The following is a 72,089-nucleotide window of genomic DNA, read 5'->3' as shown; positions in this document are numbered from 1 at the left end:
AGCGGTGGCACGGCCTAGCAGAGACAGCCAGGCCTCAGCCTCAGCACAAGTCAGCAGGAGGGACCCAGAGAGACATCAGGAGAAGGTCTGAGCTGTTCCTCTCTCAGCAAATAGAAGATCAGCAAAGACAGGATACCAACAAGTGTTCAGCTATGGAAGCAAGCCACGCTCCCAGCCTCCGTCACCATCTGTTGAGTTCTGTTTATACTCCCTCTAAACATCACATGTCCTCTGTGTGTGCATCTGTCTCAGCTGACATCGCTCTGCCTGTCGGCCTCGGAAGTCCTTGGAAGTGGCAGGAAGCCGCAGCACACCTCTTTATGGAGTCCTGACAAATGGAGCCAACTATGCAATGGAAGGCAGACCAACCAATACACGCGTGTCGTTGACGAAGAATCCTTCATCGTGCACGTGCTTGCTTTAGCAGAACATCCTTTCACCTGTGTCTGCTTCAGGAAAACATTCCTTCCTTTGTTTGCCCCAGCAAAACACCATCCAACACAACTGACTTTCCAAAGAACCTTTAAGTTCCCACTTCACACCCCTGACACTGAGATTTTCATTCAGTAGCTTTATGGATTCTGGCAGTGTCTTTTTTCCATCCATACTGGCTAAAGAGGGGATAATTGTCAGCCGCTGAGCTGACTGGTTTTCAGGGAAACTGCTTTCATTTAGTCCTTCCTTTACCCCTTTGTGAACTACTACTCAGACTTAAAAGCCTTTGGAGACCACAAGCACCGAATTTAGCTATTTTTTTTTCTCTAGAAACTCCCCTCATAAAGATCATGACCCATCATGGGGCTTACCCGTCCCAAGGCCGCTGCTGAATTACCTCCCTTTCCTCACAAATCTGTTTTAAAGTTTACAGGTGTAGGATTTTCTTAATCACCATGCGGTGTATCTGCACGCCATTCGACCATAAAACTCAGAACTTCACAGCTGTAAATGGTCTTGCACCCTGTGCAGGTTGACGTCCCACTCTTGGTCCTTAAGTGCATGTGCCCACCCCTCCAGATGCTTTTCTAACCGTAAGGTAGTCACAGAGGCGAGAGTTATCTAGTAAAAACCTTCTCATAGATGGCGGGTAGACCTCCGAAGAACCACTAAGAAAGTGCCAGCTGCCTTAGAACACAGCAGCTAAAGGAATACTTAGGAAAAGGGGGGCAGAGGAGGTAGTTCAGTAGGTGGAGTCCTAGTCTGGCATGCCCAATCAGTAGCATTGTATAAGCCAGACGTGGTGGTACACTCCTGTATTTCCAGCACTCAGAAGCAGGAGGCAGAATGATCAAAGCTTCAAGGTCATCCTTGGCTAGTTAGAGGCCAGACTGGGATACATGGGGTCATGTCTCAAAACCAAAAATGTGCCGAGCAGTTGGTGGAGCACGGCTTTAATCCCGGCAGATTAAATCAGGAGGTAGAGGCAGATCTCTGTGAGCTCAAAGCCAGTCTGGTCTACAGGAAAGCTAGGAATGTTAAAACAGAGAAACCCTGCCTGGAGAAACCAAAAAGAAAAAAACAAAGGTTAGCAAGCAAGGTCTAACACGGAATGAGAGATCCCAACCATCTCTAGCCACTGTTTTCAAAAGAACAGGTTGGACACAATGATGTGACTGGAAGGCACTGCCTGTTTAGCTCTCTGTAATCCAGTTTTTATCTATGAGCCACCCTGTTTCCTCATCCTGGGTTGCTGCCAAAGGCCACTGTACGTCTTCTCACACCTAAGAGCTCAAAGGAGCCAGCTCACACTAATTGCCTTGGTCTGGCACCAATGAGGAGTGGGCTATGCCTGATTTACTATGTCCACCAGCTCCCTGGGTCTGACAGGCTCTGGGCAGGCTGCTGCCTCTCCATTATCCATCCCTGGCTGCTGGAAGGGCATGGCTGGGGAAACAATCTCCACCCACACAACACCTTCAGGAAAGAAATGTGCACCAAGAGGGGATAATCGTCAGCTGCTGGGCTGGGCTGACTGGTTTTCTCTAACACTGAGCCAAATCCCCAACCCCTTGGGAAACTGCTTTCATTTAGTCCTTCCTTTACCCCTTTGTGAACTACTACTCAGACTTAAAAGCCTTTGAAGACCACAAGCAACGAATTTAGCTATTTTTTCCCCTAGAAACTCCCCTCATAAAGATCATGACCCATCATGGGGCTTACCCGTCCCAAGGCTGCTGCTGAATTACCTCCCTTAAGCTCTCTGGTGAACATGGTCCTATCTGGTCTGGTGAACTGGGTGGGGGTCACCATCTCTGTCCTGTCCAGTTCCCTCGATATCCTTTCTACCACACCTCTCCCCATACCGATCACTACTCAACTCTTCCCACTGGGCTCCAACTGTGAGGTTCCTTCCAGAAGGAGCTAATTAGCAGATTTGGCTTACAGTCTCCTTTCCTTACATTCCCCCAGCTGTAAGAAACACATCCTCTCCTTTAGCCAATCTACCTACAAAAACAGGCTAACATGATGTCTTTTTGTCAGCGTCCGTTCTTCGTGCAGACACGTTTTCTGGGCATAGACTGAGCCTCAGTCCCATTCCTTATTGCCTGTAGCCAGGGGAGCATAGCTTTGCCGTGGTTTCCTTAGAAAACATCCCATACACGCCACTCTGAAGATCTGAAACATGTTTCCTGTTTGCCAGTCACTTCTGAGATCTTAGAGATCCGTAATGGACAACATGTCAAGAACATGTCAAGAACATAAGGCATTCAGGAAGGTGGCGCCACCAAGATTTGCCCCGTGAGCTGACTTTCCATCCTGGCTTTCCCTCTGGGAAGCCAGCCCAGCCTCCTTTGCTTGTCTTATCACCACAGTGGGAACAATGCAAATGCAACTGCACCAAGGAAACTATTCCTCACCTCATGGAGGGCAGCCAATGTGCCACTTCACACAGCTTCTCTTCAGTTGTCACCCTGCGGCAAGGCCTGTGTAACTGCTCCCCAAAGCTCACCCTTGGTTCTGTCCTATCTCTGTCTGTTGACCAAATGCTTCGGACTTTTTCTGAGGAAGACAAGAACAAACGTCCATTCATCCCAGATAGACCAGCAGCAACTGACCAAAGGATCCCTAGTACCTAACATCTAGTACTGTGCTTACTGGACTTGCAAGAGCCTGGGTGACTCTCACACAGATGCACCACTGGAAAAGTCCCACCCCTGACATGGCTAGTGGCTTCCTAAAAGCTTCACGGATGGAGTCCAGCTCCCATTAACCTGTCCATATTCTCCCCCAGACTATGTACAGCTAGAATTATAACACAGTGGTACGCAGGAAGGAGTGGCTATAATCTCAGGGGAGGGTCTAATGGCCCTCCCCCATACCCTACTCCTATGAGTAAATAAATGTCCACTGGCCTGGTCTTCTTACAGTCTCATGCAGGTAGTCAAACTGTTCTGATGAAGGTGTGAACACCCACGTCATGCCAGGAGGGCTGTGTGCCACACATCGATTCATAAAAGAAAAAAGAACCCCAAGAATGGCTGGCCCAAAAACCCTTTGCTATTGGCTGACTGAGGACAGCAGTGAGTCAGGAAACTGATTCTGAGCGTCTCGTTCCAGAATACTAGGACCCCAGCCCACCCCCACCCCAGGGAATGTGGCAGAAGGTTGCTCTGAAGAGTTGGGAAATGAAGGTAGAAAGACCCACTCCTACAAGTGAGCATTCCCCCAAAAGAGAAGAGACATTCACAGGACAGCGAGAAAACGGTTCACGGAGTCAAGGCTGCCCCATGACTGAGACTGAGTTCCCAGCTCCATGTAAAAGAAGCATGGTGTGCTGTCAGAAGCAGTATTTTCTGTGTGCTGCCCTGAGACATTTCCCTGAAGAAACCTCACAGCTGAGAACACTGTCTTGATCCCTCCCCCCAGTGAGAATTATGACCGATATGACTTAAAATTGCAGTGTATGCTTATGATAAAATCGGATTCTGTTTTCATTGTGATAGCTTTTAAGGTCTCCATAGGCATAGCGTCTAGAGAAACCTTCTCCTCACCTTGATACATTACTGGATACAGGGCTAGAGACTCATGGAGAGAAATGTGGCGGGGTATGAGAGGGCCTCACAGAGTAGAACTGTCCTGAAGGGGCTGCGAGAAAGGCAGGCAAGGCTGAAGAGCAGCATATCAGCAAAGGCACAGAGTACAAAGTCATTTCCCATGGCCTGGCCATACCTTCTCCTCTCCCTCCCCCTCCCCCTGTTCCTCTCCCTCCCCCCTACTCCTCCTGACACTGACAATTTTGTATAGAGAAAGCGCCCTTCCTCTCCTCAGCCTCTGGAGTCTGAATAGACCCCAGCCCTACTCTCAAGATGGATCTTATGATACTGACCAGAATAATCGAGAATTACATTCCCTGAGGGTAAACACAGCTGCCTCCCCCAACCCATTTGATTCAGGAGGCACTGGGGGGGTGGCAGGCTCATCTCCTGAAGCTCACTGCTGTAGCTTGCACTGAAGAAAGAAGCATTCAGTGAGGCAATAAGACACCGTGGGTCACAGGAGCAAAGGGGAAGCAGCTGTGGAATTGCAAGGATTCGTAGGCCATCACCAAGTTACCTACAGCTTCCTAGTGGGTGAGCATAGCGGTATGATCTATATAACCCCTGCATTTGAGAAGTGGAGGCAGGGGAAGATCCAGAGTTCAAGGCCAGCCTCGGCTATCCAGTGAGACCCTGTCTTGAACTGAGTTCTGCCTACTCACAAAAGACAAACTTCCTGAGTTCCAGTCACTGGCAGAGCATGTTGGGATGGGCTGGACCACCTCTCTCCGTGTGCTTGGTAGTGTCGGAGTTAAAAGTGTCCGTCATCAGAGGGGAGTAGCACAGACTGTTTTGCACCCCCACAATTCACATGTTGGGGCCCTTACATGTGATACTATTTGGCAAGGGGTCCTTTGGAAGTCATGAGGGTAGAGCCCTACGGCGAGATTGTGTTCTTAAGAACATCCATCTCACTCTGGTACGTGAGGACACGGCAAGAAGGCAGCTGGCTCCGTAGAGCCCAGCTTTTCAACGCCTTGATTACGGAATCAGCTGGAGGAAACACCCGGATAAGCCGGCAGGCCTGAGATGCGGTATAGGCTGACTATATATGGTAGTATACACTGAGTATTGCACCACAAATAGCCATGTGGCTGGATTTGTTGACCTCTTCCCAATAAGCCCTGCTTGTATCCACAACACTGTTTAGTAGTATTATCCATTTTTACCTTAAAAGAAATGGCAGAGGAGAGGGAGAAGGGAAGAGAAAAGTTAACAAGCACTGAGATCTTCCCAGGCACCCTGAAACACCATGAGGAGCAGGGCACAATGAATGGCAGAACTTCTGTGTACAAGTGAAAGGCCCCCGCCCGGGGTTGGATCCCAGCACTGCAAAACCAGAAGGGGCAGGAGAAGAAAGAACACTGATAGGAAAAAAGAAAGATCTAGAGTTCAGCTAGCAGCAATGCACTAATGGAAGTTTTTAGTTTTGGCAACGTGGACCGTGGTTTTGAAATATTCTCTTTGGGGAAGCTGTGCGAGCATTTAGGAGCTGCACGCGGTCTTTCTATTCATTTTTTCCCTGTATTTTTTTTACTTTGTGGGGAGGGGAGCACATAGATGCTGCAGTACATGTGTGCAAGTCGGAGGATTGGCTGTGAGTTTGTTCTCTCTCTGTACCCTGCAGGTCCCAGGGAGTCGGACTCAGGTTGTCAGGCTTTGCCAGCAAATGCCTTCACCTGCTGAGCTGGGCCTCCTTGACAACCCTACATTTTGGTAAATCTAAAATAATCCCAAAATAAAATTTTCATTTACAAAAACAAAGCATGAATTGTTTAGCTTCTTTCAGAGTCAATATTTAAACCTGTAAAGTGGGGGCCACAGAGATGTCTCGGCGGGGTCAATGAGCACTCACTGCTCCACAACAAGGAGGGCCACTCGCAGTTTCGCTTCCAACACCCAGGTAACAAGCCGGATGCTCTTGCAATACCCATAACCCCAGCTGTAAGACGGTGGATCGCTGGGGTTTTCCTGCTTTCACAGTAGCTTAAATACGAGCCCCGGGTTCAGAGAGAGCCTGCCTCAGAAACACAGGCAGAGGGTGGAGGAACAGGATGCAGGACACACGTGCTTCCAGCCTTAGCTGGCACATGCAAACATGATGTACACATATCCCCACAGACACGCAGGCACATACTTGACACAGAGTGAAGCATCTTTCTAATATGTCAAGGTGGCAAAATAAAAACTTCTTTTCTTGCAGTGCTGACTGAGCCCAGGGCTTCACTCAGGATAGACAAGTACCCCTGTCATCAGCTCACAGCCCAGCCCATGAAAACAATCTTCCAAGGCTTTTTTGCCATGCGTGGTAGACAGACACAGATAGCACGTTCACATGCTCTGAATGAGGGAGGAGAATGGTACCCCTGGAGGTCATTTGGAAATACTAAGACTGGAGAAGCTGGGGTGGGGAGATGGCTCAGTGGTTAAGGACACTTCTTGCTCTTACAGAGGACCTGGGACCTGTTCCCAGCACCCCTGTCAGAAACACTCACAACCATTTGTAACTCTGGCTTGAATGCTGTGGTTTTCAACCTTCCTAATATGTCGAACCTTTAGTACAGTTCCTCATGTTGTGGTGACCCCCAGTCATAAAATTATTTTTGCTGCTATTTCATGACTGTCATAACTATAACCACAAGGGGGTTGCTGCCCATAGGTTGAGAACCCTTATTATTCTAATGGATCTGATGCCCCCTTCTGGCCTCTGAGGGCACCTTGCACATAGGTGATGCACATACATGTACATATTACACTTTAAAATAGTGTGTTAACAAACTGATAACACTTAACAGACTTATCACTTCCTCGCCTAGAAATACAGCCTATGAAATTCTCAAATGCTCAGATATGAAATGAGTATTCAAACAAAAGCTGAGATGCTGCTGAGAGGACATGGCTCTCAGTCTGGGACACTTCCGTGCAGCATCAGGATGTCATTAGATCACCCTAGTGTGAGACCTAGGGCAGGGACTGGCACTTAGCGTTCTTTCAAATTCACAGTGAGCATCACGATCGCTCTTAAGAAAACCAAGTGAGGGTCTTAGGGTTACTATTGCTATGATGAAACACCATGACCAAAGACACTTGGGAGGGGGAGACTATTTGGATTGAATTCCACATCACAGTTCATCGTCAAAGGAAGTCAGGACAGGAACTCAAGCAGGGAAGAAACCTGGAGACAGGAGGGATGAAGAGGCCAGAGGGCGATGCTGCTTACCGGCTCCTCCTTACTTACTTACTGGCTTTCTTATGGAATCCAGGACCACCAAACCAGGGGTAACACACCCACAATGGGCTGAGTCCTCCCCCCATTAATCACAGATGAATAAAAAATACCCTACAGGCTTGTAGGGTCTCAATCTTATGGAGACATTTTTAACTGCGGATCCCTCCATACCAATGCGTCTAGCTGTGTCAAGGTGATATAAAATTAGCCAACACAGAGAGTGGTAAGCATTCTATTTGACCAGACTCTATGGTTAAGTGAAACAAATATTTGAGAGAAAGTGTGACTTCAGGTATGTGTGCATGAGTGCACACAGCTAGAACTAGAGAGGAAATTCAGTTTCCCTTATAGGCCCTCCTTCACAGAACACATGCGTGTACCTCCCCTTTCCATGTCCAGTGTTGAGGATCCACTCCAGTGCCTAACATGGACTAGGCAGATGTTCCACCTCTGAGTTATACCCACAGCCCTATGTACTGTACCTGTAATAAGGCTTCATCGGTTGGGTGTGGTGGCCCGCATCTGTAACGCACCTTGGAGAAAGGAAGTAGGAGGATCCCGAATTCAGCGTCATTCTCAGTTTCCTGGTAACTTCAAGGTCAGTCTGGGCTGCAAGAGATATTTTCTCAAGACTGGGGGAGAAGAGGTAGAGAGAAGAGGGGTCTGCAGATGAAAGTTCTATGGCTATAATGTTTACTCCCTCCAAACTCATGTTCAAGTTTAGTAGCCATTGTAACTGGACCTTAAAGAAGTTATTAGGTGGGACTGGAGAGACGGCTCAGTGGTTAAGAGCACCGACTGCTCTTCCTGAGGTCCTGAGTTCAAATCCCAGCAACCACACGGTGGCTCACAACCGTCTGTCATGGGATCCGATGCCCTCTTCTGGTGTGTCGGAAGACAGCTACAGTGTACTTACATATAATAAATAAATAAATCTTTAAAAAAAAAAAAAGAAGTTATTAGGTACTGGGTGCTCTGAGGCCATTACAAAGAATAGAAAGATGGATGGATCAGAAGGGGGAACTATCAGAAGTTCAAGTTCACTTTAACTGTATGGCAAATTCAAAACCAGCCTGAGACACATGAGCCCCTACTCCCACAAAAGAGAGAGAGAGAGAGAGAGAGAGAGAGAGAGAGAGAGAGAGAGAGAGAGAGAGAGATGTGAACACTACTCTAGGGTACTAACTGAATGCAACTACTTATATCAAAAATTATACCATAACACAAATATATAGTCAACCAAATATTTCTATATACTGCTATATTTCTGGAAAGGCCCCCAGTAAGTTGGGACAGTTTTACATCCTAGTAGTAAATGAGGTGTGTAATGGTTTGAATAGCTATGGCCCCCACAGACTCAAGTGTTTCAATGCTTGACCCATAGTAGCACTGTTGGGAGCAGTGGACTTGTTGGAGTAGATGTGGCCTTGTTGGAGAAAGTGTATCACTGTGGAGGTGGGGCCTTGAGGTCTCCCATGCTTAAGCTATGCCCAGTGTGGCACACAGTCTCTCCTGCTGCTGTCTGTGGATCAGGATGTAAAAGTCTTGGCTCCATCTCCAGCATTATGTCCACCTGGATGCCGCCATGCTTCTTGTGGGGCAGGTGGACCACGCCATGAGCCAGAACAACTGGTAAGGTTGAAACAGTTTCAAATCCCGGGTAAATCTCATAATGGAGAATGGTAGGCGTTAGAATCAGCTCCCGGCTACACTCTACCTGTCCTGAAGCATGTGACCCTGATACCCGCTAAGAGGACCATGACAACTGGTCGCATAGCAAGAAAACCTAGAGTCCTCCATGCTAATGAGGTATCTAGATGGGCCCGAGTGAGCTTCCCTTCCTGAACATCTCTTCCTGCGAAAGGTATTTAATCCCTGATTCCCCCTGAGTAAGACGTTTGCATTCACAACACATGAACAACACAGTTTGGACAAGCAATGACTGTTTCCTTCATCAAGGATGGTTGGGGGAGGGGAGTGGGGAAGGGGGAGACTTCGACATGAAGAGCTGAGCCTGAATCTGCTATAGATGGCCTCTCATTGGGAGCCAAGTCAGATTCTGCCTGTCCCAGGCTCAACGTGGGCCCTCAAAGCCCCATTCTCAACTCCTCGCTGTCCCCAGTGGCATCTGGCTGCCCCTGGGATGTAGAAAGAAATCAGCACAGAGAACTATGCCAAGCCAGGACCAACACGGTGGTAGTGGGTAGGAAAGTCACCGAGCTGTAATCGACAGACTGTATGTCAGTGTGGATGCTGGCCGCTGAAAGACCTGGGGTTGGGCCGGGGGTGACAGACGGACTGCTCCCCTTCTGTGACTCACCTACTAGGGAAAGACTCCTGGCCGGGGGGAGAAGGAGCCATTATGGAAAGGGAAGCTGTGTTCTTCTGGAAGCCTTGCCTTCCAGGGGCTTCTTCAGAGCAACCCATCTGACTGGGAGGAGGCAAACTGCCTGGGTCCGCCCTGTCTGGGGGGGAGGGGGACTGAAAAGTAGAGTGAGAAGCTGGGAAGATGGCTCAGCAGTGTGAGTTCAAACCCCGGAACACACGAAAGGGGGGCCGGGGAGAGACACTGGCCAGACTGGACGGTGTCTGGACAAAGACTCCAGAGCCTGGGGGGTACAGGAAAGACAGCTGCTAACTCCAGAACTGCTGAAGACCTCCCCTCTGAGACCCTTCCAACCCATAAGGGCCTCATCACTGAAGTTTTACCTACTGTCATGACTGGATTTTAACAACAAATTATGTATCGTGATAAAAGGCCAAACCCAGCTTTAAAGAAATAGCAAACATCAGACTCAAATATGGTCAGGATGTTGGACGTCCCAGACCAGGAGCTTGAACTATGAACAATCTTCTGGAGGTGCCGAAAGTTCTGGGCAGTGTAAGCAGAGAGAGGCACAAATCCTTTGTTTCTTGGGTTGGTGTGGTTTGAGGTTTAGTCTTCCTGTGTAGCCCAGGCTGGCCTGGAATCCAGTGATCCTCCTGCCTTACTCTCCTGCTTATAGAAACTACAGATATGAACGACCAGGTCCAATGGACAAACCCCAGAAATTCTCCTTCATTTGTTAACATTTATTTATTCACCTTGTAGGGGAGAAGGGCGCACACCGCAGCCCATGAGTGGAGGTCAGGGGAGAGTTTATGGGAGTTGGTTCTCTCCTTCTACCCCGTAGGTTCTGAGGCTCGAACTGAGGTCGTCAGACTTGGTAACCAAATACCTTTCCCTGATGAGCCTTCTCACTGCACCAGCTTTTGTCCACACCCACCTTGCCTTTTTTAATTTCTTTGAAACAAAGTCTTACCATGTGTATCCCTGCTTGGCCTGGAGCTCTATCTGCAGACTCCAAGATCTGCCTGTCTCTGTGTCCTGAGTGCTGAGATCAAAGGTGTACACCACCACACCCAGCCCACAAATAACTTTTTTAAATAAGGCAATCTATGGAAGAGATCATTAGAAAGCTAGAGTTTAAATAGTTTGCCTTGCAGGACACTGTCAAAAGAACAAGAAAAACCTCAGGCGGGGGGGAACTCTATTTGCAAAAGACAGATCTGATTAAGGGCTGCTATCTGAATTATACAAAGAACTCTTAAAACTTAGCAGTAAAACCACCAGAGACACAGAGAAGTTTCTTACAAAAGTAAATGTGATCTCGCTACGTGACCAGTTACTATGCTTCTTGGTGTTTAAAAAAATGACAGTGGTTCTCAACTTTCCTAACACAGTTAACACCCTTGAACACAGTTCCTCATGTTGTGGGACCCTCAACCATGATACTATTTTTGCTGCTATTTCATAACTGGAATTTTAATGTAAATATGTTTTCTGGTGGTCTTAGGTGACTCATGTGAAAGGGTCCAGCAGAGGAGTCATGACCCACAGGTTGAGAACCGCTGCTTTATGTCCTCAACTGGACATGTTGGGAGTATTCCTCTAGTCCCAGCATTTGGAGGGCAGAGACAGGTGGATTTCTGTGAGTTTGAGGCCGGCCTGGTCTACAGCGTGAGTTCCAGGATAGACTTTTACACAAAGAAACCCTGTCTCAAAAAACCAAGAACAAAACTCTATGTCCTTTCAAAAACCTGCATATAGATATTAGTATCAGCTTCATCCATAACTGTCCCGAATTTGGAGGACATCAGTGTCCTTCAGTAGGGGAGCTCAGTATCAGATCTGGACACATCCATACAGAGCTGTCAGCTGGTGTGAAAAGAGTCAAGTGTCCCACAGCCCAAGAAGACACAAAGGGGATGAGTTCAGAAGTCAGCCTGAGAAGACAGCAAGTACATTGTGAGCTCAGTTCCACTACATGGGAAAAGGTAAAATTATGGACCCAATACAGAGATCAGGGACTAGGAAGGTGGAGGCAGGGCCTGCTGCATATTACAACGACAGACACATTGCACGATGCATTTTTTCCAAACCTATACACTATAAAATTTGACCTGGGCATGTGGCCCATCCATCATTCCAGCACTAGGGACTCAGAGGTGTGAAGATCAGAAACCCTATCACGGATCCTGTCTCAAAAAAAACAAAAAAACAAAAAACAAAAAACCAAACAAACAATCACAGTATAATTTGTTTGGGGTGCAGCAGGAGACTTAAAAAATTTATTTTCTTCTTTTATTAGTTAAATTTGCTCTTTGACATTCTAATCAATGTATCTAGTGCACCCTGATAGCTTTTGCCTCTACACTGTGTCCCTCCCACACCCGCTGACTCCCTCCAAACCCTTTGTCCTAACCCACACCTTTCTTTTGTGACTAGTTTAACCAGGGTTGTTTGTGTGACTGGAGCTTGGTGGAGTCACAAGTGGGCGTGAAATTTAAACAATGAGTCTCTCTGACCCCACCTGCAGGTGACAAAAACTGTGGTCCTCCCTGACCCCACCAGCCTCCAACGGTCCTGTAGGAGCACATGAGCCCCTTCCCTACCCGTGATTGACTCTCGTGAGAATTGTCGTGGTTAGCTTTGTCAACTTGACACAGCCTAATGGAAAGGAAATCTAAAAGAATGGCTGCCTAGATCAGGTTGGCTGGTTGTCAGGGATTGTCTTGTTAACTGATGTGGGAAGGTCCAGCCCACTGTAGGCCACTGTTCCCTGGGGTTGGCCCTGGACTGTGAATGGGAAAAGCTGAGCACATACACCTATGTGTTCATTCTTGTTCTGCTAAGACTACAATGTGACCAGCCCACCTCAACTTCCCCTCAGTGATTGACTACATCTGGAATTGTGAGCTAAACCAATCCATTTCTCTCCTAGGGCGCTTTTCATGAGGTTGTCAACTGGGAAGGAAAACTAGGGCAAAAAATGATCTGTCTTTTCTGTTGATAGTTGATACAACCCTAAAGCTTCCTTCCCCATCTGTCCCTTTGTATGTCCGTCCGTGTATGTATATGGAGGCCAGAGACAGGTATCAAATGATTTCCTCTATTGGTTTCTACCTTTTATTTTTTTGGGACAAGGTCTTTAACTGAACTCTTTCACTCATCATCTGGCTAGATGGTGGCCAGAGATAGGAGAGTCCAAAGGCTGGCTAGCCTGGTGAACACAGCAGGCAACAAGAGATCCTGTCTCAAACCAGAAAGAAGGCAAACGCTGACATCTGAGGTGGTCCTCTGACCTCCCCACACAATCTGCGGCATTCGTATGCCCTGCTCACACACATGAACATACATGCACACATGCACAAGAGTGCTCGAAGATTAAAATAAATATTAATCAAGACAAGCAGAAGAATGCATTGCAATGGTGTCACCAGTTTTAATACTGAAAGGACAAACCCCATTTGTCTCTTGAGGACCAGGCCTGATTTCAAAAATGGTCCTAAGGCACCGGCTTCGGGAATAGACCATAAGTCCCAGAAGTAGGTCACAAGACACCAGCTCCCAGAACAGATGATAAAATGCAGAACAAGATCATAAACCCCCCTCCCAAAGAACAGCCTGGGGATATATCTCAGAACGGACCGTCTGCCCTGGACGGCCCTATTTCATCATATGAATGAATGTTCATGACATAGGAATGTAGGACACTGATCACCTGTGACCCCCCCCCCCCCCCAGCACACACCAATGAAATTTTAGATTACCTAATTCTTCTAGAGAGTTCCCCTGGTTCCCTGTGAGAAGGCCTGAGTGAAATAAACACTCGTTTTGTTTTTTTTTTCATAATATCAGAGTCTGTGGTCTTTCTTCTGTGAGTTTTGGACCCTTATAACACATGTGCTTGGTACTTTAGATGAAGAATCACAGAACGTAAGGCTGACAGCAGAAAAGCTAACAAAACACTGGAGAACATTTCCACACTGGGATGGCCCCACTCACACTGGACTAACCCTGCAAACATCACATGTGATGTCCGTGGACATGAAGTCAGGGGAACTACACGGGCCACTGATAAATTCACGACAGGGGAACAGATACACAGGGAACTTGATTTCTATGGTTCCACATCTCAATATTAAAAACAAAAAATGATGTCTAGGGTACCGCTCAGTGATAGGGTGCGTCCATCAAGCCCTGGGTTCCACATCCAGAACCACTACAAAACATAAACTACAAAAAACTGCAAAATGGGGGTTGGGGATTTAGCTCAGTGGTAGAGCACTTGCCTAGGAAGCGCAAGGCCCTGGGTTCAGTCCCCAGCTCTGAAAAAAAGAACCAAAAAAAAAAAAAAAAAAAAATTGTTTAAAAAAAAAAAAACTGCAAAATGAATGGGGTGGGCGGCTGGGTGGGTGGTAAACAGAAGAATGGATGGAGGAAGCTGAACTCTCACCTTGGGGCATGAATGCCTACACACATGCTTTGCTGGTGTCCAGAGGAGGATGGTCGTGTCCACATGGTCCTTCAGTCCTGGCTACAGCTGCTAACAGGACATTTAAGAGTGCTTATGTCTCAGCAAACAAAAAAGTGACACCTGACAGGAGGAATTCAGGAAGCAGGAACCCTGTCAGGGAAGACCAGTAGGGGACTGGGAGGTAGATGTCTACCAAGAATAGGACTCTGAAAGTCAGAAACTGAGGCCATTTTTAAAATACTTTATTTTTCTTTGTGTAATGCACATGCCCATAGAAACCAAAAACCAGAATGTCTGATTCTTGGTTTCTAATGTTTTACTTCTTACATAGCAAAAGTTAAAAGCAGTTGTGAGCTACCCCACTTAGGTGCTGGGAAATCAAATTCTGGTCCTCTGGAGGAGCTGCAAGATACAGTGGCATCATGGGCTGGGGTGGGGTCGAGCCTTGGAGAGGACCCTGAGACACCGGGCAAATCCCTTCACTTGACTAAAAGGACCTTGTACCTCTCTTCCCCAGGGAACAGGAAGAGAGGGGAGGAAGCACAAGACTCCTGTCCAGGGAGGAACTTATGAAAGGCAGGTAGGTGTAGTCCAGCCACCTACACATGTGGATGAGGGAGGGGCCCAGTCTTTGGGACAATCGATGGGAACAGTGGCTACGAATCTCAACAGACCGGAAGTTCCCTGCGTCACTCGGTTATGCAAGTGCTGTGGGCAGAGTGACAAAGAGCAGGAGTATGCGGCAGGGCAGGCTTGGCCAGCACCAACCACACCCCTTTATACTTCAGAGAGGACGAAGGCGTTTGTGAGAGGATCTGTGTTTGTGAGAGGATCCTCGTTTGTGAGAGGATCTGCGTGTGCAGAGGAATGGTGGCACCTACAACCCCCAGGCCACCGAGAGGTGGTTTTCAGACCCTAAAAACAGCTGCGCAGTGGGCAGATAAGCAGGAGCCACTTTACAGCAAAGAACACAGGGCTACGAGATGCCTTCAGGCTGGGACTAAGGGGGACAAGAAGGCAAAGTTATCTAGAGACTAGAATTGAGCCAACTGCCCCCAGGCACATCTGGCCTTCTGCAGGACCAAACTAAGTCCCTCAGCACGGAAGATAAAGGCTGTGCAGAGGGAAGTTAGGAGGTGGCCAGGTTTGGGGCTGCTCAGGAGGGGGCCTCGCTATCCAGACTTTGAGGATGTCTAGGATCTGAGGAGATCCCACTCCCCATGGACAACTCAGGCCAGACACTAACCTCTGCCTCTCCCAGTGTGTCCACCTCAGGTTAGCAACACGTGGAGCCAGCAAAGCCACTTACAATGAACGCTGATGACTCAGGGGCTTCAAGTTGACAGTCAGCAAACTATCAGAAAACTAATTAGGAGGCAATTAACCCGTCTGGCATGGGGTTGCATCTGGGATGCTTGCAATCTCAGCTCTTGGGAGGTGTAGGCAGGCCAGCCTCAGCTGATAGCAAATTAAGGCTCCCTGGCCTACAGGACAGTCAGACTCAAGAAAGGGAAACGAGTATCAGTCCACTGTAGAGGGCGACATAGTTTTGGCTGATTGAAGACTCGATTATGTATCGCTTTGATAAGAAAAAAGCAAAGCATAAATAGTTCGCAATGAGTATTAGTTATTTCTCCCAGCAAGCTGGGAGGAAGGTTGATTTAGCTCACAGTCCGAGGGACTACACTGCAGCACACAGGCGCTTGAGGCCAGATTGCATTTGTCGTCAGGAAGCAACGAGCAATGAATGCTGGCACTGGGCACGTTTGTGCTTTTTGTTCAGTTCTAGACCCTACCTCAGGGAACGGTGCCGTCCACGGTGGGTGGATCCTCCTCCCTCAGCCTAGTCTAGACAATTCCTCACAGGCATGCTGGGAGAGTTGTCTCCAATGTTATTCTAGGTCATGTCAACTTGCAATCAACACAAAGCCATCCCGTGGTGAGAAAATACATTCTCTCACTGTTACTTTGTTTTACATTGTCTGAGACAGGATCCTGCTGAGTAGCCCTTGGCTAGCCTGGAACTGTCAGCAATCCTCCTGCCTCTGCTTCCCAAGAGTTGGGTTTACAGTCGACGGGCCACCATGGCCAGTTCCCTCAGATACTGTAAAGAGGCAGTTCAATAGGGTAATCTTTCTGGGAGACAACATGGTAATATCTATTAAAGAGGGCGTGTGAGGAGTTTTGGGGTGTAGTTCAATAGTGGGGCTCTTGACCTATCTTGCTTACCAAGTTCAAGGCACTGGGTTTGATCCCTACTATGATAAAAATAAACCAATCAAGCAAGCAAATGCCTTTTCACAGAATCTGTCCTGGACACACCTTTGAATTGAGATAAATCTTACCCCAACCTTAGGCCAGAGCTTCTCTGTCTCAATACTCCTGACGTTTGGACTAGAGACTTGTGGTTTCGTAGGATGGGGTGAGGGTTATTTTAATGTGTCACTTGACTAGGTTAGGAGGTGTCTATGAGGTACTTCTGGATGAGCTGGTGTTTAAACAGGCAATGACTTGTACTGTCTGTCCAGGCTGCTGTAACAAACAGTGCAGATTGGGGGCGGGGCTCATAAACAAAGTTGATTTCTCATAATTCAGGGGGCTGACGTCCAAGACTGAGGAAGATCTGCTGGACAGGGCTCCCCACAGACTGCACCTACTGTGTGCTCACACATGACCCAAAGGGTGAGTAGGATCCCTTATGTTTTCTTAAGGACACTGGTTTGGTTGGGAGGCTCCCAGCCGACTACCTGATCCCTTCTCCACAGGTTCCCATTGTGGGGCAGGGCTTGATCACATACACATAGGAGGTACCGACATTCAGACTATAGATTCGTAAAGCCACATGGAGAGGCTTCGACCATCAGTCAGTCTAAAGGCTGGAAAGGGACCTAAGTCTGAGAAAACGATTAGCACTGCCTTCTCAAAGCTTTCCTGCCCTAGGGCTTACACTGAAATACCTCTCAGGAGCTCACAGCCTTTGGACTGGACACACCTTCAGGTTTCTCGCTGCTGTTGCCTCTGACCTGTCAGCCCCCACAGACGCAAAGAGCCACTTCCTGACAAGAAGCCTTATCCCCTACATACAGTACAAAGAACAGATGAGTGACGGATGTCCCTGGCATTCACCCACTAGATACCAGCAGCCACCCCCGTTCCAGTTGTGACAACTGAAATTGTATACCTCCTCTTCCAGCAAGGGAAATTCAATTCCCAGGGCACGTAGCAAAGAGCAGGGGCACAGTGCCCAGAGCAGGGAAGCCAAGGAGCTACAATGACAGTGAGGGTCAGAAGGACAGAGGCCAATGAGAAGAGATGAAGAAAAAGGCTTTTGGTGAGGAGCAAACACAAAGGCCCTGAGGTAGGGATATTCCTGACCCCTAGAGCTGCACACAGGGCCATGAAAGGTCGGGAGGAGAGATGGGCACTTCAATGGGAAATGGTTGATGGGTTCTACAGAAGAATGTTTGTTCGTGAACATAGGGTGTGGGGCAGTGGGCCATGCCAGGAAACTTGGTAAGGCCGAGTGGGTTCAGAAACCCCGGTACCCTCATACCTGAGGTACAGTAGGTGTGTCACCTACTCCCGACCAGGTTCCTGTCCTGGAACACATGAAGAACACTGGACAGTCAGTCACATAGGGGGAGATGTCCCTCCACATGCAGATGAGGCATCCCTAACATCTCAGACCAAGCCGATAGGAAGCATCTGCTTTTAGACCCCTACCTACCCCAAAATGTAAGACCCTGTCCACAAGGAATAAAGCATGAGGGTGACTTTATCAAAGATTGACAGGGAGCATCTGTCATGGAAGGGCGGAAGAGATCCTCTCCAGAAGCTGTCACCTACATGGAGAGGTGTTTTGCCTGTGTGGATAGATGTACACCACCTGCAAGCCTGGGGAGGCCAGAGAGGACACTGGATCCCCAGATCTGGAATCACAGACTCGGTACTATGAACTGACCGACCTAGGCTCTGCTGGAGCTGCAGACGCTCTGAGCCACTGAGCCACCTCTTCTCCGTGTCCTATTTGGCCTTTGTGGACGTCTGCATGCTTGTGGAAGCTGAGCGTGTAGCATACACCCTTAATCCCAGCACTCAGGAAGCAGGGACAGGTGGATCTCCATGTGTTCAAGGCCAGCTTGGTCTACATAGTGAATTCCAGATCGGCCAAGGTTAGTGGAACTTTATTTAAAAAAAAAAAAGAATAAATAGGTGGGGAACGATTGAGAAAGCTAACCAATGTCTAACACACACACACACACACACACACACACACACACACACACACACACATGCACGCACCCACACACGCACGCACGCACACGCACACACTCCTGCCTCGGCCTCTTATTGTTGGGACAGTTTTGCAGTGTTACCCTTCTTCAGAGCGGTCAGAAAGCCAGCTACAGCCTCACAGCCCCTCCTACTAGGAGACAGCACGCTGCCTTTCCTTTTTAAGGCGTCTGAAAAACCAGAGAGGTGACTAACAGAGGCTTTCAGTGCTGTATTATCTGGCGCCACTGGTCCTGAGTCAGACGCATGTCTCTATCTAGGAACAGAGCCCTCACCTCTGTGCTGGTCACCTTCCCGCTGCTGTGACAGGATCCCTGAGACAGTCCCGTTTCTAGGGTCAGCTTTCCACTGCTGTGACGGGATCCCTGAGACAGTCAGGTTTCTAGGGTCAGCTTCCCACTGCTGTGACAGGATCCCTGAGACAGTCCCGTTTCTAGGGTCAGCTTCCCACTGCTGTGACAGGATCCCTGAGACAGTCCGGTTTCTAGGGTCAGCTTCCCACTGCTGTGACAGGATCCCTGAGACAGTCCCGTTTCTAGGGTCAGCTTCCCACTGCTGTGACAGGATCCCTGAGACAGTCCGGTTTCTAGGGTCAGCTTCCCACTGCTGTGACAGGATCCCTGAGACAGTCCGGTTTCTAGGGTCAGCTTCCCACTGCTGTGACGGGATCCCTGAGACAGTCAGGTTTCTAGGGTCAGCTTCCCGCTGCTGTGACGGGATCCCTGAGACAGTCCCGTTTCTAGGGTCAGCTTCCCACTGCTGTGACGGGATCCCTGAGACAGTCCGGTTTCTAGGGTCAGCTTCCCACTGCTGTGACGGGATCCCTGAGACAGTCAGGTTTCTAGGGTCAGCTTCCCGCTGCTGTGACGGGATCCCTGAGACAGTCAGGTTTCTAGGGTCAGCTTCCCGCTGCTGTGACGGGATGAGACAGTCAGGTTTCTAGGGTCAGACGGGATCCCTGAGACAGTCAGGTTTCTAGAGAGGAAAGGTTTTGCATCAGTTCGGTTCCTGCTCACTTGTTCTTGCTGCTCTGAGCCTGCAGACACAGCACATGCTGGTCGTATGAGGTGGTAAACTGTTTGCCTTGTGGCACCTAGCAGAAGAGTCCCAACTCTATCGTCGCCCCAAAGAGATACCCTCAATGACCTCACTTCCTCTTACTAGGCCCTATGTATTTTATTTGAAAGTTTCCTACATCCAGGCTAGACTCAAACTCCCTGTATAGTTGAGGATTGCCCTGAATTTCTGATCCTCTTCCAACCCTTCCCCGGAGTGTGCACCACAGCATCCAGTTACTGTGGGCTGGACGCTGGAGATTGGACCCAGAGCTAGGCACACTAGGCAAAGGAGTCTCATTTCTTGGCCGCAGCTACCACCCGTTAAAGGTTCCATCTCCCAATAAAGGCTATCTTATCAAACCTTTAATGTGGGCTTTGAGGGACATTCCAAATGGAAATGACAAAGTTCAGACTTTTCGGTTAGGTCTTGGGGTACATAAAGCAGACCAGGCCTGCAGAGTGCCCTCTAGTCACAGTGAGGCAAAAGAACGATGTCTGACTTCAGGCCATCCCCCTCGAATCTCCACTGGCTCTCAATTCTGTGTCTTTTGTTTGAATTATGATGAACCTGAGAAAATTCACAATCTCCAGCCCCAGTAGGAATCCCTCACAAGGGGGAATACTTCTGTACGGGGCTGGGCAGTGGGGAGTCTTAGATTTTTTTGCCTCTTGGGACTTGAAACAGTCCACGTGCTGACACCTGCAGGACTGGGGCATCTGGAGGAAATGCTGGGCTGGGAGCCCCTTCCACACGGGCTGCAGAAAACCCTAAGGAAGAAGCAGCATGGACTTGTGCCGTTGTCTTAGACCAGCAGGTTAGTGGGGCCTTTCAAGCCTGGGGTCTGTGATCCCAGGAGACCTGCAGGTTACAATCCTGCACATGGTGCTCGTACGAATGTGGTGCTCACAATTCCAACGCTTCCCTGGGAGCCCACAAGACAGCACTCATCGTATCCCCCTGGATGTCATACCAGCTCATTAGCCTTAGCCAAACCAGAGTCTTTCTCCCCTGGCCATAACCCACACCACCGTGGCATTTTCTGACAAGCTGACAAGCGATTGACAAAGTCCCTGGATGAAAGCGGCATTTTGTTTTATGGGTGGAGAGAAAGCGGCTTTCTGTCTTCGTGGATGGTGCGATGGGTCATGGAGAGCCAGCGAGAGCTCCTGAAGCCAGGTCACAACCTCGGCTCTGAGGATGGAGCTACACGGAGAGGAGACAGAGGACAGAAGAGTGGGCTTAGAGGTGCTTATCTGTGCACGTAGCAGGTTGAGATGGGAGGACTGAGTTCCAGGCCAGCCTCGACTACCTAGCAAGATCCTCTCTAAAAATGAAAAGTCATGTGATAGTGAGCTTTTGGTTAAAGTTACAAAATGTCTCAGGTAATTAAAAAGGGTTCAAGATTTTACAAGTTTTAGCTCATGTCTTGTGTCTTCTGCTTTTCTGTCTGCCGTGAGGTGGAACATCATGACTGGAGCAGAGAGTGAGGTAAAACTGCTTACCTCATTAGTCAGGGAACAAAAAGCCAAGATGAAAGGACAGTGTTGTCATGGTCCCCTGCTTGTCGCCACAGTCACCAGTGGGGACATATCAGATGACTCAAAATCCACTCACAAGACCCCAATTCACAAAGGCTCTACACCCTGTGACTTTGGACACACACACACACACACACACACACACACACACACACACACACACACACACACAGCAGCCAAAGCCTGACCAAGCTCCTCTCGGTGCCTAGGTGCCTTCCCACAGTTCAGAAGCAACAGGGGTCATCATAGAAACCAGCTTCCGGCTGTTTACAAAAGCACTATAACCACCACAGAGGAACCCTCGTGCCTCCCCCTAATGTAAAACTAGCATTATCTGAGTCAAGCTGTGGAAACCACTCAGTACCCCAGGTCAGAAGACGACCAAGGAGGAAGCCAGATTCCAGGCAGCCCCCAGTGAGAAAGGCCAATAACCTGGATTTCTGAGGGGCCGGGGGGGGGCTTAGCACAGGAGGAAGATGTCCATTGTGATACTTTCTCAAAGCCCCCACCGTGGAGGGTCTGATCTGAGGGCCAGGATGTAGCGTTGGCCTGCAGTTGGAGCTGAAGGAGACTTCTAGCCTGTCTCCAGTTTCACAAGTTCCGACAAGCAAGCTTTGGGCTTCAGTAAGAAGCTCGTGGAACCAATGGGAACAGCTTGTTCTAGGGTCATTTTAAACTTCTAGCATTTCATCACAGAAGCGCACCCCAGCGAGCTTGCATGGTCACCGGCGAGCTCATAAACAAGTAGATTTTCTTGTTAGAATAAATAATAATGGTCTAAGTCTTTGAGTAGATTTTCTCTTTTATTGCTTTTGAGTGGAATTCTGGGGGTAAGCTGGATTTGGAATGCACATCTTGTTATTCAAGACACAGAGGTAGATGGATTACTAAGAGTCCTAGGCCAGCCTGAGCTACATAAATAGCAGATTTGTATGTATCTCAAAGAAAGGAAGGAAGAAAAGAAGGAAGGAAGAAAAGGAGGGAGGGAGGGAGGGAGGGAGGGAGGGAGGGAGGAAGGAAGGAAGGAAGGAAGGAAGGAAAAGCCTAGCTGGTTGTGATGGTACATGCCTGTAATTTCAGCGCTGGGAAGACAGAAGCAGGAGAATCAGAAGTCCAAAGTCACCTTTGCTACATACTGAGCCCGAATCCAGCCCGGTCTACTTCAGAACCTGTTTCAAAAAAAAAAAAAATTATAGACATAGAAACTTCTGGGTCTTTTTTTTACTGTGTATGCACGACACACATACTTGATGTGTTGGTGGACAGGTGCTTTTCAACAGTGCACCTAGGGGTCTAAAGATAACTTTGAGAGTGCATGCATGTGTCTGGCGTTTATATGTTTGGTATGTGTATACGTGTACCTGGTGACGGTGTGTGATGTGTGTATGCGGTGCACATGTGTGTGGTGGGTGTCTGTTTTGCTTTGATAATGTCATTTAGGTACTTATTGTGTTTTGATTTGCATTTTCTTCCTGACAGATTTACTCAAGAATCTCACCCAACTTTAAATCGGGTTGTTTGTGAGATCCTGATCAACCAAATGGACAAGGTCCAGAAAGACCATCTATAAAAATGGAACTTTGACCCCACCCACAGTGACCTGAACAGGAAGGCAACCCTTATCTGTAGAAACCAGCCAAGGAGGGCAGCTGTGTGGGCAGCCTACAGGAAGCAGGACGCTATCTCTAGGGACTCCTGGGAAGCTAAATATTAACCTCTAGAACAATCAGTCCCAAACACCAGGACCTGATCAATAGCCTGCTTCCAACTTAGGACCAACCAGAAAGCCAAATACACTCCCGTCTCTGATCCAACCTCCCTAACCACAGCCTCCAAGCCATTGCCCTCCCACCAGCAAGCCTCCTCCTCTCCTTTGCCTTCCAGTCTTTGTGCAAGGCCCTCCCCCTGAGGGGAGGTCCTGAGCAGCAGCCTCTGCTCTTCATAGTCTGCAGTCTTCAACGCCTTCATCTTACTGTTGACCTAGAGGGCTAGGATGGCTCTGTGGGGGCAGGCACTTGGTATCAAACCTGATGACCTGAGTCAACCCCCAAAAGTTGTCCTCTGACCTCCACGTGCACACTGTGGGGCATTCACCCACCCACCCAAACATATGTTTAAAAGTTCTGGGACTAGGCTGTGTATCTCAGTTGGTAGAATGCTTACGGTCCCCATCACTGCATAGAACACATGTGGTGGAGCATGCCTGTATTCCAGGACTTGGAAGGTGTAGCATGGGGATCAGGAGCTCTAGTTCCGGGACACGTATGAGACTGTCTCAAAAAAAAAAAAAAAAAGGCGAAATAGAGAAATGATGCTTTATATATCTGGTTACTACTCATCTATACACCTATCAGATATACAAAAAACAAACAAAACAAAACAAAACAAAACAAAAACCCTTTTTCCCCTAGCAATTGCTTTGTCTTCTCAATATTTCCCTTTTAAAAATATCTTTTAAAGGGCTGGAGAGATGGCTCAGCAATTGAGAGCACTGACTGCTCTTCCAGAGGTCCTGAGTTCAATTCCCAGTAACAACATGGTGGCTCACAACTTCTGTAATGGGATCTGATGCCCTCTTCTGGTGTGTCTGAAGACAGCTATGGTGTAGTCATACAAATAAAATAAATATATAAAAATAAAGAACTCATTAAAAACTTTTAAACTTTTGAATTGTTCTTTTGTTTCCTGAGTGTCTGCCTGTGTGTGCGTCTGTGTGCCGTGTACATGCTTAGTGTCCCCAGAGGTCAGATCAGGGCATTGGATCCCCTGGATCTGGAGCTACTGATGGTTGTGAGCCACCGTGTGGGTGCTGGGAATCCTATCAGGTCCTCTGCAAGAGCAACAAGTGCTCGTGACCACAAAGCCATCTCTCCAGGCCTAACTTCCTTTTAAAAGATTTAATTATGTGCATATGTATATCTCTGTGTGGACACACATGTGCGCGCGCGCGCACGCACACACACACACACACACACACACACACACACACACACACACACACACACACGTGTGCAGTGACCATGGAGTCCAGGAGAGGGCGAAAGATGCCCTGGAGCTGGAATTAGAGGTGACTGCACTGTAAGTTACCTGATGCGGGTGCTGGGAATTGAACTGCAGTTCTCTGAGAGGCTGCAAATGTTCTCAAGTGCTGAGCCATCTCCAGAGCCCTGAAGTGTCTGCTGAATCGCATTCTTTAATTCTCATGAAGCTAGGTTGGTACCTTCTTTTATAGCTCATCATTTTAGAATGCTATCTAAAACAATGTAGACACCTGCTCCAGAGTTTTCTTTCTTTTTTTTTTCTTTTTTCTTTTTCTTTTTTTTTTCGGAGCTGGGGACCAAACCCAGGGCCTTGCGCTTGCTAGGCAAGCGCTCTACCACTGAGCTAAATCCCCAACCCCGCTCCAGAGTTTTCAATATACACTGACAACTAATCCAAGACCATTTTCTTGGATAACACTCTATTACTTCACAGGCAGGGCCAAATACCCCACCTAAAGTGATCCCAACACTTCAGGGGCTAAGGCAGGATGGCGAGTTTTAGGGAAGCCTGTAAGATCCTGCCTGAAGCATCCTCAAACAATATAGCGTACTAAGTCCCCTTTCTCACCCTCAGTCCTTACTGCACCCCCGTCCAATGGATGAGCTATAGTAATTAAGTGGGCCATTACTCTCATTTTGAGCATATTTCAATCCATTAAGAAAGGATGTTTGTTTGCTTGTTTTCAGGATAGGGTCTATGTAGATCTGGCTCTCCTGGAACTTGCTCTGCAGACTAGGCTGGCCTTGAATGCATAGCACAGAGATCCACCGGCCTCTGTTTCAGTGCTGCCAAGGGCCACCACTGCCCACCAGGATTTTTTTTTAACCGTCATTTAAGGACTGGTAAGATGGCTCTGCAAGTAAGGCGCTTTACTGTAGACAAGCCCGACGAAATAGCTGAGCTTGACCCTTGGAACCCACATGGCAGAAGGGGAGTTATCCTCTGAGCTCACTGACACGTTCACACAACACGAATGTAAAAATTAACATAAAGCAAAAAATATAACCCCTTTCCTCATACAGTGCTTCCCTTTAACCCTGTCTCAAATAAATATCTTTTAGCAATAAGATACTTTTTAAAAAGATTTTAAAAGGGGCCTGAGAGATGGCTCAGTGGATAACAACACAGATTGCTCTTACAGAAGACCCAGGTTCATTTCCCAATAGCTATAAGACAGCTCATGACTGTAACTCCAGTTCCAGGGGATCTGGTGCCCTCTTCTGGCCTCAGTGGGAACTGCATGCACATGAGGCACAGACTTACATGCAAACAAAACGCCCACCATTGATGTAAAATGAAAGTAAGTGTTAGCAATATATTAAAGTAAAAAATGATTTCATAGAGGCTTAACTTGCATTACCTTTTCTTCTCGGTAGACTGTATTCCAAGGAATGGGTCCATTTCACCCATTACTGAACTTACAAAAATCTTTTCAAAGAACTAGCTTTTTTGGTCATTTCCTGTATCAATTTTCTATTTCCTATCTCGCTGACCTTTGGCTAATTTTTTCTCTTTTATGAATGCTTCAGCTACATTAACACAAAATGTGCTCACGTTTACCACCTTCATTCAGTTCAGTGCAATTCTGCATCTCTGTGGAGACTTGTTCTGTCCTTGTGCTCTGTAGAAGGCTGCTGTTTTTGTTTTGTTTTGTTTTGTTTTAAAGATTTATTTGTTCATTACACTGTACACCGTAGCTGTCTTCAGACACACCAGAAGAGGGCATCAGATCCTATTACAGATGGTTGTGAGCCACCATGTGGTTGCTGGGAATTGAACTCAGGATCTCTGGAAGAGCAGTCAGTGCTCTTAACCACTGAGCCATCCCTCCAGCCCCCAGAAGGCTGCTGTTTTAATCTCCAAATATTTGGGTACTTTCCAGCTTTCCTTCTGTTAATGATTTCTAGCTGAACTCCATCGTGGGCTCAGAGTACCCATCATATAATTCTGTTCTTGCAGTTTACAGTGTGCCTTGGAGCTGGAACTGGGTGTCTTGAATGTACACTCTACATGATCTTCTGAAAAGTTTGAATGTAGTCGACTACCTCAGGTTGACTGGCAGTGCTGACTTTTTGCTCCTTTCCTGTGCGCACCCCCCCCCCCACTGAGTCAAATTCAGAGCCCTAGTGCATGCTAGACAAGTACTCTTTTGCCTCAAAGCTTCATCCCTGGGTTTTCTGAGACAAGGTCTTGATACTGGCCTGAAACTCACTGTGTAGCTCAGAGGCCTAGAACTCAGAATCCTCCTGCCTCTGCCTTCTCTGTGCTGGGATTGTCCTCTGGGATTATCCTAGGATGCCCACATCTGGTCATTTCCTGCTCAGCAGTATAGAAGTGTCTGTGTGTGATAGTGGGTTCATCTACTTTTCCTAGACAAAGGTCTAGGTTTGTGCTAGGTGTTCTATTGTGAAGTAGATGCATGCCAAGGATTGCTGTCTTCTTACAGGAAGAGAACACCCACTGTTTCTGAGACAGTCTCTAATTCAGTTGGTCAACTTCATCAAAGGGCTGTGGCCATGCCTTGGTCCCCCCCCCCCCAGGCTTTCTCAGTTGTTCCAATGACAGTAGCTGAGGTTTCCCCAGATTTTAAAATTCCACCTCCCTTCTGACCTGTTCTTCCTGAATCTTCTCTCTCTTGTAGTACTGGATTTTTACAAGCACTTCGAAGAAACCTGCCCCATTAACACTTTACTTAAAATATGGGTCTAAGAGCGGCTTTTTGTTCAGTGTTTTGTTTCACCTTGTTGGACTGTGATGATGTCCTCCAAACTGCTTCTGTATCCAACTCCTGCTGGGATATTTCCATTACCAATTTAATTTCTTCTCAAATGCCTACTGCTTGTTTCTTAAAACAGGCTAACATGTGTCCATTTATCTTTTTTCTTGACCCCCCCCTTAAGGGAATTTTTGAGTCTGTTTTTGTGTTTGTGTACAAGTGCATGCATGCACTCATCGAAGTGTATCTATGTGTGTGTCTGTGGGTATCTGTGTGTGTGTGTATCTGTGTGTGTCTGTGTGTGTGTGTCTGTGTGTGTGTGTGTATCTGTGTGTGTGTGTGTGTGTGTGTGTGTGTGTGTGTGTGTGTGTGTGTGTGTGTGTGTTTGTGTGTGTGTGTGTGTGTGTATGTGTGTGTGTGTGTGTGTGTATCTGTGTGTGTTTGTGTCTGTGTGTGTGTGTGTGTGTGTGTGTGTGTGTGTGTGTGTGTGTTTTGTCTGTGTGTACCTATGAATATGAATGCAAGTGTTCATAGAGACCATAGAGGATGTCAGATCTCTGGAGCTGGAGTCATAGAAGATTGTGAGCTTCCTGAGGTGGGTGCTGGGAACTGAACTAGGTCCTTTGTAAGCACAGCACATCCTCAAGTTCTTAGTCCTATCTCCAGCCTCGTCTCATTCTAACTTTTAAACAGTTCTTATTTTGGACTCAGAGAGTCAATATTTTTGGTGCATAATGGTCCACTATACATATGTATATATACACAGACAGACAGATACACACACACGTATGTATGTATGTATATATGTTATATATCCTTAATATTTCTGTAAAACCAGTAGTATATCTGCCTTCATTTCTTATTTTAGTAATTTGAGTCCCACCTCTGTCTTGGTTACCTACAGTACTGCCAGAGGAAGATGACTGCAGAGGGCCAGGGAAGGCTTCTGGAGAGAGAGCCTGGGTAGATGAGGCTGCGAGAAGAGGAGATGACCAGAGAATGCCCTGGCATCTGCTGTCTAAGGAGTTAGACACTGCCCCAAGTTCTCACACCTACAAGCAGTTATTCCAAAGCACTGTGTATCTCTGTCCGTATTCCTACATTAAATACAGCCTGAGGTTGGCAAGTGAGGAATCACCCCGTTCCCAAGATTTGTTCATCCCCAGGTCTGAAGCAAGACCTTGCCCAGCACAGGTGTCTATCCCTCTGAACTGCTGCTTCCTAGACAGGAGTTTGTGTCATGAATCCTGCAAACTGCAATGAGTTCTGACCTCCTTGCTGCCAGTCTTCATACTGAACAATGTGGGCAACTCTGGGGGCACATCTTGCCTCCTAAGAATAAATCCAGGCTGTTTCCGGCCCCCACCCTCAGTGACCAATAGGATTGGCTGTTTGGGGGCCCAGACTTACCGTACACGCTGGAAGCAGTCACCTGGTACAGGAGTAAAAGTAATCACAGAGGGCAAGCATGTGCTTCAGTTGTTTTTATTATTCTTTATTGGTCCTACCAATGTGACTCTTTACCCAGGCCCACTTTTCCTATGTGTGCTGGCTGTGGAGACGGTCCGCCATCAACCGCCACCTAAGTCTCGGTTAGTCTCACCTTCCTATGCCTTCTCCTCACTTGGCCTCATTGTCTCAGAAACCGAAGGCATCTGTTCGTTACTGTTTCGGGTCTGTGTAAAGGTACCTTGGCAGGAGAACATGCATATGACTTTTAAAATAAAGACCAACATTCTGACACTAAGGTAACACACAGAAAAAATACAGTACTTAGACATCGTTGCAAATAAATACCCCGTACAGATGATGTTATCTTAAATGTAACAATGTTTTGTATGAATCAACACTGTAACAGAAGGCAAAGAGTCCCAACAACTAGGAATAAGAAATGCTCATTCCAGGAAACAGAATTCTTCAATTTCTAACAATTTATATTATTATAATTTGTCCCTTTTTAGGCCGGAGGACAACTTCTTTTCCTCCACTAGTACCAATTTGACCACACCCTGAACCTCACTTAGCAAGGGTTTACTAAGGAGTTTTACTGACTTCTGTTTCCTGAAATTAACAGTGATTAGTTACACCAAGCAAGAGAAGATATAATGTCTTACTTTCACATTTGCAAAGAATACTATGGCTAACCCTCTTCCCCTACTCACATGCCGACTGTGCCGGCTCTCCTGACGCCCTCAGCTCTTCACAAACGTGATGTCTGTACAGCTTGCTTAGCCTGTCCCAGGAAGTCCATTTGGTTCCCAAAGCACAGTCCAGGTTTGTGTTTGTTTTTGTTTCTAAGCCCCTGAATTTGCATGTGAAGAATCACTGACTAACAGAATTTTGCACAATCACTGTTCTCTCTCCCTCAATGAAGATGCCCAAGTACGAAGTGAGGCAGGTACCTCCTGGTCCACACTGGCCTTCAGCATTCCCAACTAGCTCTCCGCTGCCCATCCTGGAGACCTTACTTGGCTGGGACACCTCCCTGAACTGATGAAGGCACTACTGGCAATGGTTACTAACAAAAAGGTGTTGAAATAGAACACCTAAAAATCGACGGCTGTAGAATTTTCTAAGTGTACCACAATTTGGCACGACAACCAGAATAACAAAACAATTCCAATTTGGAATTTCACTGGTGCAGTTGTATAAAATTCTGTTAGTCAGTCATGCTTCACAATGTCCTAAAACCCAGAAAACTCTGGAATTTGTAGGTAATACTACTCATTCAAATAATTTATGCTTTCAAGTGCCTATTACTGTTTTAACCAGAGCAAAGGTCAAGTTTTCTTCTTGTTACATTGAACTATTCCTAAGAATAATAATAATAATACAATATGAAAAAACCCCAGAATTGGAATACCCTGGATTTCTTAATGAACATGGCATTTAAAATCTGTAATTTCAAACATGAACCACAATGCCGTGTCCTCTAAAGGCTGCTGAACCACAGCGTGGACACACTAGCCGGCTCCTTGCCGGGTCGGAGCCTCACCCGCAGTCTAGCTACACACCATGGAGCTCAGCTCTACCTTGTGCTGACGCAGGTCAACACACCAGAGCTAGGACGGACAGCTACAGGACCACGCGCACAGACCACGGCACTGGAGACCGTCTCTATGCAAGGAATTAAGGAAGCAAATATAATATCAAAATATCAAAAGTGCACAGGTTGATCGGATTAAAAGGAGCATGTGTAATAAGGACCCCCAGCAGGCGTTCCAGCTCCTAGAGCCTGGCCACGGCTGCGGAAGGAAGGAAGCAGGTTCTTCGGCCAGAGACCTTTCCAAGCAGCAGCTTGCAGCATTCTCAAGAGTAAAGCTTTTTTTTTTCCTCCCATTAAAAACTTGGGGGATGCTATTTTGAAAGAATTACAGTGGCATATCCAAACATTTCTAAGTGGGCTTAGGCTGCCCTTCCTTCCTCTGCATGGGCCACAGGAGGGGAGGGGGAGGGGCTGCAGTGTGACAGGGCCTGGTGGCCACGTCCTCCGGGCAGCTACTCTACAGCTGAAAACAGGAGAAAACAAGACAGCATTAGAAATGAGTCGCGTGCCACTCCCTGCTCACTTGACTGCTAAAGCTCCTGTTCTGGGCGTGAGTGAGCGATCACGTTAGTTGGCAGAAGGCCTGCTGCAAGTGTGTTAGGGGTGGGGCTCCAAGTGCCCACAAAGCCCCATACGGTGTAAGAGAAGCTGCGTTCTGGCCCGAAGAGAAAGAAAGGCAGAAGGTGGGTGGGCATGCGGGCAGCCATTCCCAGGACGGACATGCAAAGGACACATGTGGTCTGTTCTATCCCCAGTGTAGACCCTGTGGTTGGTGCCTAGACTCTGAGCACACTGGGACACCCCAGGCACCGGAGGGAAGAAAGAGAAAACTGTCTCAGAGACTACAGGGCCCCATATTGGGTAGCGATTGTTCCACACCATGAAAGATGCCTTTCCGCAGGAGAGGCAGCCAAGCAGCTGTCATGGGAGATGGGAGTCTTAAGACTGGATGCCCAATGGGGACTGGGAGAGAAATACTGAGCGGAGTCCTGCTTTACAGCTCACTAAAGCAAACGCCTGGTGCCACAGCTCTGCACTGCCACAGCATCTGAGGGGGGAGCCTCGGTGGCCTTTCTTCCTTCTGCAGTATCCCCACACTACACTGGACTGCAAAACTCTTACCTGCCGGTGCTGAACACAGCTCCAGGCCACAGAAAGCCCCCGCACACAGCTGGGCTCTACTGTGCCCTGCAGTCTGACAGAGCACTAACAGTTCTCAGAACACTGCTTCTTTGGGTCTGACAACTTCTGGGGAAGGACCCAAGCACAAGCTGAGGATCTCAAAGGACCAAAGAGCAGGTTCTGTACCAAGGGCCAGGGTCTGACCAGGCACTTGGAACACTTTCTCATCAATCAAAAAGGAAACCTAGGACCTCAGGCCCTGCCAATCTGTCTCCTCTCAGGGCAGAGCAGCATGCAGATCTCAGAGATGAGACCCTAGAGCAGCCCAGCTCTGTCTTCCTGGGCTACGGTTATTGTGTCTGAGGTGTGGGGCTCACTGCAGAAGGCAGGCTCTCAGGGTCCATGCCCTCTGGGTCTGGGGAAGAAGTTCTGCATTTCTGTTCTGAATGTGGTTTGCAGTGAGATGCTGCACAAACTACAAGGAAGTCTTCATGAAACTACGCCAACCACAGAGAGCTAACCTAGGCTAGTCCTGTGATGCAGGCCAGAGCCTCACAGAACTGCTTTCAAGTGCTGACAGCAGACACATGCGAAGAACATGCAAGTTTCAACTCAGGTTCTGCCCCTGTGAGTGCCCAGGGAAGAACTCACCCTTGGGTTCGCCTAACAGTGCCTGGAGGCCCTGGAAAACATTTTCACCCCACTGTCTTCCACAAAGCTGTGCAGATCCACCCCTACCTTTGATACCAGCATCCCAAGACAGCAACTGACATGGGATACCCCGGGGGTGCTGTGGAGTGAAAAGCAGCACAAAGCTCAAAGTGTCCTGGTGACAGACGCACCCCAATGCTGCCGCTCGCCCAGAATGCCGCCCTCTGTGCGTTAGTCACGTTAAGACTGGCCTAGCACTGCTGTCCCGCTGCTGCAGCTGGGTTAGTTGAGGTGAAGCGGACGTTAGCGGTGTGCGGCGCCCCACGGCCCTAATCACAGTAAATGCTGTGCTTCTCGCTGCAGAACACCTGGTTGGCCAGCCCGGCGCCCTCCGCCCTCTCGCTGGCACAGGCGCAGGTGTGACTTACGCTCGGTGTGGCTGGCTTGGCCTTGGAGGTGGCCTTGTTACGGCCCCTGCGGGTCTGCTCATGGTCCAGCTCCAGCAGCTCCAGCCGCTGGGTGAGTGCCAGCTTCTGCTGGATGGCCATGCGCAGCAGGGAGTTAAGAGTCTTCTTCTCGTCCTCGGCGGCCGCCAGCTGCCGCTGCATCTCGTCCAGCTGCGTGATGTACTCGTCACACCTGTGGAGACCAAGCACAGCTGAGAGGCTGCACGAGGAACAGGCCCAGGTGCCCCACTTCAGGGCGTCTCTCCTGTGGAGACTGAGGTGGGGTCAGGGCTGGTGAAGCCTGTTCTGCTTCCTATTGCAAAGGCTACTTCAGAAAAAGGCCATGACCGTGTGAGAGAGGCAGTGCTCAAACAGACCAGCAAGGCTACCTTCAGTTCAGTGTTACTGCACTGTTTCTTTGGGGAGAGGGAGGGCAGGAGGAGTGGGGTGTGTACCTAGTTCCTACGTTAACCTGACAGACTACAGTCATTTGGGAAGAGGGAATCTCAATTGAGAAAATACCCCTTCCAGAGCGGCCATTAGGTAAGCCAGTGATACACGATACACTTTCTTAATAGTGATGTGGGAAGGCCCAGCTCACCATGGTGGAGCCATCCCTGGGCCCTAGGTGCTATAAGAAAGCAAGCTGAGCAAGCCATGAGAGCAAGTCAGTAGGCAGCATTCCTTCTCGGCCTCTGCATCAGTTCTTGACCTAACTTCCCAAGGCTGATTAACTAGACGCTATCAGGTAAAATAAAAACGCCCCAAGTTGTTTCTGGGCCGTGTTATTTTATTACAGCAATAGAAACCCTAAGACGTGGGGGTGTTTTTTTGCAGGCTTGAAGTAGTTCTGATAAGCAAGGCTTGGCCCTCATCCGTTTGACTTTCTTCCAGTTCCAGTAAGATCTCTCCCACTTTAAGGACAAAAAGGTGTCTCAGATACTGAGACATCACCAGCTCCCAGGAGGCCTGCGCTTGACCCTACTATATGTGGTGGTTGGCAAGCACGTGCTAAGTGACTGTCAGAGCCAGGGAAGGCTGCAGCACCCGAGCCTCTACCTACTGTGACGCGGCACTCCACACCCCCAGTGTGTGGAGAAAGAGAGCCTGGCCAAGGTTCCCTGGGGGGACACGGCACGCCTGTCCAGTTGGGGTCTAGGGGAAACTTAAGACTTTGGGCAAGTCAACTCTCTAGAGGTGGTGGTGGGCTATGGGCTCTAAGCACTGCCCTTCTGCTACCCATGGCCCTGCCTTACCCATACCCAGTCTGAGAGCACCTCTCAAGAATACATACTGTCTTCCTCATGCTGGAAATCCTGGGTTCATCAGAAAAGTCAGGTCTTTAACCAGAACAAGCTTCAAAAGTTATGATTTGTACAAGATGCTGAGGAATTACAAGAATTCTTTCCTTATCCCACCAAGGGGGTGGGGTGAGGGTGGGTGTGGGCTGCAGAGGGAAGAAGGGCTCCATGAGTTCTAGGCCAGCCTGATCTACATAGCAAGTTCCGGGGCTACATAGTGAGACCCTGTCTCAAAACAGTTTTATTGATTATTTCCCCTAAGATCCCATAGGATCTCTGCCTGTGCCTGAGGCACTGTCATTCCAACCTCCAGCAGCAGGTGGCACCACCTGTCTTTGGAGGGTGACAGGCAGGGGCCTTGTTTTCAGCCCTTAAGACTGTTCCTTCCTATAAACCCTTAAGAAGTCCCCAGGCCACACAAAGAACCCCATGGGAGAGGAAGGGGAGCAAATACCTCCCAGGCCTAAAGCTCCTTTGCCCCTTCCCTAACAGGAAGGCTGGAAATGGACAGCAGACAGCTGAGTTGGAGCCCTGACAAAGTCCTGCTCCAGGGGAAGGCATAACAAACTAGTCTGGGTCTCATCCATCACCACTGGACTAGAATCAGACCTCACAATGTATTTCCCATCCCTAAAGCTAACTCCCTTAGCCCTTTGCCTCCAGGGCTCCTATGCTCAAAGCACAATAAACTGAGCCTCCAGGTCCATTAACAGTAAAGCCCTGTTTCTGGGGGCCACAGGAGCAGGGAAATGGATTCATACCCTGTCAATGTCTGCTTAAACGGCACCTGTCAGAAGGCTGAGGCACAGCCACCTGAGGGCCCTGGTCCTGCACAACCCTTCTTCTCCCTTCCCTTGTTACCAGCCTGAGCCAGTCAAGCTGGGCCGCCCACATGCATGCTGGGACTTGGCTAGCGGTGGCCACTTCCAAACCTGGAGCTGTCCTGGGGTGTCTGACGGTTTAGAGTCAGGTGTTGAACCGACAGGCCTGCAGGACTCAGGACAGAGGCTGAAGGCTGTGGGTCAGGGTGACGTTAGCTCCAGGGGAGGCTGCAGAAGACAGTGTCACTGGTGGTGCAGTTACCTGGTGGCGAACATGGCACGCAGGGAGGAGAAGGTGGCTGCGTCCTCCTTGAGGGCCTTCAGCTCGTTCCGCAGCTTCATCATGGTCTCGGTCACCATGGCCTTCTCATTCTCATACTTGCTCTTCAGGTTGGCGAGGGCCACCTCTGCCGTCTGCGGACGGGGAAGAAAGCGGGGTGGTGAAGGGCATGAAGGGCATGAAGGGAAGCCCTGGATCCAAGGTGGAAGCCCTGGGCTCAAGGTGGTGCTGGTGACCATGAAAAAATTCTGAGAAAACAAAAGCTTCTCTCATGCAGCTGTAGGGACAAACTGACAGCCATGGTCCCGCAGGCCCGTTTGCCTCAGAAAGTCCCACTTTGACCCTGGTCAGCAGGGAAGAATGATGTACCATAGACCCTGTCCTGGAGAATCCACAGGCACCTGGACCCCTGCTCTCTGTTACTTCAGCATAAGAAACTGTAAGGTGGACAGAAGCAGCAATTCTTAATGACTGAGGAGCTCTGGTTAAAGCACCCTCTAATCCCCACACTCCCTAAGGAAGGAGACAGCAGGAAAGTAAACCAACAAGGTGGTGGCACAGGCCTGGGCGCCCTGCAGCAAGCTGGGGATGGGGAAACACAGGGATGAGGCACCCTCCCAGTGGGCTCTGGTGGCAGTGCCCACCCACTCCTCTCACCTGCTTGTTAGCCTTGAGCACAGTACGAAGTGTGGTGATCTGTTCCCTCTTGGTACTCAGCAGTGACTTCAGCTTGAGGATCTCCTCCATGAGAGCTTCCTTGTCCTTATCCACAGCAGGGCCCAGCTCCTGTGAGGCAATCCGCTGCCGGGACAGCTCGGTTGTACGATCTACGGCTGCCTGCAGGTGCTTGATCTGGTCTCGGATGATGGCGATCAGGTTGTAGATGTTCATAGGTTCCCGGCGGGGGTCACTCAATGGTGATGGCAGTGAAGAGCTGGGTGAAGGGCTGTTGTCCCCAGTCCCACCATCTGCTCGGCCGATCTCTGTCGCCAACAGCCCCTTGGGCAAAAGGACAGGCGAGCGGCGCCCGCGGCCTTCTGGGCTGGTGCGGCCAGCCTTGCCCTGCCCCTCACGGTAATAGTCCAGCATGACACGGTTAGGTGTCTCGTTGTTGCACATGCACACATGGTGGTAGAGATTGGCCAGCTCCTCGCTGAAGGTCACCAACTCATCCTGAGCCACATTCAGGCTGCCCTGGGTCTCACCAGCCACGTCGCTCACCTTCCTCAGCTCCTTTTCCAGCTGGGCCAGCAGCTCTTGGTCCTGGTGGCTAGCCTTCTCCAGCAGAGACACCTTCTCAGTGAGAGCCTGGACCTCAGCCTCATAGCGGCCCTTTTCTTCTGCAAGCTGGGCTTCCCGAGCTTCATGTGTGCTGTGTAGTGCCTTGAGCTGCTCCCGGAGCTCGCCAGCCTCGGCCACAGCTACATGGTACTTGCAGGACAGAATCTCAGGCCCATTGATGTCAACCTCATAGTAGTCACCGTCTTCATGGCTATCTCGGTCCTTCTCGTTATCCAGGGAAGTCTGTCGCTCCTTGCCAGCCTGCAGGCGGCGGAGGGCACTAAGGTTCTCTGTGAGACGACTCACCTTCTCATGTTGCTCAGAGAGGGTTCCCCGTGCCTGCTCTAGCTGCTTCTGTGTGTCCTGTAGTGTTGCCAGCAGACCCACCTTCTCCCGCTCCATCTGCAAAGGTAGACATAGCAGGAAAACAGGTCAACAGGCTTAGAAGACTCCAGGATGACGAAGTAACATCTCAGGCTAAGCCAAATGGGCCATGAGCTATGTAAATTTCCTGGTCATGCCACTAGTTGATAGCAGATTGGACAGAATTTAACACAAAGACCATGGCTATCACCAACAACATTGGTCGGTCTTCCATAAAGGTTCACTGTACATGTGCTGGAGGGCAGCTGGGCTTCAACTCTGCTCTCTGCCACTTTCCTTTCTCATGTTGTGGAGAACACTCAATCATAGATCAACGGTAAACCTTCAGATATGACAATGTATGGCCCTGCTAAGATTCCTGCTGTGGTACGTAGGTAGGTGTTACATGAGGGGGACAATACCTCACCCATACATGATTTGGGTAGCAAAGGGAGTAACATGGGTACCAAGGTACTAAACCTTACACAATAATCAAGAGCCTACTCCTCTGGGACACTACACTTGCTTTACCAATAAGACTTTCATATGTGGCATGAGGAAATTAAAGGCAGCCACGTGTCACTAAAGCACTGCTTACACAAGGTGTGCAGTCCTGCCAGCATCGCAAAAGGCACGAGGAGAGGGAGGGAGGGAGGGAGCATGAGGCCCGGCCCGCTCACCTGCACCAGCTGCTGCTTCAGCTTCTGGATCTCAGATATGTGGAGCTCACTGAGCAGGTCGGAAACAAGGCTGGGGGAGGGGGGAGCCAGGCCATCCTTTCTGGGTGTGGATGTCTTGTTGTCCAACGACGCTTTGACCAAGCCGCTGTGCTCAAAGCCATTGACCAGGGCTTCGGCGTCGTTGTTGGGCTCAGCAGTGACAGCATCATCACTGAACTTGAGGCCGTCTAAGGAGACCTGCAGGTGGCTGGTATAGAAGGAATCGTTGATGCTCATGTAGTGCGACAACTCCTTACGCAGGTTGTTCTTCTGCTCTCGCTCTGTCTTCAGCGTCTCCAGTGCTTCCTCCAACTGCCGTTCAGAGATCTCCTTAAGCCGGATGGCATCCTCCAGCTGGCTGTTAAGGTACTCTGTCTCCTCCTCCAGACGCTTGATTTCATGCTTGAGGCCCTCAAATTCCACCTAGGGAAAAAGTCAAATACTCCCACGTCAAGGCAGTGTAGAGGCTCCGCTCAGGTGATAAAGAAAGACAATGTCAGAACACCACCTCCCCAAGCACAAAGAACAAGGATACACACAGAATGAAATGCCATTCTGCAGAAGAGGGCAATGGCTGCAGCTAAGGCCACTTGCTACATGGAGCAAGACGGATGCTAAGAGGGGGCCTCTAGAGCACTAGAAGCAACAGAAACTTCCAGTGTGCCTGGAGTGTGCACATGAAACCTGCAATGCCACGGCTAAGCACTCACCATAGAGGCTGCCAGATTTCTTTTATGTTTCTGAAAATTAGTACCAGTATGCACTGATTCTATAGTACTCAGTTAACATTAACAGCTATCCAAATCTCTATTAAATGTGTGTGCATGAAGTATGTGTGCATGATGTATGTGTGCATGAAGTATGTGTGCATGATGTATGTGTATGTGTGCATGATGTATGTGTGCATGATGTATGTGTGCATGATGTATGTGTGCATGATGTATGTGTGCATGATGTATGTGTGCATGATGTATGTGTGCATGATGTATGTGTGCATGATGTATGTGTGCATGATGTATGTGTGCATGATGTATGTGTGCATGAAGTATGTGTGCATGAAGTATGTGTGCATGATGTATGTGTGCATGATGTATGTGTGCATGATGTATGTGTGCATGATGTATGTGTGCATGATGTATGTGTGCATGAAGTATGTGTGCATGTATGTGTGCATGAAGTATGTGTGCATGATGTGTGCATGATGTATGTGTGCATGAAGTATGTGTGCATGATGTATGTGTGCATGATGTATGTGTGCATGAAGTATGTGTGCAAGAAGTATGTGTGCATGATGTATGTGTGCAGGTACCCACATAACTGTGTGTAGGTAGAGACTCTCTCCTTCCACTTTACGTATATGAGCTATGGGAACTGAGCTCAGGTCACTCGGCTTGCACTGCAAATGCCTTTACCCACTGAGCCACTTCACCAGACATAACCAGATACCCTTTTTTTTTCCCCCGGAGCTGGGGACTGAACCCAGGGCCTTGCGCTTCCTAGGCAAGCGCTCTACCACTGAGCTAAATCCCCAACCCCATAACCAGATATCTTAAGACACATAAAATATATCTTTCCTGCGTGCTATCACCACTATTTTGAGTCATATTTCAAAACAAGTAAACTGGACTTGCCCTTCAGGCTGAATGCCTCAGCACAAAGCCCTCAGAATGCAGGCTTGGGAGACTTGCAAGGTGAGCATGTCTTCTTAATGTGACACAACTTAGGAGTGGACGAAGGAGGAGTAAATGGAGAGTTGGTGCTTAACACGAGGCTCGGGGTTTGTGGGCAGACAGTAAACATCTTACTCTAACAGTAAGGAAGCAATGAATGACTCTCTCCAGGTTTGGGGTAATAAGGAAAACTTGATACAATATCATAAGTGTGCCCACATTCCAGTGCCCCGAATGGGGGTGAGGAATCTCAGCCTGGGAATGGCACCACTGTGAGGGTGGTCTCCTTGAGGTTCAGCTTTTCTTCTCCTCAGGGCAATGTGGGCAGAAGTGCCAATCAATGCCCAATGGCACCTCATGCTTATGAGCTACAGGATGGAACTGTGAGCCCTGCTCCTGTGGTTTTCCAGTACCAGAATCCATCCCTTGACTGCTGTGCAAACACGAAAACTTTTACACAGACACACATGGGCTTCCTCATGCATGGGTGGGATAAATACTGGGTCCCTGAAGGCGAGGCCTCAGCGGGAAGATGATGGAGTACTAGAGGGTTCTAACAAAAGCATCCATGGCACTTGAGGGTAAAGTCTGGGACTTCCTGAGAAGGAAGACGTTCCCTGCTACCTGCAGACCTTAGGGCTCTCTGAGCATGGGGCTCATGTTCAGGTGCTGTGTGGTTCTTAGCCTTACCCATCCAGGAGGACTCCCTGACCCCTGCCACAGGCAGAGGGGACACCATCCATCCCTATAACAGGCAGAATCATGCAGTATTTCAGGTTTCATGGTAAGTCTCTGGGGGTTTTAGTTCACCCTGTTCATCTACCTGAGTTTCCCCCATACCTTAGTGATGTGGATCACTGAACTCCAGGCATGACATGGCCCTTGCTGTCTCGAAATCAGAGCAGCCATGATTACCCAGCTCAGAGACCCTCACAAGACCACGCCTACACACATGCTCTCATAGAAGGAAGGGTAAAGTGCATTAGACCCTCACCCAAGATTCCAGCCATTCCCCCCTCCTATATCCTCCCTCCAACCCTGCCCAAGGATCTCAGAGGCTGCTAGAGTAGACAGGAAACAGAAGGTTAAATGAAGAGAGAACTCCATCTAGCGACTGTTAGAGGTCATCACCCGTGCCAAGATGGGAGTGTTCTTAGTGATGTAGTAACCCCTCACCCATGCCCCTGTAACCCCTCACCCATGCCCCTGTAACCCCTCACCCATGCCCCTGTAACCCCTCACCCATGCCCCTGTAACCCCTCACCCATGCCCCTATAACCCCTCACCCATGCCTCTGTGAGTAACCCTTCACCCATATTCCTATGATTTATCCTCAGTCATGCTCCTGTAAGTAAGCTCAATATTTTCACTGGTTCCCCAAGGTAGCTTTTCTGGTATGCCATCAGTACCCTATCTCTGCTGAGCAGAAACAGATTCCCCAGGAAGGCTACACTTGGCCTGGGAAATTGTCATACTAAAGTCACAGGCCTTGTTTCATGCTCTTGCAGTGCTAGGGGCTGTGTGTTTTATTCCCCTGTCTCCACTGTGGAACTACCACTGGTCCTGGCCTCAGGTACGTGGACCGAGGTAGAGAAGGGGAAGGTGGGTGGATGAAAGGACTTAGATGCCTAGAGATAACCCTACTCTCGAGACTCACCTGGTTCTGCCTGAGCACAGACACTTGTTTCTGCAGGCTAATGTTCTCCTCCTCCAGCTCAGAGTAGTCCTGAAGTAGACGGGCCTCCCGGAACTTGTACTCCTTGATGTCATCTCGCAGGCGACCACGCTGGATCTCCACATTCTGGTTGATCTGCAGGGCAGAGAAAAGAGCTGTGTGGGTTACTTCTATAGCTGGCTACCAATTGTATTTCCAAGTATCCCAGAGGGCTCAGCACAGCCTGGTGCGCTGGGAGCCCTTTGGGCTACAATGTGGCTGTGTGGAGGAGAGAAGCCCAGGGCCGTGGGGTCTGTGCAGAGCAGCAGACAATCCTCGGTCAGATCTCTTCTACTTCTCTTAGCTGCGGGACTTCAGGCAAATGACGCAACCTGCTCTAACCCTGCTGAGTTCACAGGCTTCAGGTGCTCACCCAGCTGAAGCAGTAAGGGAGAATGGGGAGACAGGGAGATGGGTTACAGTATACAGCTGAACAAGGAGGAGGGTTTAGCTAATTTAGGTAGGAGCCATCTGTGAGGGGAGCAGTCTTCAGGCCATACACATCAGGCAGAGACATTCTCTGCACATGGTCAGCAGTCACTTTTGGACTAAAGGAAGACATTGCCATCCCTCTAAGCCTCACTGGGAAAGCTTTGCCATTCTCCTGGACCTGAGCAAGGCACTGGTGTCCCTAACACAGCCATGCCCACATCAAACATCAAACAATACACTTCACTCAGGACTTTGCTCACGCCCTTCTCTGACCCCTTTGATCTATCTGCAAGATGGGGCCATCTGAGTGGTAAACTGGTAAGTGGGGCAATACTGGGGCTCGTTTGCCTATGTTTACACCAGAGAATAAAGCACACCCACATAGAACCTTGCACATCAGTGTTCCCAGTGTTCCAGGTGGACACGGCCCAAGTATCCATTGGCAAAGGAATGGATAAACAAAACATGGTCTGTGAAAGCCACATTACGGAATGACGTCTTGACACTTGCTACAACACGAATAGCGCAAAGACATTCTGCTAAGTCAAAGAAGCAGCAAAGAGCTGTGCACTGTATGACTGCATCTACAAGAAAGACCAGAACAGGAAAGTAGACCAGTAGGGCTAAAGAGGGGTTTGAGAGTAACTGCCAAACAGGCCTCATTCTGGAATGATGAAATACTCTAAAACTAACTGAAAGGCAGGGAGGGTGTATCAGCGGAGAGGGCTTGACCGGCACTGAATACAAGGCCCTGGGTTCAATCCTCAGCACCGCAAAAGATAAACAACCGTAGAATGGTACACACACCTATGACTATGGAGATGCTGAGGGGACAGTGCTAGGGAGGGCAGAGCAGTGAGACTGGGCTTGTTGCTCTGGGTTCTGGAGCAGGTGTGCTGTTGGTCTGGGGAGGCCATGGAGCCTCAGGAACAGGGATGAGAAGCAAGACTGAAGTGCATTTTTAAGTGTGTTGGATGGGATGGTTACCCTCTCAATAAAGCTGCTAAGGGCTGGTTTCTGCCTCCAAGTCCTGTGTAAGGAGTTGGGAAGACTGTCACAGAGAGAGGCTAGTTCAGGGCCAAAAGGCTCACAACAAACCAGACTGAGGGAACTCTCACCCTGTCCTGCCTGCACTGAACGCAGGACCCAGGAGCCTCAGCCCTACACATTCAGAGCCACATCATCCTCCACTGTCACTGCTGTCCTAAATGTCGTAGGTTCAGCAAATTCTTGACCTCTGCTCGCTGGCTGCAGACCCTTCTCACACTGTGAGACAAGTGAAGATGTTTTCACACACCACCAACGCTCCCTAAAGTAAAATCCCCTAAAGAATCCCCAAATCCTCCCTGTTCCTAATGACTGGATGGCCTCCTCAGACACACCTGCTCCAGACCCCTGAAGACACGGCCCAGGCCAACAGCTCTGTCCTCACTAGCACTGTCCCTCAGCATCTACAGGAATTGCTCTGACCACATTTGTGTGTTCATCTGAAGGCCATATGCCTCTTAAGACGCTGTGCAAGGGAAACACAAAACAGTAATGTCGGATTGGTGAAACAACTCCATAAAAAATGGAGGAGGGTGGGAGAGAGAGGGAGGGAGAGAGGGAGAGAGAGAGGGAGGGAGGGAGGGAGGGAGGAGCACCCACACTCCCATGTAATGGTGCACATTTTTAGTCCCAGCACTCAGAAGGTAGAGGCAGGCAGATCTAAGTGGGTTCGAGGCCAGCCTGGTCTACAAAGTGAGTTCCAGGACAGCCAGGCTTCACAGAGAAACAGAGTCTCAAAAGTGGGGAGGGAGGAACACAACAGGAAGTGGAACGGAAGAGAGTGACATGGGGCAGGCACTAATAAATGCTTAGCACTCAAAACCAAGACTTAGCTCATAATCCATGAAGACAGGCACAGCCTTCTCACTAAGTGACTACTAAAAGAGGCAACAGAACTAACAGAAGAAATGGATGTCACAGGAAAAGTAAGAGAAGGCCAAAGGATGATGGAGCATCACAAGGGAGAAGGTGAGGAAGACACACACACACGCTGAGACGAGAGAAACAGCCCCAGCACAGCTACAATGGGGCAAGACCACGGACAGACTCCTCCTGAAAGCCTGGGGTAGAAGCGCAGCCAGGCTCTCTAGGGCACACCTGCATGGAGCCCGAGAAGGGTATGGGAGGAGCTGCTAAACGCTCTCTGCCAGGATGATCCCAATGTCTGCCCTCCCTCAGCACCTTTAAAATGCTGTCAAGAAGAAAGTACTCAAGCAAGTACAAAGAGGGTTCGTGTGGCCACAGCCCTCAGGGCAAGGTCCGAGTCACACCATTGCCTCAGGGCTTACATGGGAAGAATTAGAGACTAGAAGGCAGTCCAAGGCACGCAATGGCAGTTTCCACATGGCGAGGGCAGAGTGCAGCTCATGTGGTTGGAGAAGGAGGCAGAAGTAGGGGCTCGAGTGCCCAGGTCCAGAGCCGCAGGGGAGAGTTATCTCCTACAGCAGTGCCCGGATGGTCTGTGAGTCCTCAGCGCCTCTATAAACCTGACCCTCCTGAGGCTCTCTAGGAGTTCTATTCTTCTGCCACTGCTAGACCCAGGTCCAGGGCACAAGCCAAAAGGAGTTTCCCTTGGTGGAGTGTATGAGCCTGCATGGACCTGCGGATGGGTGTCCTTGTGGAAAGACAAGCAAAGAGAAATGTGCACACACGTAAGTCATGTGCTGGCAAGGTGACATCATGTGGCAGGTTAACTGCATCTTCTCTGCTGACTGTACAGGACTCAGACATACACTATCTTTCTATGGAGACAGCTTCCAACCCCAGCCACCAGGCTTAGCAGAGATGTTCAGCTGGCCTGCTGCCTGCCACCTCCACCCATCACATGCCCAGTTCCTGAGAGCTCCAGCAGGCTCCAACTAGCCACAGGGGTTTAGTTTTCTCTCAGAAAAGCATCTCCTCCCAGGGTGCAGGGTACAGGCTCTGCTCTGTGCAGATGACCAGCCCAGATGTAAGCAGTGGGCATATGGACTCAGAGCCACCACCTGAGGTCCTAGCCACCTGCTTTCCTTCACCTGGACCCCTGACTTCAAGCTGTTCGCCAGCACGAAGGGTGGGACAACCACCTGTCTCAGGAGGCCACTGTGTTAGGGGACTGTCAATCCTTTTCTTGGTCTCTTGAGCTCCCAATCCTTCCCACACAGGACACTTATCCATTAATCACGTAGGGGAGCACTCTTGTCCTCTACTGGGACCAGTGGGCCTCCAGTCATTCATCTGAGAAACAGTGTCCTGTCTGCAACAAGACATTCCTCAAATGCCCATCTACCTCCCAGGAATAATGTCAACAAGACGAAAACTGACTGAGGTATCTACTACTGGTCCTTCACTCAGCACAGAGATCACAATCAGGACCTAGAATTATTCCACCACAATGTAAGCCTCAGTTTCCCCATGTGACCGAACCCGGAGAGGGCCATTAGAATGAAAGGGTCTAGACATCAGAACTATCTGACACAGGTAAGGTGCCTGGTGCTGTAAAGTTGACCCTGGCTTTAGCCATCAGTCCAGCAAAGCACAGGCCACAAGGGTGTGCTGGAGTCAAGCCTCTGCATGGTTGGCCCAAGGACTCTGACCCAAGGGCCATCAATAGCAGGGAGTAGTCACTTCCCCTGGTGTGGGGTCCTTGAGGTCTTGAGCTCAGTCTGAATGGGGGTGGGGAAAGGCAGCTTCCACTTCTGGAGCCCAGTGCATGATCTCATTTCCTCCCACAGTGTGGCTCTGGTGAGGGTGGAGGAGGGGCTGTCACTGAGGAAGAGAAACAGCCCCACTGACAATCCATCTGTCTACCCCTCCTTCCTGAAAGGCCAGTGCACGACTGTCTCCCACATTCAGCCCCTAGGCAACCTAGGCTGGATGGCCGTTCAGGGCCGGAAATGAAGTCAGTGGATTGAAGACAGCAGGTCTGGGGTGGAGGAGAGATCCCTGTTGTTCCTGTTTATGCTTTAGAAGGAAATCCTGAGTCTCCCTACACACCCTTAGCTGCCTTTGCTTTTAAGTGTCCCCTTCTCTGCAGCCCAGCCACAGGCAGCCCGCCAGCCTTCACCACCTACACACCTGTCTAGGGAGAGGTCTGCTCTCACCACTGTTGACACTGTTCTTAGATCTGTTTTGTCCTTTGCTGTTGTCTCCTGGCCTAGCATGACTGTCCCCCAATTGCCCAACACTGGCCCCTCTGGGTTGGATTTGGTCTTGCAGGTATGTGGGGATTCCTTACGACCTTTCCTACCACCTTCCTCCTAACAGCCTCTTCCATTTTCCCTCCCCTGTGACTTCCTGCTTGGGACACAGCTGCCTCCAGGGCCCTGACTACAGCACACCCTCATGCCTGCATCCTGCTGACTTCTGTCAGAACATATGCTGCAGAGGGTAGGCTTCCACAGCTAGAAATGGGCAGGGAGAGCTTGGAAGATGTGTAGTGAAGGAGCACAGTGTCTCCTACAAAGGGTTTCAGAGACTGGAGACAAGGCTTTGTCTAAGCCTCTAGAGCAATGAGGGCTAAAGTCAGTGTTATCCCAAGCCTGAAGGATCCTGAGCCTAACTCCCAATACCATGGACAGGTAGGCAGACCTCAGCCAGGAATCTAGCACATGGAGACTTTTAGTAATGGGTCCTCAACCTCTTTCCTCAAAGTTCCACAGAGTCTCCATGGCTTTTGGCTTTTCTCTGTCTGTGGCTACCAAATCACAAGTTGGGCCACTCATTATTCAGGCTGCACTACTAGACCTTGACATTCCTTCTTGCACATGGTGTGGCCTACCACTCATGCACAGCCAAGCCCTGTGTGACAAAAACCAAACAGACAAAAAACCCAAAACCATTCTTCAAACAAAAAGTCAACCAATGACAAAGCATCCTGTGGACACTAGGTCTACCCCCATGAGGGGCCGATCATCATGCTAGTCAGGGCCTGCCAGAGGGCTCATGACACCACTGAGGAGGGCACAGTTCAGGCACAGAACTGTTTGTGTGTTGACTGAGAGACCACAGGAGCAAGATGCAGCCTCAGTGAGCCCACTTCAGTGAGAGACTTTGCCCCATCCACTTACCTCTTTCAGCTCCTGGGCCACAGACGTGAGGCGCTCATTCTCAGACTGAGTGTTGATAAGGACATTGCGCAGCTGTTTCAGCTCTGTCTGCAGCTCCAGCACCTTCCGCACATAGTACTGCTCCTTCGAGGCGGACTCCTGGATCAGGCTCTCCTCCCGGCTCTCTCCATCAGCAGCCACCTTCTTGTGGTTTGTATGTGCCTGGCCAAATGCCTGCGTGGAGAAACGAGACATTTATGAGATGGGTGTCCTGGGGCTGCAAAGCAATGGAGACCCAAGACCTCAAGGAACGCGAAGGCCCTTGACCTGGGAAGCACTTCTATGTTGTGCATGTGTTAGAACACACACTGCGATGCACGTGCCAGGCACGCTTCATTACAGTGAAACTGTACTAGTCTCGGGGGCACCATGTGGTGGGACAGGAAGGAGCATGAAAGATGTAAGGCTGCAAACACACATGGGACTCCATAAAGAACTAAGTTTGAGGCCCGAGGGTGCGTCCCAGCTGGAAAGTAACCAGGACGAGGAAATAGCTGGTCTATACTTTGAGCCTAGACAAGCTAGCAGGGACCAAGCCCAGAGCACACCCAAAGGTGAGCAGCTGGCCCATCCTGCTACCTGAGGTCAAATCATCATTTGTTCTGGGACAGACGGGGGCTGGGCCCCCGGGCCCCCAGCCCTACGGGCAGGGAACAGTAGCAATTAGCTAACGTGGTTACCTAAGGGTGTGTGAGACGCACATACCTGCGTGTTTCAGACATAGGCGAGGAGCGAGTGTGTCAGGCCCTGGGATGCGGGAAGAAAACCTATCAAGTACAGCAGCAAGAAGTGCTGGCCTCGCCCACCACAGCATGGCAGTCCCAGCAAGAGCAGCAGCTGTGCTATGTCTAGACCCTGAGCCCCTGGGAGCCTGGCCCCCATCACATGACCTCTGAGGGCTGCCCCACCTCCTGGGCCTTCCTTCCCTGACTCTTTGTAGGACCCGTGGCTCGTGACAAATATAAGAGAAGAGCTCCTGAAGAACAAGAAAATGATGGCTTTTACTAGTTTTAAAAGTAAAACGGAATTTTTTTCACTTATTACTTCACAAATCTAGGATTTCAGACCAAGAAAACAATGAGCAAAACATACAAAGCCACATTGTACAGGGATGTCACAGAGCTGAGAAGTTTCTAATACTAACACATGAAAATTCAGAAAGCAATTCCTTTTTATTCTGTCAGGGAACTGGCAGAATGGAGTAGGGCCTGATCTGAGGCAATATGCTGTGTCCCAAGAGACTACAGGAAGGCCTCACAACGGTCCAGAGGACAACACAGTCCAGGAGCTCCAGGGCGGGCACTGGAGCGTGTGTGGAGGGGTAACCTGGGGCTCACAGTGCAACACTGCTGCAGCAGACCGCGGATATCCAAGTCACCTTGAGATGGCCCGGTCTGCTCATTTGCTTTCAGTCCCCAACACTCCATCTACTCTGCCCAAATCACAGCAGCTCAGCTTTTGTGACTTCTGGTCTGTTTGCCTTTACCCCGATCCTATGGAAGGATCAAGCCACAAATTGCACCTACACAGCAGCTGGCCCACGCTGCCTGTCCACCACTATGAGACACAAAGGAAATCAAGTCCCAAGCTGGCCCCAACCTAGGGCTCTGGGAACTGTACTGAAGAGTCCAGCACCTGCGGCTCCTTGGGACACACCCGTCAACTTGGGAGTTGGGACAAGGACAACTCAGAAGTTTTCCCAAAGTGTGATGGCTAAGCACTATGACACAATATTCAAGCCTAGGCCTGCCAACCTGGGCCCTGACTTCCTCCACCCAAGCTACCAGCCTGGGGCACAGGAGCAGCCCCAGCAGCTTTTCAAACGTACTGTGATGGAGACATCTACCTCCAACTGAGAAGATGGTCACAGGGACAGACACTACTTCCTGTGTGAGAAACTACAATCTGGAAAGTACGGGAGCAAGATGATGGAACAGGATGGTGAGGCAAGAGCCTCTGCCGTCATGCCTTACCCTCCTTACTATACACCTGTCCTGTGACGCCCAGTGTGCACCACGGCGTATGCATGCCAGGCACACACATTCACAAACAGTTTCAAATATGTACCGGGGAAAATGACAGGATGAGGGGAGGCCCCCAACAGCCTTCATGACTTCAGAGGAACTTCAGGGCATGGCACACAACAGGACTGAGGCAGATGGCAGGGCCTGTGGAAGACGACCACAGACAGGGCAGTAAGGGCAGCCAGAACTAAGGACCAGATGAGTCAGCGAAGGGTTAAGGAGGCCGTGGGAAAGTTCAGGCCCTGACACAGTCTGAAAACAAGCTTGTTCCCACCACCAAGGTGGACCCCGACTCACAGGCTCAGAGAGCATGTCCTGGGCCTGGAGAATCAGCCTGAATTACACGCTGATGAGGTGCATCAGAGCAGAGTGTAAAGACAGACATGAAGGTCTAATCCATGTCCTAGCCATTGCACCCCACAACACGCTCAGACCACGCTCAGGAAAACAAGCCCGTCCGTCCAGCTGCCACAGGTAAGCTTCGTGGGGAAGACCCAAGAGAGAACTGTTCCTCAGCAGACAGCACACAGCCCTGAGCAGAGGGCTGAGACTCGGGGACTAGAACCCTCAATCAGGAGCACAGAGCAAACGGAGGACACAAAAGATCCCAGTAGCACTTCTGTAGAGGAAAGCAGGGCCAACAACAGGCACACTGCATCACAAAGGATTAACCAACCCTGAAAGGCAGCCAAAATGAGGGCCCAAATGAAAAAATAAAATAAGTCAAAGCCTAATAAACCAGAGAGAGCAACCATGGAGTGTGTACCAATTTCAAGGAGCCGATACAATACATCACCTCAACACAATGCCAAAGTTCCAGCAACTTTTCGTAGAAAATGACCAGTTCATTCTAAAGGTCATAGAGCAATTTAAAGGACTCAGACAGACTAAATGACCTTGAAAGAGCAGGACCACCCCACCTGCTACCACGACCCAGAGGCACTTCACTGCTTAGAGGCCGGACTAAAGCTTTATGGGAAAGATAACCTTTGAATCAACAGCACACACGCAAGTAACTCACATAACACATAGACAGATGGACAGACAGGCAGACAGATACACACACACACACACACAGAGGACTTTAGAGTTGAGCACAGTAGTCAACAATGAACACTGAGGCAGGGCCTGAGACCAACCAGAACAATGGAGAAGGTCCCATCTTGGCAGAAAAACAACCACAAGGGGGGCTGGGTGGTTACAGTGCTGGTCATGTAAGAAAAAGGCCACAGTTTTAAATCCCCAAAGCTACATAACAACCAGATGTGATCGTGAATGCACCTGTAATCCCAGCTCTCTATTATTTTAAGATATAGGGCCTGAGAAATTGCTCTACAGGTAAAAACCATTTGCCATTCATGTCTATTAACCTGAGTTCAGTCCTCAGATTCCCTTAGGTGGAATAAGAGTCAATTCTACAAAGCTGTCCTCTAACATGCTGTAACATGTGCACATGCAAATACACAGATGACGATTTTTAAAAAACCACCTAAATGTAGTAATTCATATAATAAAGTACTACTCCCAATAAAAAAGAACTACTGATATATCAATATAGAAAGACACACCTCAAAATCACCTTAGTGGAAAGTCCAATGGGAAAAAATAGGTTGTTCAATCCCCTTTACATAAAACTCTAAAAATGCACACTAAAATGGAGGTGCATTGGGGGTGTGGTGAGGGGGACTCAGAGGGAACAGGAAAGACCAGAGACAAGCTCATTACCTTGCCTTGCTGATGGTCTCAGGAACATATGCTCACATGAAAACTTAGAGTGAACACCTCAACTCATGAAGCTCACTAAAGTTCTGAGGACACTGCATGGACGTTCCTGAAGGGCTGTACCTCTCACCTGCAGAGTGTGACCCTACAAGACACAGCCCATCCCCGTGGCCACCATGTCCAGCTTCCAGGCTGTGAGGCTGGGGTCAGAGAGGTGGTGTACCTGTTTGGGCACTTTCCTTTTGACCTTTTCAGACACCACTGCATCCAATCCTATACAGCCTTTCAACTCCACCTTAAATCCGCTGTGCCCAGGACCATCTTCCTGTTCTATGGGTTGTAGGCTCCCTTCTGTCCTCCCTTGAGTAAATGCTCCCTGGAAAGGTGTTCCTGACCTGCAGGTTGGCTGGGGGACAGCTGTGGTTGTGTTTGTAGATTTCCCTGGCTCAGGCCTCTCAGGTGGTACCCCAGAATATGGGCGCCTCTATGTACCACCCTGCTATCAAGAACCAGCCCCTGAACAGCAGATGTGGCCTCTAACCTGCCTCTTCCACAAACTTTCACAGCTGACTCAAGGAAGGAAGGAAGAAGGCAGGGAAGCAGACTGGCTCTCCTCCAATCCTAACCGCAGGATGGTCGACGTCTGTGCTTTGAGGAGGAGCAATGCTCTGGTAATGTCCTCACAGGCTCCTAACCTACCTCCTGCCTACGGCTCTGAAGTTGCCCAGGTCCAGCAAGACCCAACAGGGCCAGGAAAGCTGGAGCATGAGGTCATGGCCAGTCAGGCGCCTACAAGAGGAACACGGCCCATGTTTGTTTGCTTCTGGCCAACACATAGCCCCCTGGGATGCTGGCTTCAAGGACAGCCACACCCATGTAGCGATGGTGCAATCATCTGCGCCTACAAGGAACCAGGCCAATCACGATTTCAGCAGCTGGATCATCTCTAGCTAGGATGGGAGAAGAGAAGCTCTGGGTAGGAAGGAAAAACCATAGCAGCCCTAAGGGGCAACGTTCAAAACCAAGCATGGTATGAAAAGTGAGGGAACAGCATGAGCCTCATGTCTCCAACAAGAGCTCAATGCCTGCTATTCATGGAATCTCCCAGACGATGGCAGCCATAAACATTAGACCATTTCATGGTGCCATGGGGGGAGGGGGCCGCACAAGCACCTAGTTTGCACACAAAACTGAGGCGAAACAGAGCTTTACCATAGGTACCTGGTCTGGTTGCACTGTGAGATGGTATAACACTGAGGGAGGGCTGATGGGACAGGGCTTTGGGGTCACATCTAAAGGATGTGATTTTATCCCTCCACTCCTGAGAGCCAGACAGCACAGCAAGGGAGAACAGACCCTGGGTACATGTGGGAGCACAGAAAGCGAGCTGTGCCTACCACTGCCACCTCAGGAAAGTACAACTAACATCATACACTGCTCAGCTGACCCACCTCTGAAATACGCCACAACAGTGCGAACTGGAGATAGCACACCGGGCACGGACTAGTGTCCCTCCACTTCCTCTCCTATAACCTGGCTAATACTCCAGCCTGAGGCCAGGCCTGAGTTAAGCAGACCTTTCAGCCTAAGCCTGCTGCTGAGAGGATTTGGAGTCAAGGATACTCTCATCAGAGATGAAGCAGCCTCAGCCCCTTGAACCCCATCCAGTTCCCAATAACAGAAGCCTTCAAAGGCAAATTCAGGAATCACTCTGTTCTCTTCTGCCTTTCCTAGTGGCCCAGATGGAAACATTATGTTTGAATCAAAACAGAGCAAAGAACTTCTCGCATGCCGAGTGTTCCCCACTCCCAATCCCAACCATAAAGAATGAGGGCAGCACAGCGCAGGCCGGAGTCCTCCTCAGACCACCCATGACAGTTGCTCAAGTTCTCAACACCAAGGGCAGAAGCTGACAGCCAGTGTCAGAAGCAGCAGAGACGGCCTGGCAGGCACTTCCTAGGATTTTAACAGGATCTCTGTGGCCCTGACTGTGGGAGGCCTCCAGAAGTTTCAAGACACTGAAGCCCATCGAATGGGCTGATACAAATACAATGTTATTGTGACATCAGGTTGTTTCCAGAGAAAGGGTTTGCTGACACCCAGACTAGGCAGCCGTCCTATCCTCCCATGGCCAGGTCACCTGCAAAACCCTTCTGTCACCTGGGTATACCAATTCTCAAGCGTTCCTTCCCATGATTTGTTGTAGATGGTCTAAATTTATCCAGACAAGGATACATCCTGAGCTTGGTACAGAATGGGAAACAGGCAGCTGGTCAGAACTCTGAGGGTATTTCTTGCTAAAACTGTCTGAAAACTGGGATACAAGGCTAATTCCCAAGGCTGGGGGCTGGGTATGAGGACGTCCAGCCCTGTGTTGAGAGAACACGGGTACTAAGCAAGGTTATCCACGACCAGCCTACTAATGAAAAGAACGAGAACTTAGAGGATCAGCCCAAATTAGTGCCTAGCCTTCTCCAGCTTTTGTCACCGCTGGCCAAGTTCTATGGAACCCACGAGGCTCCTACTCTGCAGTCACCCAGAAGGGCAGCTTGGCTCCCTGCCAATGCCTACTCAAAGTTTCCTGCCTACAAATGAAAGGCCCAATCACTCACCACTAGCCAGAGAGTAATGTGGACATCTCACTGTGAGAGCTACTCTTCTGTACAAGCAGTACAGACTGACCCTTCAAACCAGAGAACTCATGGAGGGCCTGAGTAGAGGCGTAACCAGAACTGAACTCAAGCCCTCTGCTCTGTCTGACACACTCTTATCAGCAGGGCCTGGCTCCCTGGAGAAGGCCTTTGCTAACAAGCCAGGGAAGAGTCCTCCAGGCAGGGCTATCCCAAAGAATCCTCCCTAAACCAGTTTGATCATATGATGCAGCAGGCACAGTGCTTGACAACCCAGGGGAGCCGGCCTCTACAATCTAATGAGACAAGGCTTGTTCCAGGAAGCAGATTCCACAATAAGGCCATGATCCTCCAACCCTTTGTCTGTGCTGATCCAGCACCGCCTACCCACAGACTGTGGGTTCCACACTTGTCCCAAAAGGGCCACCACGCCTGCATCAGGCTAGGCTTGGAATCCCAGGAATCCCTAAGCTGTACCAGCTGCCTACCCTGGCACGCCTGCTGGGCAGGGCCCCTTCTACCACCTGCTGACCTGGGGACACTGTTTGGTTCCTGGTGAGGGCTGCACAAGTGAAGAAGGTCCGCTTCTCACCTGTCCCAATCCCCACCCGAGAAAAGGGGACACAAGGACAGTCCCTCCACAGCATCCGTCTTTCTATCCAGGCTTGTTAAAAAGGCCTACTGGCTGGCACATGCACCCAGTCAGTCTTTACTAATGGCATTTTCCTAAATGCCTGCCTCTGGGTACCAACGGGTAAATGCTGTACAGTATGGGGATCCCCAGGACACAGCTGGTCACAGACACTGACAGACTGAAGGAATCTAATGTCTTAAAAGCCTGGAAAAAGCTGAGGTGGACGGGGAAAAAAACACATGGGCCTGGGAGGTACCATTAGGATGGGCTTGTGAGCTGTGCTCAATCCTGTGCAGGTCTAGGTGGCTGGTCACAGCCATGCATTACCAGGATTCCACACCAAATGGCATCAAATCTTATTAAATTCAAGATGGTGCTCTGGATAGTAAGCTGACAGAAATGCAAGCTCAACACCATTCATGTAGAGATAAAGAACTTAAAGCATTAAGAGATTAAATCTATAATCAAAGTTTGATTAAACCTATGCTGACTGGAAGAGGCTAGTATACACCATGTGAAATGGTTAAATAGGTATAAGGATCATCAGGGACCTCCCAGCACGATGGACACAATCTTCTTCCCAAACAGCCGTTTGTAAGGAAAACTCTCAGAAAGAGCTATCATATACATAATATATATAATGGTGTAAGAATGATCTGAAATAGGAAGACACTGCTAGCATGTTTGTGTGCCGCAGAGAACAAAATATAATTATCATGTTTTTTATAATCTAAAACTTCTGAAAATAAATACAATAGAAAATGATGCCAGCATTTACCCTAACACACAAAAATTGAAAAATAATCTCTTCAGTATGTATTAGGAAAGGCATACAGAACCAAACAACAGGAAACAGTAAATAAAAAATAGAAACATCTTATCAACACTCAGAATGGCTGGCTGTCCAGCAGGACTGTGCAGGGGAAGGGCTGCCACTAAAAATAAACACTGATGATAAAAAGAGCTGCTCCTTGACTCTGAACAAAGTAGCAAGCCAAAGCCTCACCCAGCAGAGATGGACACAGAAAACAAAACACAAAGCTGCCATGTTAGCTTAGTGTGTCTTTTTACCCAGTAATGACGACTGTGCAGTTAGTCTGACAAACGTGCACCACAAACTCAGGAGCTGAACACCGACTGCTCAGTGACCACTGCAACCATGTCAAAGTTGAGTTCCCACATGCATGGCTCCACCTCCCTTCCTTAGGTAAGCCACACAGTAGGACTTGGGCCCAGGAGTCAGACTCCCTGGGCTACACTCAAATGGGGTACTGGCAGGATAGTAACAGATCTTCCCTTCTAGATAGCAGGTACTCGGAAACCAATCCCATGCTGATCACAGAAGTCACAACTCAGCAAACCCAATACACAGTCTGCTTTATGAATTATTCAACCCCAGAAGAGCATGCCCTGAACTCAAATGTGGGACAAGCGAAGTGTGAATTCTGTGTGTGCTAAGGAACAAGACAGTGCCTCAGAAGGAGGACTATCTACTGCCACGCATAAACTAATTACTTAAAGGAACTGAAAAGGGATTCCCCCAAATGAATTAAAAGATAAATAAAAAGAAATCTTCAAAGTAGATTGTTCAGTTAAGAATACATAATTTTAAAAATTACACTTATAACCTTTACCTCAAAGCACACATTCCACAGACGCCAGTTTCAGTAGAAATGACACATATTCAGTAAAAACTATAAACACAGTAACTAGAAAGGATAAATATTAGTAAAGAATGATTATCTCTCAATGTCATGCAAAGTTCTCTCCACATGGGCACCATAGGTACAGAGCCCTGGACACTTTGATTTCTTAAGATTGTGAAGAGATTTATCTAAAAAATTCTGCAAACACAAATTCTTCCTGTCCGTTATTTTTATTTATTTATTTTGTTTTGCGTCAGGGTTCCCTGTATCCCCAACTGGCCTTGAATTTACTACACCACCAATTAGGACTTTGGATTTCCTGATCTTCCTGTTCCCACCCCTTGGCTGCTGGGAGGTGCATACTAATCCTGACTGATGTGGTACTGTGGGTGGAACTAGGGCTTTGTGCACTAGAGAAACATTCTACCAACAGAGCTACATCCTCGGGAGCCACACATGCCACACATTTTAAAGACACAGCTTATCTACAAACATCCCTCTTCTGGATTCAGTGACTTTTGGGGTATATTTACAACAGTTGTATGACAACTATCATTAACCTTTCACTAACACCCTCTGCAGAAAGAAACCCTGTTCCCATTACCTGTAATTCTCCAAGTCCACTTTCCCAGAGTCAGACAATCAAAAAAATCTATTTTCTGTTCCTATAAATTTGTCTATTTCTGGACATTTCATGTAGTTCATACACTATTGGTCTTAGTGTTCTTTTCACCTAGTACAACATATTTTTCCAGTTTATGTGTCTTATAGGCTTTAATCAGTCCTCTATTAAAAAAAAATTAACAATGAACCTTGGTTTATAGACCAGGCTAGCCAGGGCTACACAGAGTGACTCTGTCTTAAAAAAACAAAGAACACCAGTACTGTGACCCTCCATTTAAAGGTCTTCTGAGACTCTCTAGTTTTGTTTGTTTGAGGTCTTTGCTTTTTAATGTGTTCAGATGGGGGTCTTCTCTCTATGTAGCCTAGGCTGACCTGAACTTGCTATACAGCCCAGGCTTTGGTCTTCATTTGTATCTCTGCTGCCGCTGTCTCTTAAGTGCAGGAATCACAGGCATGTGCCACCACCCCCTGCCTTCGTCTATAAATTTTTGTATGGTTGTATATTTTTAAGTCTCTTGGGTACCTGTCATGATTTGTGAACTGCCCCCACAGGGTCATTTTTTTGGCAAGATGTCCCTAGCTATCTGATGCTATCTGGAGAGGCTGTGGAACTGCTGGAAGGTAGCACTGACTGAACGGAGGAAGCTCACTGCGGGGCTAGGGCTTGGCTATTACTCAACTCTGCTTCAAGTCAGAAATCTCTGCGTCTCAATCTCCTATAATATAACTAGCTTTACCTATGTTTCAATAAAGACAGCCTGGGCCCACGAGATGGGTCAGTGAGCGAGGGCACCAGCCACCAAACCTGACAACCTGAGTCTGACCATGATAGAAGAGCACAAACTGCCAACTTGTTCCCCAGCCTCCACACATATGCACATACATGTGTGTGCTCATGTGAGCAACACACACACACACACAGGCACGCACGCACACACACAGGCACACACACAGAACTGTAAAGAGAATTTTATAAATAAAAAGTGACCCAACAACAGAGACAAAGTATCTGAAGTGTTACTGGAACACACACCTGGCACACTAGGGCAAGGAGCCTAGGCCATCCAACTCCTGCATGTAAAAACAAAGGGAGTCAACACATACATGCATCTGGCTGGCTGTTCACTGTGGAATTATACTTTAAAGGTTGATAAAATTCAAAACCAAATGTACCTAAAGTCTGAATCCACTTCATGGAGTTCAGTTACCAGTGATTACTGAAACAATGGCAAAACAAACAAGATGAAAGATCTCATTTCCATAAATGTACTTTCAACAGGAGTCTGACATAAGAACATAGACCTTGCTAGCACAGTGGTGCGGGACTTTAATCCCAGCACTTGAGAAGCAGAAACAGGTAGATCTCTTGAGAGTCTGAAGCCAATCTGGTGGATACAGCAACAGGCCAGCCAGAGCTAACAGTGAGACTAGATCTATCCTAAAAACAGCACAGAATCAGGCATGGTGGTGCACACCTATAATCTTAGCACTAGGGAGGCAGGACAGAATGGTTTCTAGTTCAAAGTCATTCAATGAAAGACCCTCATCTCAAGAAGAACAGACTGGACAAATAATAGTATCAAAACATGGACCGCAGGTTTATAGTACATGATGTACACCAACACACACCATAGCAGATGCATAGACAGCTCAAGGTATCAGCAGAATGAATCTCAGGATAAACTCTATGTAGAACCAGATGGGGGCATGGAGTTTGAAGACTGAGCTCCTGACTATTCCATCTGGTAGCGACCTGGATCCAAGAGACAAAGGCCTAAGGCCTGTGGGAACGTCCAAGGCAGCACTGGGCACAAGTGGGCACAACTGTACACTGGGAGGCGGGACTCTCTACACACATCAGGGGCAGACTCTGAGGCTTCTTTATTGGGTTTGCTATGTTGGAATTCGCCCAACCTCCTGTTACATCAATGCCACCAGCCTTGGACTGCTTATATATAAAAACAACTCAGGCTATAAGCACAGGCTTGTTCCAGCTCTGACAGCCCAGAAGTGAATAACAATGGCTGATGAGGTAAGCAAGGATGATCCCAAAGAAGGAAGGCCATGACCTTCAGGGTCACTGTACTTCAGTTTGCCCTGACAGAAGCTTGCTAGCTTCTCACAGGAATATTATTTTCTTCTGGAACTAAGAAAACAACTCTGAGAACATGTGTCTCCAAACAAGATTCCCCAAGAGGGTCTGACAGAAAGAGAAAAAAAGTCTGAGACTTATGAGCCAGAAGCCACAGAGCCTGACCAACTCCGGCTCGTTTCACGGAATCATCTGGGGAATAGGAAACATCCATTCCCGGGGCAGGCACACCTGCTCTGTGGTGTGATGTGGCTTGGATCCTGGGAAACTTGGACTTGGCAGTGGGAAGGCCTATTTCAGATGAAGCAAAACAAGTCCCAAGTCTCACCCTACTTTCCACAGAAAATTAATTCCCTCTTGACACCTAGCCCTGCTTCCCTAGACACAGGCTAAGAGGTCGCAAAGCAGGAAGTAAAGGCACCTCCTCACTGGCAGCCTGTCCATGCATGTGTGAAGGGGGAAGATGGACTCATGCAAACAGCACCGAGAAGACGGTGCCTGGTCCACAGGGCGGCTGTTCCCTCCCTCCCAGCTTGCAGCACCAGGGGGCTGAGAGGAACCACACTGAGTGGTCTCTGGGCACTGCAGCAGGGCAGTAGGTGAGGCTGTGGACCTTCATGAGAATGAGCTCTAGTTACTGTGTGTATCATCATGGGTTTCAATGTTAAAACTGAGAACTAGGGCTGGAGAGATGGCCGAGCACCATGCACCCACATGACGCAGCTCACGCCTGCCTCTAACTGCAGCTCTAGAGGGTCCAGCACCCTCCTCTGGTCTCCAGGGGCACCTACGGTCACATGCACATAGCCAAACACAACATATGTGTGTGCGCACGCACACACATGCGCATGCACACACACACACACACGTGCACGCACACACACACAAGCACTGCACAATTTTTCTTTCCTTTTTTCTTTCTTTTTTTTTTTTTTTTTTTTTTTTTTTTTTTTTGAGATAGGTTTTTTCTGTTTATTTGCTCTGTAAACCAGGCTATCCTCGAACTCATAAAGACCTGCCTGCCTCTGACTCCTGAGTGCTGGGATTAAAGGCACGTGCAACCACTGCCCAGCAAGATACACATAACTTTAAAATAAAATATTTTTAAGTTTTTTATTTATTTGATGTGTATGTGTATTTATTTGCATGTCTATCTGTGTATCACACATGTACCAATGACCTCAGAGGCCAGAAAAGGGCACCAGATCCCCTGGGACTGAAGTTATAAACTGTTGGGAGCTTCCATGTAGGTGAAATGAAACTGGAAATGCAGCCACAGCTCCTAACTACTATCTCTTCAGTAGCAATAAAATAAATCTTCATAAACAATGAAAACTATAGCAACCCACTATAGAACAGACATCCTTTGGGGTCAAAAACTGCCCTAAAAATACAGTCTTGGTTTAAAACAGAATTCAGGTGCTGGAGAGATGACTTAGAGGTTAAGAGCACTGACTGCTCTTCCAGGGGTCCTCAGTTCAGTTCCCAGCAACCACATGGTGGCTCATAACCATGCCCCTTCTGGGCTGCAGGCCTACATGTAGGAAGAATACTGTATACATAATAAATCTTTAAAAGAAATTAAAACAAAAACAAGAAAGCAGAACTCAGTTCTCCCTCACAGTGATTCACGCTAATCCCAAGAATGAGCAGCAGTCTCCTAGCAGATTCTAAGGAAGGCCCACCAAGCTCCCATACGAAGAAAGAGCTTTCTGGAGGGCTGCAAAGAGCCCTGTGTCTCCCTCCTGTATTTCAATCAGGCCACATAGAGTTCCAAAAGGGACTTGATATAACTTCTCTCAATAGCAACGACCACCATCTTGGGCCAAGATGGAGAGTCAGGCAGTTCTGAAGGAAGTACTTAGCCTCAGACGCTCCTCCAGGGAAGTGGACTACACACTAGTACTCCCTTGCAAAGCCCCTGTCCTCTATCATCCGCTCAGGAACCTGTAGGTGAGGAGCTTCTGACTCGGTCAGGACAGAGGACTGGTCAGTCCTACAGTCAGCAGGGAGAGCTAGACCTGCTTATGCAGCGAGAGGAAGTCCAGCAGCAATCCCAGAACAACAGAACGTCCTCTAGACCAACACTACCCTCAACCACTGCAGGAAGCGAGGCAGGAGCACCCAAGCACATATGGTGAGGCAGGGCAGCTGACCTTTCGAGACAGGGCAATCCTCCTAGTGCACTACAATGGCCAGAAGTCTGTGCATCCTCTCAGCAGGTGCAGAAAGGGAAGGGGTGCCTGTTGTAACAGGCAGAAGACACTCAGGAAGGATACAGGTAACAAATCCGTGATAGACACGAGGACACAGCTTTGCGACAGATGGAGATGGCAAGTCCGAGATACATGAGATACAAAGTAGGACTGGGTAGGCTGGCCTTGGAAGAGAGGCATCCCTCATTCCTACCCCCACCACTGACTGAGGAGTAGCTCCCAGGCTAGCCCTGTCCCAGGTCTCCCTCATTTCTACCAGGCACGTCCCAGGCTCCTGCATACTCCAGAGAGGAGCACAAAGGTATGCTGGGTAGCCCCTGGTATCCGTGGACCAATCATATCAGTGGATAATGTGCGCAAGTTTCAGATGTAGGAAATGAGTTTCCACTTAGATCCCTAGGATTAGAAGCATCGTGCTAATGAGGATTTAATCACCTTGGGTGTGGTCTGAGCTTAGGAGTATTTAAAAGTCCCACATGATCTCGTATGTAGGCAGATCTGGGCAAACAGACCTGCCAACTCCCTTAAAGGGTCCAGAGACATCAGAAGAGACCCTACCCCACACCAACTCCAGCCAGCTGCTTACATCCATTCTTGCTGAGTGAGAGGATTCTAAGCAGGACTTCTGATGGATTTCCATTATTTAAAGGACACTTCCTGAGGAGGCACAGGCAATGCAGGCTCCCAGAAACAGCAAGAGAGGAAAGGGGCTTTATCAGGTATCTTACACAAAAGGACCTTTACCTCTGCATCTTATAGGTAGGCAAACCAGAGCTCAGAAAAGCCAGGCAGTTCACCTCAGGGCATCACCAGGATGGTTTTTTTTTTTTTTTTAAACTATCAAAACCCATCTCTGTCTTTGCAGCAAAGTCCTTGAGAGAACGAATGAGGGTTTCCAGGAAGTCAGGAGCAGTGTGGGCACAATGACCACCTCTCTGCCCAGCCCCACAGCCTGGCAGGCCTCAGTCATCACACGGCAGGTGTTCAGGAGGCCCTCAAACCCAGGCCTCTCCAAAGACACATCATCAGCAAGAAGCTGAGGCAGCTACCACACAGCTTCCTTTCCCTACGGAGCCCTATGCTTACAACTGTAATGATCATTAAGACCAGGGCCCTGGAGGCACCTCAAAAGAGCATAAGGCTACGGTGGTTGTCCCTGGTCATTGTCCTTGTCGGTCCCCCTCCCCTCCCTGTGAGGCCTGTGTCAATCCACATGGGCCATTCCATTGCCAACTGAGAACCCCAGCTGCTCTGGGCAGCGTCCAAATGTTAAGCTGCTTTTAGAAAACTGGGGATTCATCCCTGGGCAGAAGGGATTTAGCCAGAATTGGGCACCATTTAGAGAAGATTACACCCTAATTGCCCTGGTGTCAGCAGGCAAGCTCCTGCCAGCTGAGCCCTGGGACTGGGAGAGGTCCCTGGAGACCCCGGCTTCCCTATCCAAGGACACAGAGCCCAGCACTGGGGCCTGGGGACCAGTCATCATCTTCCACAGCAGCTGGCTCAACACAAGACTTCCATTTAGCAGCCTGTGGTCAGGACAGGAGGAAGGGCCTAGAGGCCCCATGGGCAGCATCCAGCTCACATCTGTTCTGGGCCAGAGGAAGACAAGTCAGCAAGCAGGCTGGCTCAGACCACAGGTGCGTGTGGCAGGAGCCCACTTTTCTTACTGTCTCTAGCCCTCACCACATTCTTTCACCTCAGTAAGCAAGAGAAATCAGTGAAGCTCATGGTCAGAAAATGACAGAAGAATCTCAAGTACAGGCCATTCCACCCAGACCTTAGAGGGTTTCTCACCACAGGACCAATAACAAAAGAGCCCAAGAGAGAATGAGAGACCATTACAGGCTCCATTTTCTAGTTCTGAAGGTTCTGAAAGATGGCTGAGCCTGTGGACAGCACCGCGGCACTGCAGCCCTGTCTCAGGATGCAGTGGTGACACATAGCCTGGGTGCACACCCAGCCCGGTCCTCTACGGGCAGGTCCCCACCACAAGGGGCTTGCATACCTTGAAGTGATATCATTAGGCTCAGACTAAGGGATTCCGGGCCTATGTTTCCTAAAAGTTGGAGGAACCACAGATGTCTGATCTCCAGTCCTTGTACTGTCTCGTGCTTTGGCCTTGTCAAGTCACCCTGGGAGCCTTCCATTCCTTCTCATGCTGTCCCATGACCCTCACACACTATCATCCTGGATATTCTCTTTTAGACACTACCGTGGGCTGCTCTACTACCCGACATGGTCTGCTTCAGCTTGACTAGTCTGTCCTCGCAATACGGCTTCTGGGAGGTAGGGTGTAACAGGAGACAAACATGACAGGAAGGGAGGCCTCGTGAATGTGAGTGCCTTCTTGTGCAGCCACATACCTCTTTCCTCTCTGCTTTCACGGGGGTTGAGCAGAAGCCCTCAGCAGGCCAACAACAAGTACAGATGTTATGCTCTTAGCCTTTCCAGCCTCCAGAACTCAGATGAGCCCTTTCCTCCTGATGTGTTCTAGTAATAGGAATGGACTCAGATGCAGTAATGCAAACACAGCCATGGAAACTGCAGATGCTATCTGGAGAAAGCAATCCTTACACTCCTCACCAAGACCTTATAGTATGGGACTGTATGTGGAGTCCTTAAAGGAACAGTGCAGCAACCTCAAGTCACCAATGATGACTTCTTGGAGGGGTTGGGGAGAGGCAGTCCCCTGAGCCTCACTCATCCTTGGGATTTCTGGGAGTAGGATGGTCTTTCAGACTTCAGCTCTTACAGGAAAGAAAGGGAGAAAGGCAACCCATGGTGAAAACTGAGGCACCGCCCCAGGATGAGGAGACAGAGGGACTAAGTCATAACATAAAAATAAATAAAGAGGGGCTGGGATGACAACCCAGCAGGTAGCAGCCCTTTGTCATCAAATCTGACGACCGAGTTGCATCCTTAGAAGCCATATTGTGGAAAGAAGACTGACTCCCATAAGGTGTGCTCTGGCCTCCAAGCACAGGGCATGGGGAGGGTGTACAAAATTATACAGTAAAACGCATAAAGAGGAGTTGGGTGCTTACCATGTGAGCTTAAAGTTCAAATCCACAAGTACTCACATAAAAAGCCAGGCATGACAATACACTCCTGTAACGCCACTCATGGCAAAGGTAGACAAAGGTAGAAGGGCCACTGGGGCCTGCTGGCCACCAGCTACGCTGCAGGTTCAATGAGACCCTGTCTTAAAGGAGTAAGGTGAAATCAGGACACCCAAAGTCCCCCGCAGACCTCCGTACAAGTGCAGGGTTGCATATATATATATATATATATATATATATATATATATATATATGCCTCCTCTCTCCCTTTTCTATCACACACATATAGGGACACATATATAAATTAATTTAAGAAGACAGAAGCCCAATAAGGTGGCTGGCTAATACACTGTTAAAACAGCATTGTACTAGCAAAAGAAAAATCACATAGCTCAATGGAACAAAACGGGGCACATAAAGAGAGCCACACAAATAATACTGAATGGTGTCTGACAGAGGAGCAAAGGCCACCAGCCACAGCAAACCAACCGCACACCCACACAGAATAGTCAGTCTCAAACTCCTCACAAAAGTTAATTCAAAATAGACCAGAGTCTCACATCAGAAGTGCAGAACCATCCAGGTAGCTAAAATAAAAGAAGTAACTACGTGACCCAGGGTTTGGTTTCGCAACACTAAAAACACGACCCACAGAAGCAAGAGTGGCATGAAGTAAAACACCTGTCTGTCAAAGCCCCCCCCCCCAAGGTGCTGAAAAGACCAGTATGGCCTGGGACTTAGCCCCAAGCAGCTAAGTGCTGGCTGTGGCTACACGCAGACTAAAACCAGCACTTACAACGGAATAATAAGAAAGCAAGCAACTGGATCGAAGATGTCCCCAAGATAGGAAAGATATCAAATCACACTAATGGCACAGGGGCAAAAGAAAAACGGCCTGGATTCCAACCTGAGCATGGCAAAATAATAATGACAGACTGACGGGTGAAAAGATGCCAGGGCCATGTGTCCTCGGGATCTGCAAACTGAACAGCAGCCACAGCATCCCACTGTCCAGCAACAGCAGGGACGGCCCGCACGAACGGGCCAGCGGGAGCCATCACTTGCTACTGATGGAAATGCCAAGTGGACCAGCCACTTGGAAGCAGTCTCGCTTCCTATGTGTATTTATCCAGCAGATTAGAAAACTTATGTCTGCAGTGGAAAAGCGAAGTGACCCGAACACCCATCAGTGGATGAGGAGTTGGCGAGAAGAGGTGAAGACGCTCTAGTCACACGGCTTTCTGATAAAAATAACATTAGAGAGATGGTAAAAAGACCAGTGATTGGCAGAGGCTTGTGTGGTGAGGGTAAGTAGGTGAAAATTCTTCAAGGTAGAAGGATACTATACACTTGTCAAAGGCAGACAACACCCAAAAAGCAGTCAAAAATCTTAATATACTTAAATGTTTTTAAAATCTAGATCGAGGGTCTAGGATGGAATGCATAATGTGGTCAAAAATTTAAATTACAAATGAAGGGTGCAGAAGTATTACAATGGGATCAGTAACTGGAGAAAGTGAAATATGCAAAATTAAAGGGAAAAGGCTGGTGAAGTAGCCGACTGGGGCGCGCATGTGAACCAGGACCAGTGAGTGACAGTGTGACAGATGGTGGGTGCCTAGTGTCTCACTGCTGGGGTAGGAGGTTCCAGATGAGCAGGTGGTGAGAAGGAAGCATGTGGTGATGGCGAAGTAACTGAATTCCTAGTTGCAGATACGTGTGTCCATGACTTAGCAGACACACAACTCACCCTGTGGCTGAAAGGGTCTAGCATTAGCCACACTTTGGTACAATGAGCAACTAGATCTTGGTTTCTAATACCTCGCTCATCTGAAGCAACTAAGGCTTCTTGGGAGAAACAGCTGGCTCCAGAACTAAACACAGAACGTCTCTAGTATCAGAAAGCTTAAAAAGGTACTTAGCAAGGGGCTTGGGAGATGGCTCAATCAATAAAGTTATTGCTGCTCAAGTGAGCTCAGAACAAAGGCACCTGTGTACAAGGCGTCTATAACCCCAGCACCACCGAGGCAGGACAAGAGAATGGTAGGGATGGGCCTTGCTGGCCAGCCAGTCTAGCCAAATCAGTGAACTGAGCCAAATCAGTGAACTGACGGTTCAGTGAAAAACCCTGTCTGGGAAAACACGGTGGGGAGCAACTGAAAAAGACACCCAACCTCACGTCTAGCCTCCATACATATGTGCACCTGCATACTACCCACCCCCTGACACACACAGGATGCTTAATAACAAACAAGCAAACAACAACAACAAAAAAATCACAATAGAGCTGTCGGGATCGTAAGAGTCAAAGCTAGAAATTTAGTATTATTACAACCCAGTGAATGAAGTGAAATTCCAATGTGTCGGCACTGATGAAACAACAAAGGAGTGAGAGCAAAGGACAAAAAGTGTGAAGCTCACCCAGGCACTTTGCTGAGTTCCTTCCCAAGAGCAGCGAGTGAAACAGGGAGAGGGAGAGCGCTAATGTGGAGAAATCTGTGGAGTTCGATGCGAGCCACTGTCTCCAAACCTTCACATTTTTGTTCCCGTTACCTGGCTTTGACAAGTGCACAGTATCATTTTCATCCCCTCAGTGCCATACAGAACTGTTTTACTCCCTTGAAAACCAATCCATACACTACACACCCTGCCCTTCACCATGAGTCTCAGTCAACCAAAGCCTGGTGAAGCACAGATCCCTAATATGTAAGAAGACAGGATTATGACTGTCCTCTTCTGACCCTGTCATTCCCAGACCCACTCAAAAAATACCAAATAACAAATGTCCCCATTAGTGAGTGTCTATCAAACACCCGACCTATCTTCCTTTAAACTGTCAAAGTGGCCAAAAATAAGGAATGTCTGAGAAATCATCACAGGTCAAGTGCCTGAGAAGACACGGTGACCGGATGAAAGGTGGAGTCACAGATGAGACCCTGGGTTAGAAGCAGCACACCAGGTAAAAGCAAAGACAAACTAGACAAAGTACAGGCTTTATGACACTCTCTGGTCCTGAGCGGTTCATGGGCTGTAACAAACATATCACACTAAGGAACTGCTTGAATGAGATGGGCAAGGGTGAGGGTTGGGGATTTAGCTCAGTGGTAGAGCGCTTGCCTAGGAAGCGCAAGGCCCTGGGTTCGATCCCCAACTCAAAAAAAAAAAAAAAAAAAAAAAAAAAAAAAAAAAAAAAAAGAGATGGGCAAGGGTGCGCGTCCACACCAAACCTCTGCACTGTCTGAGATTCTGTAAATCTAGAATGGTCCTAAAGTGATCTGCTTTTAAATTAATCATAAAAAGGCAGCACAGTTTGACAGAGTCAATGGTTAAAAACAGAAACTCTGACACGATTCTTGGCTTTAACAGGGTGCTGAGGGGCTGGCGTGGATGTGGTGTCATAGGCTGGCAGTCCTGGGGCTTCTGAGAGGGAGCAAGGGGCAGGTTTTTCACTTGGTATAGGAAAATGTCCAATCCAACATACAAATGTGTTCTCTAGTGGCTGGGGCCAGCTGTGCCCAGGGATCTGCGTTCACTTGTGTTATTTCAGACAGGGTCTTCTGTCCTTTAGTTTGACCTTGACCATGAGACTGAAGATAATCTTGACCTTCTGATCCTCCTGCCTCCACTTCACAAGGCTCAGGATTACAGGTGTGCATCATCTCCCCGTTTACTCAGCACTGAGGATCGAATCCGAGGACACGGGCGAGCTTGTGAAGCACTCTGCCAACTTAGATACAGTTCCAATCCCGTTGGTGGTTTTTTTATGAATGAAACGACACACAGGCAAATGCAAAATTCGCATTATTTTCATAGCTTTCCTCACATATCAATCACTTTCAGACAAATAACTCTAGAAATCTCACTTGAGCCAAGCTGGGGAAATTGAAGTGCTGCTCAGACAAGCAGATAACATTAAGGAATTGTTAGGTTTCAGGCTTGAAAACTCAATAGCTCTTGCTTTGTAGGAAAATACTCCTTATTTTCTCAACAAAGCTACTGCTACAGAAGTAACAAACCAAGATGAACTGAGGCACAGAAGCAAGACCGGCCACAGTTAGAAACTGTCGATGTAGGCAAGAACATGGCTGGGTCCACTGAACCCTTCTCTCTACTTCTGCTTTGCTTAAAACTACAACTTGTTCAGCCTGATGTGGCTGCAGATGCCTCTGATTCCCAAAACTAAAACCCAAACCAAACCAAATGGAAATACAAAAACTCTACAACTTGTCTGCTTTTTGAAAACTGTGGCAAACGCACCATGGTCTCCCTGTCCTGTGTGGTATCTCTATCTGACACATACTCACGAGAAAAGGAACCAACAAGGAGAAATGCCCAGCGTTCCCACTTCTCCTCCCTGCACAGGTTCTACAACAGACATGGGTTGCTCTATGCTCTGAAGCTCCTAAAATGTACACATTTAAACAGTGATGTCTAAATACTGAAGAGGCTCTCCACTCCTGCCCTCTTCAACGCCATCCTCCTCCTGTGCCTGGTGACCACTGGCTTTACGAAAGTTGAGGGTGACTGGCTTCAGCCCTGGTCCTGGCCCTGAGGCTCTACCTAACTCTGTCCACCTCCAGGCTTGGTCTGGAGAGGACCACTCTTTTCGACTTCACTTTGAATACTGAACCAGAGGGGCCCGGGCCCAACCCTCGCCTAACTGAGCTTGCATTGTCATGAGTCACACACTGTCATCACAACACGGCAGGTAATCATGTGCAGAACAACGTGTCATCTGGTCCACATATGAAAAAGAAGGCCTGGCTAGACGGGGTGCCACCTCAGCTGGCAAGAACAAATCTGCTCGCCACTCTCGCAAATAAAGAGCTGGGTCCCTGAGTAGACTCAGCCGGAATCCCACACGAACCTGGGCCAGGGCCGTTGCTGATGGTGGCTGCTCAGAACGAAGGGAAGGACAATGACCATCCGAGTGGTCTTAGTACGCCAGACTGTTGTGACAGGCACCATTATTAAGCCACCAAGCCTTAAACAAAAGAGTAGTTCATTTAAGGCCACACAATTCCTGAGAGCTCAGACAGGGTCCCAAAACACAACTCTGACAACACAGAAATGGGCACCACATACAATTAACCTCCTCTCTTGCTCAGGCAATGCCTGGCTTCTCTGAGGCCTGCTGGCTCCCCTGAGAGTGATAAGCTCCCAGCGCTGGGCTTGGGCCTCCCCCTGGCTCCAGCTGCTAAGCCTCAGAGTATGCTTGGCATTTCTGAAGACAGGCTCGCTCCATCATAGCTGTGCCAGCCCTTGCCCGGTGGAAGGCGGCCAAGGCCACACCTCCACATGCTGGCAGGGATGGCCTGGAGCAGCTATTCACATGGCTGGGGCAGATTCTCTGCCAGGTATAAGTATCTGATTCCCATGCCCCTCAGAACAACACCAGAGTCTGATACAGCAGCTAGACACATTATTAAAAGTAGAAGGGGACTATCAAATTCCTTTGTGACCCCCTGTCCTCCATTTTATAGTTCGAAAGGCAGGCCAGAAGAAGGGAGGTCACCCATCAGAAGGGGGACAAGGCCACTGGCCAGATGCCTACAGCTGCCTCACAACTGCTTCAAGGATCTGCAAGACCCTCGAGTGGACCACCTTCCTACAAACAGTCCATTACTGACACCCCACATGACCCCACAAAACACTGTGACTCCCATGCCTCCGCCCCCCACCCCCCAGATCTGTCTGCTCAGAAATGAGGATCCGCAGTCTGAGGATGTCAGAGGATCAGGGGAAATTAGACTAGGACTTTCCCCTGTCTGGAAGCAAATACTCCAGGAAGCCGGGCCTCAGGTTGGTAGGGCACCAATCTGTGTACCTTGAAGTGCACCCACTGTTAACCCCTTCATCACTCCTGCCTCCTCAAGAGGCGCAAGGGTTGAAGACAGCAGCTCAGGCAAGCCCAGAGTCAAAGGGCCTGCCAGAAATGGTCTAAGCTTGAGAGGTGAGCGGGACTTCCAGGAAGAAGGGAGACGCAAAGTGGCCCCACGAACTGGCAAGGCATGACACACAGGGCAGCCCTCAGAGGTGGCAACAGGAGATACTCAAGCACAGACAGACAGGTATAGGAGGTGCTGCAAGCACTACAGTGAGGAGCTCCAGGCCTGAATGAGGTGGAGCTCGGCTGACAAAGCATTTACTAGGTGCCAGGGTCTGGGCCCAGCCTGACGCTGGATTCCACCCACAAGGGTGATGCATACAGCTCAGCACCACCAGAAGTGACAGGGGACAGCAATGAGGGTGTGTCCAAGCCTGTTCCTGGACCAAGCCCAGGTGGAGGGAAACTGCTTCTGGGAATCTCTCACAACAGAGACGGGGAACCTGAGCTCAGCCCATTCTCCTACCGCAACTGCCCTCCTCTGCCCGCCCCGCACACCTATATACCCAAAGCTGCAGCGAAGGCCACAGCAAGCTGTGTCTTGACCACTCGGGACCAGGAACAGGCTGGCAAGAGTCCATCTAGTCCTCTTCCCCACCATGATGGATAAGCAGAAAGACTTGGGACAGATGTGGCCCTTACTGAGTTAGACACACAATATCAGCAAAACAGGCTATGGGGCCTCCTCTCCACTTCTAGCCTCAGTCAACACCCGGGCCATGGTTGTAAGCAAGACATAGCCATTCTCCCAGAAATAAAGACAGCTCGGTTGACAGCGGGGTCAACGCTCAGTTGGCTCACCAGCACAAGCTCTCCTGGGATCTGGTTGTAAACCCTTTCACCCAAGTCAGACGGCTTCCTCACCTCAAAGGCTTGCATGACTAAACTCGGGCAAGCACACAAGCAACTCGACGACAGCATAACTTAACTTGTTAGTAACTAAATCTACCACATTTAAAGGAGCAAACAACTTAAGACAGTTCACCTCTCTGTGGGGAGAAAACTTCCTACATGCGCTGTCTCCTTAAACCTTCATTTTTTTTTTTTTTTAAAGTAGAAGTTAGTATTTCAAATACAATACTGACCAAGATTAAAGAGTTTGACCAGAGCCTGCTTTGGCATGGGTGTGAGGAACAGACACAATGCTGACCAGAGGCAGATTGGCACAAACTTTTGGCAACACTCTCTGAAGCTGATGCATTCCTCTGGACTCCACCAGAAACTTCTAGAAGAAACCTTATCCCACCTCACAAAGGGGAGAGGAGCAGCCTGTCCAAGCCTATACAGCCAGTGTGGGATTGGCATTAGACTAAGCAGATACCTAAAGGGCACCTAGAGAATAGATCGCACCCTCTTCCTCATCTTCTCAGAGGTTTCCCTCCAGATACAGACAAGGCCACATGTATGCCACCATTGTTCTTCACTGAGCCATAAAATGATTCTGCCCATAAAACAATTGCAGGAGGCTGACCAACAGAAGTCACCCAAGTGAGGACCGACTAGATCACCAACAGCCAATTTTCACAGCACATGCCCTTGAAAGAAACCTGCTAATTCAGAGGAGGAGAGTGGGCTTCCCAGGAGAGGTTCACAGGCATTCCACAGGAAGTGGGAAGGCAACCTATATGTATGTGCAGTGGGAGTGGCACTGTAATTAAAGGGTGCAGCTACCTGCCTGGAGCACCAAGGAGGGGGGAAGGGGAGCCCCAGACAGAAGACTAGATTTGGGAAGAGGATACACCCACTCCATATTTTCACAGTCCTGACCTTCATCTATCACCTTGACTGTCCCCTCCCCCTCCAGGGGGGCTGCCCCTCCCCCTCCTTTTGTCAACCCACTGTGGATGGAGCCAGGCTTGGGAAAGTAACTGATGTCCTCTGACAGACAAGAGACTTGAGATTCTGTGGGAAGACTCAATTCCTACCTTCCCACAGAAGCAGCCACTTCTGGGACTCACCCAGCCCTGTTCTATCCAGACTTTAGGGATTCATTCCCCCACAGAAAAGAAGAGAGGCTCTAAAGAGTTCAGGCACCCACCCAAAGCTGGCTGGGAGCAGAAGTATCCAAAGATGAGCCTGTGATTTTAACACCCTAGAGCAGAACTGAGTCTGACAGGGAAGGGAAACCGTTCAGATAATCCAACAAGCTACCTGTGTGGCCCCACATCAGGCCTTTCTAAACGCAGAGCACTCAGAGCAATACTTGTGGGTTGGCAAAGCTGTATTCCTACTTTGCAGAGCTGGAAGCTAAGGTTTGAGGAGAGCTTGCCCATGGCTCACCCATAGCTCACCCATCATAAGCAATAAGGAGGGGTTGGTCCAAACTCAAGTGTGTCCCTCTTCCAGAAAGCATTTCCCCGACAGTCTCCAGAACACGGCTGGGGAGTCAAGACGGATGGGAGAATCACTAACACTTAAATCATCCCAGAAAGCTTACCCAGGTCCCTCCTACTGCACCCCCCCCCAAGCTCTTAGCCAGCCTGGGGGGGGTTCAACCTCTCTCCCTACAGTGGGATGACACAAAACACCAGGTTCCGACAGAAGGAACGCAGACTCCAGGGCGACAGGCAGGGCCTAGGAGACCGAGCAAGACAGGAAGCGGTCGATGGAAGCCATGCTTCCCAGTAGTGGGTGCACCATTAATGAGATGGGGGAAAGCAGCTGATTGAGCCAGAGCTAAGTCACACTGATGCGATGGATACTGGGAAAGCCGGCCTGTCAAGGGTCATGGGCAATCAGGAGCTGCGACTCACTGTATCCATCCCTTCCCAGCCTCAGGCAGTCATGAAACCAGATGAACAGCACAGAAAGCAGCTGCTCCAAAAAGGGGGGCAGTGATTTGCTTGAAGATGACAGACTGTGGTCAACCAGCCCCAGGCTCAGCCTTACCAAGGGGGTCACTTTCACGGACAGCCTCAGCTGTAAGGGCATCGTCTGCTCCCCCACCGCCTACACAGACACACCCAAGGCAGCAATAACCATAGCAGGACATCAGTCCTCAACGAAAGGACTATTAAGGCCTGCGGAGAAAACTAGCGGGTACGTGGAGCTGCAGGGAGCCTAGACCCCAGCAGCAGGGCACGGGGCCGAGCATGGTCACTCTCCGTCACTGCCTTGGACCACAACTCTAGGTCTCCTGCCCCACCCCTGGTACCTCCCACCACTGGGCAGGGTGACCTCAGCGCCCCAGGCAGGGGTCGCAGCCGGCAACTACCTCTTTGAGCTGCTCCATCTCGCTGCGGATGGCCTCATAGTCCACCTCGAGCTCCTCGAACTGCAGCTTGAGCTGGTGCTTCTCCTCAAGCACCGCCAGTCCATACTCGGCCGCCTGGATCTTCTCACGCGTGGTTTCGGCCAGCTCGTGGGACAGTCGCTTCACCTCGGCGCGCAGCCACTCCGGCTGCGCCTCCATCACCAGACGCGCATACTCCTCCTCCTCCGACGGCGCGGACATGGTGGCCGCGCGCCGAGGCCGGCTCCCACCTTGGCTCCCACAAGCCGGGCCCTCTTAGCCGCCGCCGCCGCCGCCCAGCCCCGACGGCCGCCCGCGCCGCCGCACTGCTCCTCCCTGACGCGCGGGGAACACTGGGGGCTGCAGTCCCACTGAGCATGGACTACATAACCCGCAGTCCCTTGCGCCCAGCTGGTCTGAGGCTGTGATTGGTCTAAATCTCAAGGGGGCATGAGCCTAAAGAGACGCAAAGCTACGTCTCCCTTAGCATTGTGGGAGATGTAGTCCTACTGTGCGCTCACTGCTTGGCCTGTTGTGTGCCGCGCCTGCCTGGCTTCAATCGTTGATTGGCCGGCGCCGCTGACGTGACAGCAGTAAAGGTGCCACCGACCCCAGGCCAGGGACCCCG

At 49.2% G+C, this 72,089-nt stretch overlaps 1 protein-coding gene across 1 annotated transcript; it reads right to left on the bottom strand.

Moving 5' to 3' along the window:
- Nucleotides 1–28,180: 28,180 nt before the first annotated feature.
- On the bottom strand, nt 28,181–71,731 carry Bicd2 (BICD cargo adaptor 2). The gene is made up of 7 exons (XM_032884349.1): nt 71,444–71,731; nt 45,654–45,866; nt 40,069–40,221; nt 36,703–37,164; nt 35,036–36,061; nt 34,361–34,512; nt 28,181–32,169 (listed from the first exon to the last, which is right to left on the bottom strand). Exons 1-7 carry the CDS (start codon nt 71,681–71,683, stop codon nt 31,860–31,862), a joined length of 2,556 nt encoding a protein of 851 aa, XP_032740240.1. The 5' UTR covers nt 71,684–71,731; the 3' UTR covers nt 28,181–31,859.
- Between the last annotated feature and the right edge of the window lie 358 nt (nt 71,732–72,089).

Source organism: Rattus rattus, chromosome 14 (assembly GCF_011064425.1).
Source record: "Rattus rattus isolate New Zealand chromosome 14, Rrattus_CSIRO_v1, whole genome shotgun sequence".
Lineage (NCBI taxonomy): Eukaryota > Metazoa > Chordata > Mammalia > Rodentia > Muridae > Rattus > Rattus rattus.
Note: the sequence above shows the minus strand (reverse complement) of the source record. Positions and strands in the feature narration are given on the sequence as shown.

Bases quoted from the DNA above. Each gene is read 5' to 3' on its own strand.
- Bicd2 (XM_032884349.1), bottom strand. From the start codon at position 71,683: ATGTCCGCGCCGTCGGAGGAGGAGGAGTATGCGCGTCTGGTGATGGAG. The intron at 45,867-71,443 runs GTAGTTGCCGGC...TTCTCCACGCAG, and splicing joins AGATGGAGCAGCTCAAAGAG to GCATTTGGCCAGGCACATAC. The intron at 40,222-45,653 runs GTAAGTGGATGG...TCTGCCCTGCAG, and splicing joins TGGCCCAGGAGCTGAAAGAG to ATCAACCAGAATGTGGAGAT.